The sequence below is a fragment of the Procambarus clarkii genome, chromosome 27 (genome assembly GCF_040958095.1).
Source record: "Procambarus clarkii isolate CNS0578487 chromosome 27, FALCON_Pclarkii_2.0, whole genome shotgun sequence".
In the NCBI taxonomy this organism is placed as follows: Eukaryota; Metazoa; Arthropoda; class Malacostraca; order Decapoda; family Cambaridae; genus Procambarus; species Procambarus clarkii.
In genome coordinates, this window is record NC_091176.1 from 12,040,874 (window position 1) to 12,112,962 (window position 72,089).

Below are 72,089 nucleotides of genomic sequence, written 5' to 3' on the forward strand. Positions count from 1 at the left end.
TTGGCTAGGAAATGATTGGGGTGGGGAGAAGAAAACGGGAATACATGGAGAAACGTGGGTAAAAAGGGAGAGAAAAAGGAGAGATGTGTGTAAAAGTTTGAGAAATAAACAAATTAAAAGGGAAAGATGAAAGTCCAAGTACCTACTGGAATTACTAACCAGTAATTCAGCAGTCTATGTGAATAGCCATTATAGGTGGAAGATTTGAATACATTTTATTAACCATGTACATATATTTTATTAGTACTGTACTGCATTGTAATTCTACTCATAGGTTACTTTCTAATAATTCACTAAGGAGTTTAAATTGTCAAAACTATCTCCTAGCTTGACATTATTTTTGACACTCCAAACATGCTCTGTGATTAAGTGTTGGGGCTGCATGTTCAATGTTTATTTTAGTACTATGATGTTCAAGGTCACAGGAGGGGGTTGGATGAAGTATCCCAAGGGCCGACGATGGATTGTTTTCCTTCAAGTTTGGTCTTGATGGTTGTTCCACGGGTTCTGTCACTTGCAAAGATTATACTACTGTACAGAGTATTTATATACTACATCCTTGAGGTCTAGAATGTGAGATCTACATATTGTATTACAATGAATGGGTTCTTTGGTAGCAGCATCTATCTCTTTATGGGCAGGGACCTAGCAGAAAAGTAAGTAAATAAGGCCTTGAATTTCATTGAAACAAGAAAGCCATTTCATTGCATTACCAGCTGATGGATAGGTTCGACAATATTGCTCAATGGTTGAAATAACACCATGGTACTGTAATTTATTTATGTAACAAATTATGTTGAATGGGAGCATCATTTATAATCCTGACCACCTTGTATGATTGCAGTGGATTCCGTTGTAAATATGGAAGTTAAATTCGAGAGTTTGGCACTAAGATTGTTCATTTCATGGTACACAATTATAAAAAAATGTTGTACTGTGATAGCACTATGCAAGTCACATTATTCAAAAAGAGTATAAATATTCAAAAGATCCTAGATATCACTCAGGATGCCTATACAGAACACAAAGACACAAGTGCATCCATGGTGAAAGACTCCAGAGTCACTGATAATATTTATAGATATTGAGTGAAAAGACAGTTGAGAAGCAAAGTTTCCATTCATGAAAATTTGGATTTTGGATTTAACTAGCAGTTATGACTAAACACTATGACTAAACAGAACAATGTAAGTTGACCAGACCACACACTAGAAATTGAAGGGACGACGACGTTTCGGTCCGTCCTGGACCATTCTCAAGTCGATTGTGACTTGAGAATGGTCCAGGACGGACCGAAACGTCGTCGTCCCTTCAATTTCTAGTGTGTGGTCTGGTCAACATACTTCAGCCACGTTATTGTGACTCATCGCCTGCAGAACAATGTAAATTGGACAGTATAGGGCAGGCTTTCATTTCCATTACAGCAACTAATAAAAAACTGGGCTAATATTTTCAATTTCCTACAGCAGTTAAATAGGAAAAGCAATGATCCAAAAAAATCAAAACAATCCAGAGGTAGTACCGTGGCCTTTCAGTGCCCAGCCGCTAAACTATATACAGTAATGTATCATCTCAGAAAGGGGTGGAAAATGGCAAGAAAGCGAGCGATGTGTTGGTCGGGAAAACAAATGCATTCTGAATAATCAGGCACTTGAAAGTCAAAATGGGGGTCAGTCAGTATTTTTTCTTTTGTTTGATATCTGGTTAGTAAAGTGTTAAATGCTTTCTAAAGGCTTATACAGTACCTCCAAAGAATCAAAATTGGTTATTAATTAATCTCAAACTGTTTTGACAGCTGTCTACTCCTTAACTTAATTTGTGACAATTTGTCACAATTCTAGATAAGGAGTCAGCAGTCTTCAAGTAACCTTCAAGACATCTTCCCTAAGCTGTCCAAGGCAAAGGTCAAAGCAAAGGAATGAGTTGCAACACAGATGTTCAGTTTCTAGTCCCCGAGCAACTGGGAAAAAGCATACAAAATTAAACCACCAATAAATAGTAGTATTAATACACCTTGCTACCATGTCTCATATTATCAGGGCTTATTATTTAGCAGTTCTCAAGAAATAAACAAACGAACATTAGGATACCTGGCACCTGTCTCTACACCACCAGATACTATCCTGTTACCAGATAGGTTATTCTAGAAGTACCGACTTAAAAAATGAAAGCAGAAATAATACATATTATAAACATCATTAACACTGTACTGGTAAAATACTCTTACAACATGGCAGCATGTCTCACTGCCTGGAGACAGGTGCCAGGGTATCCAAACACTTTCGGGGTGGTGGGTTGAGTAACGTGACAAAACTCTGGATGCCATTGTTATTGGTCAATATTTCCATGCGTACTTCTGTAACACTGTCCATTCTACCAGCAATCTATAAACCTGTACTTGGATGTACCTTCATGAGGCGCTGGGAGTTCTATTCCCCAAGCCCAGCCCGAGGCCAGGCTTGACTTGTGAGAGCTTGATCCAACAGGCTGCTTGGAGTGGCCCGCAGGCCCGCATATCCATCACAGTCCGGTCCGGTTCGATAGAAAGCAACATCATTTCTCTTGATTTGTAACACAAGTTTTGCAATAAACTAAACAATTTTTTAGTTCACCAAGAACAGTAAATGTTTGGAGAATGACATCGTTACCCTCTCTGTAATTTTGCCATTTCAAGTAGGCAGTTATAGGAGTCAAATCCCTATCAGCTCATTTAATGGAATCCCCCATTTATTCAAATGTTTTCTTATATTCTTATCAAATCAACATCACCTAACTGTGCAGTACTAGCTGAACCATACTCAGAATATCTAAAGTTCTAAATCAAATTAGACCATTAGGTCAAGAGTTAAATTTCTAAACCTGTATTAAATGACAATTATTTTGTGATATCGCAACAAATGCTGGATAAACCTTTGAATAGTTGTACTGTAGTCAAATGTGACCAGAGTAATGCTTATTTATGGCATTGAACTGCTAACGAGTCAAATTTGTTGGAGCACTTCAGTAGTCCACAGGCAAGCGTCTTGCACTAATGCACACATACCTGATTTTCCTGAGGGCCTCAATAAGGACAGGAAGCCGGCAGCAATTTGAAGGTTTCCCCATTTGCCTTGATTTTTTCCAGGTATATTTTAAAACAACACAATTTTGGCAGTTATGGCTTCGGCAGGTAGATGGTTCCGTGGGTTAATAACCCTGTGAGTGAAAAAGCATCTCCTGTTCTCAGTCTTACATTGTCTTGTTGGCTTGAAACCACTGCTCCTTGTTTGTGTTACATCTGACCTTCTGAAGAAAATATCCGGATCAACATCCTTTAACATTCAGTATGTTAAAAGTTTCAATGAGATCCACCCTGTCATGCCTGGTTTGCATTGTTAGCCCTGTGGCCTTCAACTGTTCCTGTTACAAGAGATAACTTAGCTCTGGAATGACCTTTGTTGCCAGGTGTTGCACCTTTTCCAGAGCAGCTATGTCATTCTGAAAATAAGGTCTCCATGCTTGGATACAGTAGTCCAAATAGGGGTGCACCAGAGATTTATACAGTTGAACCATTATCTTCTTTTCCTTATACTCAAAGGTACACTTGATTATCCCAAGAGTTTGGTTAGCTTTTCTGATTGCTGCACCCACCTGTTGTGTAACTTTTAACGAGTGGTGGATTTTGATACCAAGGTCCTTTTCTTCATCAATCTACTGTAATGTAATGCTATTAATTTGGTAGTCGTGGCGTGGGTTGCTATGCCCCACATGCACAATCTTGCATTTATCGATATTAATTTAAAAAGCATTGGCCAGTCTTCTGACCATTTGTAGTTTATGTAGATCTCTTTGTAGTGCTTCAATATCATTATCATTTCTCACTTTACCATAAATCTTTGTGTCATCTGCAAATTTGATGATGTGGTTACTATCTACACGAAAATAAAAATAACCAACCTTTACATAAAATGTATAAAAATACTACCAATATTGTGCTGTATATAATATCAAAGCTTTTTCAGATCTAATATCCAGAAAAAATAAAAGGACAGTTATATGTACCTTAGAATCCATACAAACTGCAATGTCATTAAATATGGATGACACTTGCAATTAGGGAGAGATGTCAGCCGATTGCTGATTGGTTGAGATGACATGAAGTCATCAATTCTGGTGATGCATAGGTCATTTCCTGCCTGGAAAAGATGCTTTACCAATCTAAAATAACTTACGCATCCCTTATCAAATCTAATTTGACCTACTCAAACCCACCCAGACTTAAATGTATCCAAATCTTATCACACAGAACCTAAAAGGCAGTGATCAGCAATACATGTCCAGCAGATACTAATGACCAGACTGTATCCAAAAACTATCACTCCAAAACTTTCAAGTTTAATCAGAACTAATATACTGTATAAGGAACAAGAGTGAAATTTAACTTGGAAACTCTAAAATTAATAGTGTAGAGGAATTACATGAAATACTTAACAATAGTACAAAGCCAGTCCCAGTATGGCAAATAGGGCAAAACTTAACCATCACTAGATTGTTGTAAATACTGTACTGCTATGGAAGTAAGTCCACTACGGGCTCACCATAGCCCGTGCTACTTGAAACTTTTGTTCCGAGTAGCACGGAATCAAAAACAACAAGTTTTGAAAGGCTTGAAGAAAGGGCCGGAATTCAGTCTTTTACAGAACCTAGACACCCATTATAGGCCCCAATGTAGTTCAATATATATTTGTATTACAGTATATACAATGTTTATATCCCATCATAGATCAATAAGTTCAATATAATTTGTTTAGGGGCATAAAACATTTTTTTACGATCCTGGGGCCTGTGGCACCACACAAGAAACATATCTATTTGATATTACAAGAGTACAACTTAACCAATCTAGAAATGGTCTGCAAATCAAAATACCCAAAGCCGGAGAGCCAGTCGGCCGAGCGGACAGCACGCTGGACTTGTGATCCTGTGGTCCTGGGTTCGATCCCAGGCGCCGGCGAGAAACAATGGGCAGAGTTTCTTTCACCCTATGCCCCTGTTACCTAGCAGTAAAATAGGTACCTGGGTGTTAGTCAGCTGTCACGGGCTGCTTCCTGGGGGTGGAGGCCTGGTCGAGGACCGGGCCGCGGGGACACTAAAAAGCCCCGAAATCATCTCAAGATAACCCAAAATGTGGAAGAGAAGTACATTTTAAGAGAAATACTAAGTACTACCTAATCAACTCCATGTAACCTTCCTTACCTCCTAAATGTCAACTTATGTCTTGCTATTTTCAAACACTCTTCTCTTCCACATTAGTAGATAATTAGTAGATTATCAACAAAATTGTATAACTGCTGACATCTTCCATGTATAAACTTGTGCAAAACCATGTACTGTCTTAAAAAGATATTTAGTCAGTTTATTTAGTTAAAATTATTTCTGCTCATCTGTTGCAATTTCTGCTGTTCCATCCAACATATAACTATTGTCATCCTTTTTTTTCCCTTTTTCAGTCCAATTCATTCTTTTGATCTCAATTAGTTTGTCTTATTTTTTAAGTGTTTTTCCACATCTCACCCAAAACACTGTGCCTATTAGTGGCTTTAGGCATAGTATATACTATCTCATAGTATATGCTATCTACAAATCGAATACTATGTAACTCATTTTCTTTGTACAGGTATGTACTTTTACTTGAATAAACATTATTATTATTATCGGTACTTTGGTTAGGCATGAATGCAAACCATTTTCTGTACCTAGCAACATGATGCAACAAATAAGAGGCATGTTCCTCCAGAGTAAGGCCTTCCCTGCCCATATGTCCTATATCAGGCAACATACATGAAGCCCTCGTCTACTGTATACACACTACAGGCATATTTAAGTGCATACTAAACGGGACACCATGAGCGTAGCTCTCATCCTGTAACTACTTAGGTAATTACTATTATCTGAATCTGAATCTATTATAAGAGATGGTCAATAGTGAAGAGTATTGAAGAACTAAATGAGTGCACAGCATATGAATGAGTAAAGCATGTGTGTTTTATTACGTGAGAGCTTGAATGAATGGAGGATACGGTCATGCCATACATACATATATATTTCACACATTCCAAAAATAATTTAAAAAGAGTATATCCATCATACATTATAACTAATGATATACCCCCACACTATACTATAAGCATCTCACACACATACACACACGCTAGGTTAGGTCAATATACGCAGTGTGCAGTCTCAAACACGAAGTGTTCTACACCCAGCTGAGTAAATGAGTGAGTATATGGGCAGGTGAGTGAGTAAATGAGCGGGTGAGTGAGTAAATGAGCGGGTGAGTGAGAGGGGGGAGTGGGAAGGGGTCCCGTGACTCGCAGCACGCCAACTCCACGCTGCTTCCAGTAGCGCCCACCACAATAAAACCTGTCACCGTGACCCCTAATGCATTATCTGGAGGCTGGGAAGCGGCCAAGGGGCGAGAGATAGAGCCCGTGGTCAGCTTGGGCCGCCTGACAGGTGTTCCAGAGCGGGAAACACGCACATGGCAGCGATTCAAGTTAACATGGCCGTCGCTTTGTTCCCCCCCTCCCCCAACACTCACTGAGTCCCACCGCCAGAAAACCTCCTTCCCTACCTAATCTGAACTCACCTTCCGCTTCTCTAAATTCCGAATTTTCTTCTCTACGAGGCTCATTACTTTCTGGAAGGGATCAAGGGTCTCTTGAGACCCTTGCTTTTCCAGTTTCACGGAGGCAGAAGGCATTCTTCACAGGGCAACTTTTCTGGTGTTCTTTCTCTTACGCACTGCACCCCTGTGGACTCCACCATTATTGGAACCGTGTTGCCATTCTGCTCTATTGCTCACTTTTCCTAGAATATCCAGTATTTTCCATGGCGTGTGCTTCTAAATAATTGCCAAGTACTTTCTTTCGTGTTGCTTTCGTTATATCTTTTGTTATCGTTCTGTTGGGAGATTTGGATTATTTTAAGAAAATGTTGCCATGCTAGATATGCATCAAGCAGAGCGGGTTATTCAAAACCCGGTGCGTGCTCAACTCTCGTACTAAAATTCCTGTCATGTCACACTGGTAATATTTAACTAGCATCACAAAAAAGTCTTGTTTATCTAATCATTAAATGGAAATAATTCTAAATAACATTATATTTGCTACCAAAATCTTTCGAACAATAACATTTAATTTAATGGTCTCCTGTTCGTTACGTGTAGAGAATGCAAAGCTGCGGTCGTCTCCCAACCCGTTCTGACGAGTTGCCACAGTTGGCACTCACTACAAAATACAACTCCTCAGAAACGTACGAATCCAAGCACCCACTTAGTCATTCCATAAAAATTGGAAGGAAAGAAACAGGGAAGACATGATCAACACATGCAAAATGCTCAGGGGAATAGATATGGCAGACCATATTTAGCACTGTGTGTAGTACACAAACGACGATCGCCACCTAAATTATATAACTACCTAAGCTCTTTCATGCATATATATATATATATATATATATATATATATATATATATATATATTTATATATATATATATATATATATATATATATATATATATATATATATATATATATATATATATATATATTTATATATATATATATATATATATATATATATATATATATATATATATGTCTAACCTTCGCAGGATTTAGAAACTGAACAAGTGGTCGATCTCGAGCCCATTGTTGAGATGACGATGTGCATTGAATTTTGTAACTAGCTCATCAAGATTGTAACTTCCTTAGATAAATTAATTGTGGGGTTCAGTCCCTGATCCCATTATGTGCCTCTGTAACCCTTTCCACTACCGCCCACAAAATGAGAATGGGGTGCATAATAAATGAACCTAATTAACCACATGCATGTAAAAGTACCAATCCTATGTAATCTCACCAACCCATTGTACTTTCTTGCAAATAAATTATTATTATTAGTATACACATCTATTGCGTTCCCCCTGTAATTTGGTCCATGAATCAACAACACTCTTCCCAAACTTATTTCACTTATGGTATCTGTACACGGTGCTAAATCACCATTATGGTTATTGAAGGAAAAAAGAACCAGATAAATCCTCATCTGCTACGTAACATTGCACAGATGCATATAGAAGCAAACATGGCATCCGACAGCTTCACATACTTCACAGATGGATCAGTAGACCAGCAGGGACAAGAAACCGGAGCTGCAGTTAAAGCAGGAAACTCTGTAAATAGTTGGAGGCTCTCAAATGGGTGTTCGACTTTACAAACAGAGATGCTAGCCATTCAAAAGGCTTTGGAACATGCTCTTGCTGAACACCGACAACATGTTATCATACATACAGATTCAAGAACCGCCATTGAAACCTTGCAACAAGAACACATATGTGATAACATACATCTGATCACAAATGTCATATCATTAATGCAAACACTCAAACGACAAGGCCGACGGGTACTTATCAACTGGGTGCCAAGTCATGTGGGAATAATAGGAAATGACATTGCAGACGAAGCTGCAAAACTTGCAACTAAGAGAAGAAATGTAGACATTTACATACCACAGAGTCTATCACAGATTAAGAAAGTAATTAGAAACAGAGCAATGCAAAAGATGTACAGTGACCACAACACAGGAGTTGCAACATCAGGATCTGCAGGTTGGTACAAGAATTCAACCAACTACGAACCACTTAGTTTGATGAAAGGGAGCAATAGAGCAACAGAAGTGCACTTACATCGCATCAGGCTTGGATACCCATGTGCATGGGAAATAGGCTTACACGTTCCGGAAGATGAGAGGAAATGTCAACACTGTGGAGAAATGCCCGACAGACCACTGGAACATTATCTAACACAGTGCACAGTTACAAACCCATTAAGATTTCAACTTAGATTCAACAGAGCAGAAGAAGTTGTTAAACACATATGGCAAAATCTTACTGAAGCGGCCATACGAGTAATAAATACTCATACTCCGCCCAAGTAAAACAGAAACAAGCAACACTTAGTGGGCCAGCCAGAGGCTTAGGGCCCGCGCAGGAATATCCCTGCAAAAAAAAATATATATATACTGAAACCCATCATCACCCAGCAATTATCAGCTATGACAACTATAACAAATTCTGTCTTCAGATAAATGCAGCTCTTTTTTGTTCGACTTCATAAACATGCTGAACAGGTGGGACGTGACCCCAGACCCACTGCAGACCATGAATTACAATAATGTGGCTGACGATATGACATGATCAAACCCTTTTCTGATGTGTGGTTTGGTCGTCGTGCTGAACATTCAATCTATACATTACCTTCCCCACACACACGAGGAAATCGACTGACTGATTGATAAAAATTAAGCCATCCAAGAGGTTGCACAGGCATGAATAGCCCGTAAACAAAGAAATCAACTGACTGATCGATGCAGATTAAGCCATTCAAGAGGTGGCAATTGCATAAATAACCCGTAAGGAAGGAATTCCACCACAATAACATGATATATAAAAACGGGATTGGAGAAAGAGAGATTCACGGCCTATTCATGCCCGTGCCACCTCTTGGGTGGCTCAATCTTCATCAATCAATCAAAGAGAGATGAAAGAATGGGGGGGAGGAGATCTTCCGCTTCTACCGTAAGGGATAGAGCAGGGAGGGTAGGGGAAGGAGTGACCGGGCACAGCTGGGTACACAATCTACTAAATTAATTATTATAAATAATTAAATCCTACATCAAACCAAACCAGAAACATTCCAAAACGGCCTAGGAACTAAATCTATAACGTCACACACCTGGCTCATATTACATATAAACATAATTATTAGTATTTATTTTATTTTCGTTACGATAAGTTAGGATAGCTTTTGATAAGTTAGATTAAACGATGGAGTATTGGGTTAGGTTAGAATAGGCGTGTTTATAGAGTAATAATGTAGATGGGAGATACTTTTGGTAGGTTTTAGACCTCGAAACGTCAGCATGTACCCCAGGTACCCGCATGTACCTTGTGCTATCCACTCCGTCAACTCAAACTTTGCTACGATGTACCTCTTAATATGTGTTACATACTCTCACAATCCAATGTACCTTTTTGTATATAAATAAATAGATTTCAATTGAAAGGGGTATGGTTTGCACCATGTTTTTCTAATAATAGAAACCTTTCCCCTTAACCTAACCCCTTCCACGTGCTATATAGTCTTAATTGCTTGGCGCTTTCCCCCCTGATAGTTCTCTTCCCTTCCCTTCTCTGATAAGAGTTCGATTTGTTAACAAACAAACAGTGCGCTAAGCACTGTTAATGGAAGCGCTAATTATACAAGAATACATATACATAGCATATTAGCAATCTTATAAAGCCGCTATCAAATTACAATTAAATTTAAAATTTAAAAAATAACAGGGTAAGATTATATTTATAAGTAAAATTTTACTATGACACTAAGGTAAATTCCTACATAAATACTAAATCTGCTGTAATTAGAGAATTATATGATCAAGTGCCATGTATTTATTCAGACGAGAACAGCAGCGAACACAAACCAGCACATGTACGAACGAAAGAGTATGAATGTATAAAATTCTCAGTGAACGAAGTTGTTATCCGAAACTGCAGTCGACGACGCCTTGACGAAGAGCCAGGAATACCCTGCGGGTGGCGGCCAAGATGCAGGACAGCTTCAGTGACGACTCCGACGACTACCTAGATGTGGTGAGCGGAGCTGATGAGTGCAGGAAGAAGCCCGGGAGACGTCCTCTGGAGGAGAGGATAGACATGACGCCCACGCTCTATAGGTCGGTTCCTGAAGCTGCTGCTGCTTTGACTTGGGTGTTGGGGGGGGGGAGGGAGGCTCTGCAGGCTCTGCAGGTCAGTCCACCCCGAGGCTGCTGAGGTGTCTAGAGGGGTTCTACTGGCTAATTCATCCCGAGGCTGCTGCTATCTTGGGAAGGTTCTACCTGTCAGTCCACCCAAGACTACTGCCATGCCTAGGGGTTCAAAAAGGGCTACAAGGGAAGCCTTTCTATGTCCTTGCTCTTCTTTAGGCAAACTTAATCTAGCCTGTGATAAAAATAAAAACTCCAGCTTGAATATTATTGTTTTGTTTGAGGGCAAATGGGGGGGGGGGACCTTTTGACAAGCCACCTGCTTCCTGTCCTTGTCGAGGTCACTGGAGTGTGGCCCTCAGGTAAATTCAGGTAAATTGATTTTAACTGCACTGCGAATTTAATGTGGGGCTATATTAATGCAAGGATCCTGTAGCATTGTATTCTATGTCCTTGGCTCACAACTGAGAACCCAGGTTCAATCACCAGGCACACTGACCAGTTGCATGTGCAAAACCTTTGAGAGAATGGTGCTTAATAGATTATTGTATAGAGTTAAAGAGCACATGTCACCTGATATCAATGGTTTCACACATGGTAAAGGTGTACACAACTGTATCACAACCTTTCTTACTGTTCATGGAGATAAGAGGCACAAATACACAACATTTCTTGATTTAAAAAATGCCTTTGATATTGCTAATAGGGAAGTGATTATGTATGAATTAGCGAGAATGGATATAGGGGACATTTATTACAATGGATACGAGGCTATCTTACCAACTGGAAGTCCTCTGCACTGTTCCAAGGCTACAAGAGTGAAACTAAAGTAATGCAACTAGGCACCCCACAAGGAGGAGTACTTAGTCCTACCTTGTTTAATGTTCTAATTAATGCTTTACTAAAATCAATCCCAACTAGTCCGGCAAACATCACTATCAGCTATGCAGCTGACATCCTTGTGCATATTAAAACCCACCGCAAAATGCAAACAGTCTTAAATTGTATACATACAGCTTGTGAGAGCCTTGGTCTTGTAATCAACGCTGCTAAAACTAAGGTATTTAACAGACAAATTGGCAACCGCAAAAGTGGACCACAAAAACTTTAGATAACATACCAATAGACTATGTCTCTTCTTTCAAATACCTTGGTGTCTCTGTCCCATGTACCTCAACTGCAGTCAATAAGTTACATCAACAATGTAGAGACAGACTCAAGACTCTCAGAACTGTAGTGGGGTACAGCCCAAAATATGGTGTTAATATTAGAATAGCAAGAATGATGTATTTAGTGTATATAAGGTCTCTGATAGACTATCATGCACCAGCTTTGGTCCTGCAAAATGGCAAAAGTATTGACAGACTGGAAAAAATGCAAAATGAAACACTCAGAATTATACTTGGCTGTCCTATAACTACCAAAGTTCTCAACATGCGGAAAGAATTAAATATACTTAGCATTAGAGATAGAATATTTGAAATTAATCTTATGATGGGACTAAAGCTTCTGCGTGATAACAAAAACAACATTGTGTCAGTTGCACTGTTAGAACACATACGAAATGGAACTAGCGAGTCTAAATGGATTCAAAGAATCCATTTGAAATGAAATGGATTAAAAAATGATTGGACTACACGATGTATATACAGATGAAAGAGTACAGCACTTCCTTCCACCCTGGCAGATAGTACCTTTTGACATCCTGACCCCTGCATACCCCACCAAGAAACTAATCACAAACAACCCTCATGCTCAGCTTGCTGCTAAATTAAGCACCATAGAACACATTCACAATATACAAGCTGAAAACAACATTGCACAGACCATATACACTTGACGGATCACTCAATACAGCTACAGGGAGGGCAGGAAGTGCTGTTATTGCTCATCAGCCCAATGGCAGCACAATTCAAAGAAATATCCGAATTAGTAACTGGGCGTTCACTATGCAAGCCGAGTTGGTAGCGATACTGGTAGCACTCGAAATTATTGACAACACTGAAGTAGACAGCTTAATTATTTCTGACTCCCTTTCCTCACTACGAGCAATAAACAGTTTGCAATAAAGTAATAACATGCTTGTCTTGGTAGCTAGACATAGATATATAAGAATACTGTACTTAGCAAGAGGGTAAATATAAAAATATTGTGGATTCCTTCTCATATTGGCATGCAGGAACATGACAAAGTTGATGCCCTTGCTAAGGCTGCAGTAAATAAAGACAGTATTGAACGGAATCTTGAGTTATCAAATAGGTCCCTTAAAAGTGTCATTAGACGAGAACTCCTGGATGAATTTGAAGAAAGTAGAACAGTGCAAACTGGAACTAGCAGGTCCATTGTTCATCACAATGAAATGTGTGAAGTAAAACATGTGTATGGGGCAAGTAACAAAGTCAGTAGACTAACAGATGTTGTCACAGCTCGTGACAAGCTACAAGTATCTCTGGCAGTTCGGCTTGTATAGGGATCTAGATGAAGTAAAGTGTAAAGTGTGTGGACAAAGACAGGGACACACACTCGAACACTATATCTTGGATTGTAGTAAAATTGAGCCTTTTAGAGATAAATCAAAGCTCACTCTGTATGATATGGCAACCTATCTTATTACCATGGATAAATTACCTGAAATCCTTGCACTGTACCCACATTTCGCTTCCAGTAGATGAATGACATATGAGATTCAGAAACAAGTATAGTAGTGTATTGTGAGGACTAATAATAAACAGAAGCTCCCCTATGACTCTGTAATATCCCCATTGGTCAAACTATTATGCATTAGCGATAAGACCTACCATTAATGTATGATTACTTGCTGTAAATATGTAGGTCTTGTAATAGCACTTACTCTGTAACTAGCTGACATTGTAACTATAAGGTGTGAAGGATAGATGAAATTGTTTATGTAATAATCTAAGATGAGGTCTGATAAAGACCTTTTGTGCTCTCTGTAATGCTTTTGCACTACCGCTCACAGGATGAGTATGGGGTGCACAATAAACTAGCCGCCTTCGGCGGCAACAATCAAATTGGTCAAAGCAAGGTACCTGATGCCATTGTTCACATACCAGTTAGACAATTGTGGGTTGGATAAGGTAGGCATCCTTGGGAGGATCAGTAATTGGCCTTACCGTGATGAACCTAACAACAGGTTATCTGTTTCTGACAATAGGAATTGTATGGCAAATTGTATGTTTCTGCCCAAAACGCTGTGCGTGTTAGTGGGTTTGCAAGAATTTAAAAACACCAATATTGTCTCTCTTACAATCCAATGTACCTTCTTGTAAATAAATACTGTAAATAAATATATAAAGAAATAAGTAAAAAATTGTATGGTAAAAATAAAATGGGAATTGTATCGTGAAATAGTTAGTATTTCACATTACTTATGCAGGTACAGGTACAGGGTATGTGTATTTGGAGTGGCATTATGACAAGTTCTTCCATATTTGACTTTCACCCATCTAACTACAATATATAGATATACTTTATGGATTTTAGCAACACGTTCTTGTTAGGTTGGATTAGTACATATAGGATAATACTGTTATTGTTAGGAACAAATTAATCGAAGAGGGATAATTTAAATAAAGCCTTGGAGATAGAACCATATCACAAAATTGCTACATTATCAGGTTTAGGGTCTAGAGAAAAAGGTATTGGTGAGCTGCTTATGTACATATGTCCAATGACATGGCATGTTGAATGATGTGGTGGTGATGTTGGTATGGAGGGCTGCAATGGGACTAAGCTGTATGTGTCCTGCCAGTCCAAATATGTTATGGCATGTTGGATGATGTGGTGGTGATGTTGGTATGGAGGGCTGCGATGGGACTAAGCTGTATGTGTCCTGCCAGTCCAAATATGTTAAGACTGTGAGAGTATATTCACCCTTAATGATGGAATATAGCAGTCACTGGAAGGACAAGTCACATCTCGTGAGCATCATTGGAGTCTGTAGATAAAGGTATATGCCAATTAATATAGTAATGTGACAGTCAGCAGGGGGGCCTAGGTACAACTCATATGGGTCAATGTAATCCTGTAGAGATTATAACATGATAATGTGCTGTGCTTTCTCTGATATGGGTTGCATTCCAGTTACTGTGCACGGACTGTTGGTATCATGACAATGATTTATTTAAATATGTACGTCTCGAGTTGTGTTAAGGCTGCTTAAAAAAATGTGGCGGTAAAATATTTAACGAGTTACAATATCAGTTTATTTTTTTTCTTAATTGGTGTGTTTATAACTTTATCAAGGTATAGCGATCATTCGTTACCTATACTTGTCAAAGCTTGCCTGATTACTTACAAGTGCAATCACAAACGTAATGGCAGACTTTCCTCTCCAGGTTGTTTGCTTCATAACTATTCGGCTCAAAATTTACATTTTACACACTTAATTCATTGTCATTACAATAAATGTTGTAATGAATAGACAGCCACTTATTGTACAGTACTGTATCTTGAAAGTTTCTGCGAGCAAAGGTGAGAACTGATTACAGTACTGTATTAATAAGAATCGATGTTCTTTCATTTATTTGCAGGCAACGGAGTTCACAGGAACCTCCAGATTCTGGGTATTTTAATGACACCTCTGCTCCACAGGTTTGTTCGTCAAGTTTATTCTATTAGTGCCATTGTGTGATTTAAAATTTATAAACAAAATTAATAGAATTCAAGAGTGAAATGTGAAATAACTCATAATTATTTGTGTTGGGGACAGGTAGCCTATGTGAATTATAAGTTAGGCTTATATTGATACTGTATCCTCCCAAGGTCAAACTACTGACCTTCCCCAATATGCAACATTACAACAAGTGACTAACTTCCAAGGGTATCTATTTACTGCTAGGTAAACAGAGGCATTAGGCAATAGGAAATGTGCCCAACCCAGTATTCAAATCCGGGATTCCTGATTGTGAGCTGAGAACAAACCCAAGCCGAATGGAAATAAAAGAAAGGAAATTGCAAAGGATGTCAAATGGCAACAATCCAAACTATGTACAGTACAGTACCAACCCGTCCTCTTAAAAATAACGTCGCTTTTTGCTCGTATGCGCACTATGGTCAGATTTGGATGTAATTTGAAATGAAATTGTCTCACAAAAGTGACATACTGTCCCGTTTTCTGTTTGAGTCGTCTGGCTTACCCAGTAAGGTTAGGAGCGGAAACATTCAATTAACGTTTTTCATAATGTTTTGAAACTTTATGAGAATTTCCTGCACACCTAACCTACCAGAGGACCCTTAATTTACTGTTGTTGAAAGAAATAATCCCAAATTTATTTTCATTTCAAATTACGCCCACTTTCGGACATACTGTACAGGCAAACGGCCAAAAGCAACGTTATTTTTAAGAGGACAGGTTGACAGTACAGTGTTAGTTTGGATTGTTTAGATTACAGTAGCAAGAGTTTTCAGAAAAGGTTGGGAATAACAAACTGACAGGGATACACATATGGTGTAAATAAAGTACTGTACAGTAAAGGAAAAGGATCAAGCATTTGTTATATATTCTGACCTACAAGGAATGGTTTAACAAAGGTGAAAATTATTAAGTAAAATGTGACAAGGTTTGGTGTTTGCCAAACTTGCTCTTAAATAACCCCTTCGCTCTGAGCTGTCATACTGGCATTCCTTGCACCCTCCCCCTTGATGCCACTCTCCCCATCATGTGCCAGAATTTGTCCTCTAAACCTGGCACCACTTATACCAGACAGCCAGTATGTTGCTGGTGGCTATGCTGATCAGCTTGTTACTAGTGTCTGACAATGAGTTTTCCAATTGAAATTTTTGTCTGGATGTGAAAAATGGATATGATTATGAATCCATTACAGATAAGAACCAAAAACATGATAGCTAAATCTTTTTAGGAATAGATTTTTATCTGTGAGATGTATCTTATGTAATATGTATCATTTGGAGACAGAAAGATCCATTTTGTGTGAAGGTCCACTGGTCAAGTGTGAGGCTGTTCATGTATTCACCCATCCAGTTACTGGCCAGTCCCAGCCCCAGCAGTGTTTAACTAGTTATCTAATGTGCACAACATCCCTAGAATTTGTATTGAAGTAAAACAGATATTGATCAGTGCACCATACTGTACCATGGATTTCAAAACTATTTATATGAACATGCATAGCCTTACTTCTGACTATGAATCTATGGATTCAGTAAGTATTGTTTTTTTATATCAATATTTGCTCATCCCAAGTATCACCAAAACCATTCACAATATGCAAGTGACAACTGCCCAGCTGATGTATCTTAACAGAGCATAAAGTTTGGCAGAATTTAAGGCAGATCAAAGTGCATTTGTCTAAAAAGAGTTGTCAAAAGTGTTTTTAATTAAGTAAACCTTCTCATTACAGTACAATACTACCCTATGTTGCATATTGCAGTACAGTACTGTACAAGTATTAGTGATTTCTGGGAGTTATAAATAATGTAGTGATTTACTTGACATTTATTAGTACAGCTTCTGTGAATGAGTAAGATGGCCAGTCTTCTTTATTTTCTAGTCTAAAATATTGAAATCTGATGCATTGTATAGCAAACAATGCATAGTTAAATATCATTGATCTATTTACATACACTATTTTTGAGTAAGGCCTTGAAACTAGATACATCCAGAACACTGATAGATTGCCAGGCCCTGAGGAACTTTGAACTCCAAAAGGACATACAGTATTAAAAATTTCCTTGTATACTCTTAAACAGGGTAGAAAGCTCGGTGGCGAGCATACAGTAGGGCATTTAAGGAGCCTCGCGGCTTAGTGGATTGCGCCTGCGGGTCGTAGTCCTAATGGCCCGGGTTCGATTCTCAGCGGAGGCAGAAACAAATGGGCAGAATTTTTTCATCCTGATGCCCCTGTTTGCCTAGAGGTAAATAGGTACCTGGGAGTTAGACAGCTGCTACAGGCTGCTTCCTGTGTAATTACCTAAGTGTAGTTACAGGATGAGAGATATGCTCATGGTGTCCCGTCTACCCAGCACTCTGTCATATAATGCTTTGAAACTACTAACGGTTTTGGCCTCCACCACCTTCTCGCTTACCTTGTTCCAACCATCTACCATTCTGTTTGCGAAAGTGAATTTTCTTACATTTCTTCAGCATCTTTGTTTAGTTAGTTTAAATCTATGACCTCTTGTTCTTGAAGTTCCAGGTTTTGGGAAATCTTCCTTATCAATTTTGTCATTTCCTGTTACTATTTTATACGTAGTGATCATATCACCTCTTTTTCTTCTGTCTTCTAGTTTTGGCATATTTAATGCCTCTAGCCTCTCCTCGTAGCTCTTGCCTTTCAATTCTGGGAGCCACTTGGTAGAATGTCATTGCACCTTTTCCAGTTTGTTGATGTACTTCTTAAGATATGGGCACCACACAACCACTGCATATTCTAGCTTTGGCCTAACAAAAGTCGTGTGTGTATGTGTGCATGTGTTAGATATATATGTAGTTGATATAATAGAGGAAAACTGACAGGTTAGAAAGGCAGGGGTTCAAGAACTAATAGCTCGATTCTGCAGATACAAATAGTAAATATAGTACCTCCCTCCATCCATTTAATGTGAATTGCTTGTTATGACAGGACCTTTTAAACCACATGATACCCCCTGCAAGTGATTCTTAGTACTGTAGCTTGAAAATAGCCAACAATTGCTGACCGAAATACCCAGCTACTAACTACACTAGCAACTACCAGGTGACAGTGCTACTGAATACCAGGACTAGGAAAGGTGGGGTATCTTCCTGTGAAGGTTGGTACTTACCTGGTTGGGATACTTGCTCTATAAGAAACCAATACAGTACTGTACTGTACTTTTAATGAAGGTCAAATTGGTTATTCTAGAGACAGAACACAAGGGATTTCATGCTTATGCTCTCTTCACAGCATGGTGCACAATCTGTTTGAATAAACAACTATGATTCTGTTTCAGTGGAACCTTTTTCTGGTACTGATTGCAAGTACCTCCAATGGCTCTAGTCTTTCAAGACAATGGGGCTCCTGAAGCTGGTCCGACTCTTCTTCAGTTGTCTGTTCATTGGCAGTGCTCTGAGGACTTGGTCTCCTAGCCAAGACCTTTGTATTAACATTATAAACATTGGTTAAAGTGAACAAATCCACAAGGGCCGTGATGAGGATTTGAACCTACGCCCGGGATGATCCCAGACCCCCTTACATGATCCTAGACGTGTATTGGTTAAGGTTTCCAAATGGCCTTGTCTTTTAGCAGTTTAACATCATTAGGATGATGACAGGCTTTGGAGGTATAAACTACCAATGACTGCGGCTACAAAAGGACTGCTACCAATGAGGCTTTGGAAATGCAGAAATCACGCTGGATTTCTCTTTTCCACTATTGTTTTTACTAGGGGTTTTGTGGAAGTCTTCTCTCTCTCAATATATTTAGCAAAGGTCTGAGTCATGATGAGGAAACAGGTGGACAGAGCCTGACATGTTTAGTGATCTCGCTGCTCACATTTATAAAAATGGTAGTCAACTACACAAAGTGCTTCCAGTAAACGTAGATTTTACATAGATATTTGTAAAGCACACAGAGCAAACGGAAGAAATACAGTAGTTAAAATTAAAAAAGGGGCCATCATTAAAGGAAGAGAATCTGACTAGAAAAATGTTACAAGGGTTACTGTGAGGTTCTATTTTAGGCCAGTCTCTTGTAACATATTGATGAGGTAAGTGTAGATGTGAAAAAAAACCCCTGAGGAATACAGTAATTGAATGAACATTTAACTTTAAGGAAAAGAAAGTGGTTATTATGTTGAACAAATTCTTGGTGCACAGCTATCATTACTAATGTACCGAAGAAGGAAGACCTTGCCTTCAAAATGACATAACTACTGTACTTTGGAAAAGTTGAAAGTCATCCTAGAATTAAGTCAGCTCTTATACCAGGATGGGTCGAGGACTTCAGAACTAACAATACAAACCAGACATGACAGGGCTGATCACATAAAGGCCTTTAATTAATATACTGTACTGAACAAATTGGAAGACAATAATTCAGACCACTGCTTTAAAAGGTCCAGTGTAACTTACACAAGGGAAAATAGCTTCAAGTTCAATAAGTCACTATAAAGGACAGACAGTACTGTATAAGTTTTTTTTTTATCCACAAGGTAATAAACTTGTGGAATTACTTATTTGCCAGAGTTATAAATATCCAAACAGTACTTCAGTTCAATATCCAACTGAAAAAATCATGTCTCCACTGAGGCCATTAGAGAGGATGGCTCTCAAATTCAGGTACAGTAAACATGGTTACATTGTTGCTCAGGAAGCATTCAAGGAACCACTCAGAATGCAGCATTTCAATCTTCTTAATGCTCTATTTTCTAGTACATTGGGTTTCATTATTTAATAGGTAATTAAAATTAAAATTGTCTGGATAATTAGGAGTCACTTGAGAATGATGAACATGACTGAACTTGCTAGTAACTTGTGGGTAATTTTGTTTTTCTTTTTAGAGTATTGGATCTCTTACGTTATCAAATGGATGTGATGAGAACGGCTCTGCTAATGACGAGTTAACAGAAAAATCTGGAAATATGATGAATGGGCAGACTACCAACTTCTCAAATAAATTCTACAGTGGATACAATAATAGTAGGTGTTTTCCACAATATACAGACATTGCTAGAATTTTTTTTATATCAGATGAACCATACCTTCATACTGATGTACAGTATTTAATATTACGAGGCTTGAAACACGATCCTTGATATATGTTTAATTCGTCTAATTTATGTTACAGTAACTGTAACCACCAAGTTGATGGCAGTGATAAATAAATCATCTAGCAAAATAGCTTTCAAGTTTCGTCTGTAATTAACCGGGTTAAAATTGGATTAAGTTTTTCTTGCACGGTAAATCAACTTTAATATTTAATAGGGGGGAGCTTCCATTGTATGTACAGTGCAGTACTCCTAAAATGCATTGTATAATATTCTTGTACTGACTTATGGTTTTTCTATGCTTTACAGGATTCTCTGGCCATCAAACCAATAATGTAGCATACCTTGAAAGTTTTAGATTTTTTTACTTAAAAAAAATTACTTTCACTTAACTAATTTGGCGGTTTAGCTTACACATAAGAATTTGTGGTGTTTTTTGTTAACCATTAATGAATTGGGTTCTGATTATCATTATTTCATAATATCTGTTGCAGATAGGAAAGTTCTGCTGCTGATCTCTTGTATATCACTTGTATATGGTCCATCTTGCTTCACGACTGCGGTAAATGTTTTGCCAATGCACTGGACCTTTCCAAAGTTTTTAACCAGAGTATTGCACAAATCTGTACCCTTCAAGTTTCCATCCTTAGACTGTTCACCCTCTCTCCCTGTGTACCAGTGTCTAGCTTGCTTTCTGATTAATCTATTGATGCTGTGATAGATGGTTCAACTTCTGCATCTTTCTCCATGGATTACGGTTTTTACAAGTCTCTATTCTGTTGTTTACCCATTTCACATTGCTCATCAATAATCTTTAGTACACATTTAATGTTAACTATTTGTATGCTGTTGATTCAATTGTGTATTTCTCCACGCATTTCAGTTATAGTCCTACAGTCATCAATGAATCTCGCTAGCTGGCTGAAGCTGACAGAAGGAATGGCTTAATGGGTGTCTAGCTTAATGACTAGTTAGCACAATGTTTGGACAATCATAAAGTTAGCCAGCTATTCAGTCATTTAGCCAGCCAGCTAGTTGGCCAGTAAGGCAGTCATTCAGTTGCCTGCCTGAATGGCAGATTTGCTGGGAGGCTAGCTGGCTGAATTTCTGACTAGTTTGATTCGCTGGCTTGATGATTGGCTGAATGAATGACTGAGTAGCTGACTGGGTGGTTGTATGGCTGGCTGAATGGCTAGGTGGCTGAATGATGGGGCTGGCTTGCTGAATGGCATGCTGATTGAATGAGTAACTGGCTCGATATCTGACTTAATGTGGCTGGCTGGCTCTGTTTTTTTACTTAATGATTGCATTGCTGGCTGGCAAATTGTCTAGTTGGCTGATTGACTGGCTTACTGTCTGAATGATTGTCTAGCCTACTAAATGGCTGGCTTACTGTCTAGCTGGCTGAATGATTAGCAGGCTAGCTGGCAGTCTGTAATATATTCTGTTTGTCTGTCTAGCTGTTTAACTTGGAGGATATATGGATATGACAAAAACGCTTGGTCACTTGGTCATTTAAGCTCATATGCTGTAGTTAAACACTGCTCCCCAAGGCAATTAATTTAACTGTGACAGCTGCTACATTAGTAAAAGGAGGCACAGATGAAATGCCTACCGATCAGTGTCTACAAGGAAATCTTGTGTTTTTGAGGTTCTGAATGAGCCTTTTTTTTTTTTTTTTTCTGGACTGAGTACATCCCACTGTCTCTCTAGCACCTGACTGACCTGGCAAACTGTCCCAAATTTGGAAAGATACCTGCTGCACCAGTTCAGTCTTGACTTGCCCTTATTATTTGAGTATTGCTGCCAACAGTGGCTAGTTTATTGTGCACCCAATATTCATCCTATGAATGGTGGTGCAAAAAGATTACATAGGGCGCAAAAGGTCTTGATTAGAATTCTGCAAATATTTTATATTAGCATTTTACAATTTATCTTCATGCCTTATAACCATCATAATACTGTAGTAACGAACTTCATGTACTGAAATTCTATGAATTATGACATACTGTATACAGTACCTGACTGAACATTGTCCAGTTAAAGGAAACATTAGTACCTATCCCAAGATAAAAAATAAAACTTATTATATCTTTGTTTTTGATATTGGTTTTAAACTTAACCTACTGGTACAGTATTTCCTTAAAGTTAGTTTAATTTTGTTCCTTTGTCCAAAAGCTAAATTTGTGTTCAGTCATGCTATAAAATGGAAGTATAGTGCTTAGCCTGTAGTTTTTGACTGAACCTTATTTTTATGGAATCAAATTTAATCACAGTACTGTTTGTCGGCTTATGTTTGGATAGTACAGTATACGTACTGCAAAACAATGACATTTTTTATTTAAATTTTTAGTAAAGGCAATCCAAAACATTTTTCATTTGCATGTTTAAGAAAAGGTTATTATTCACTTACAATTTATATTTTTCATCTTGTACAGCATCAAGCCCAACACTCTCACACAGATCCCGCACTAGTCAGAGTCCAGGTCCTCGTGGGAGAGGATCATCGAGGCAAATGAGAATGCACAAAGGTTACTCTGTCCCCTTTGATGAACTCCGTATGGCAGCAATGTATGGAAATTTACCTGTAGTCAGATCTTTAGTCAAGCAAGGTAATAAAAACATCTCGCACATTAAAAAGTCTGTATTAATGATTATACATTCGGATTCTAAAATATACATTAGTTTTTTTAGTTATATAATATTTACTATCAGCTCGAAATCTTGGATATCTAACTTTTATTAATTTTGTAATTTTGATTACCGGTACTTTCCTCAGGCATTGCTGTAGATCAGATTCTGAAGTCTGGATGGACATGCCTGATGTATGCTTGTTCTTGTGGGAAACCTCGAGTGGTCGAGTTCCTGCTGCAACAAAATGCTGACACTAATCTCCATAAAGGTACGTTTCCACCTTATTCCTGTATTAAACTACTCATTTATTGTGTTGTTACTAAATTGAGTGCAGAACACACTACATAATTAACATCTATTAGTTTTAGATTTATGCTTCATTGTGTATCCATGCACAGTACTGTACTGTTATTTTATGATGCTAGATAAAAAGTGAGCATCCGGCATGCATTACATATTTGGCAAGAGTTGACAGTAGCCTGTTGAGAAATTATTTATGAGAGCGACAGGTGCAGTTCTCTTTTGACGGTCGTGAACATGTATGATGCTGGCCTTCACATTTTACGGCATGGTAGATCTTCAACTGATCTCCTGATAATATAGTATTTAAAATAAAGTACAGTATTTAAAATAAAATAAATTATATGAAAACTTAATATACAGTATACGTACATACATACATACATGTACAGTACTGTATTCATTTATGAATTCCATGCTTTATATCACTCTTTAAAATGGCTATAAAGTATATGCCTATCAGTTCATACCTATTAGTGACTACTGTATAGTGTATCCTACTTCCCCGTAATCACTGATAGGTAATCACTATATATTTCTATAGTTGTGTATTATGCTTCAGTTTTGTGAGTGTAAATTTTTTTGATTGTGGTATCTTAAGACCTGACATGAGATGGCCCCATTAGCCTACAATAATCTAGTTATTTATCATGACTTCTGGCTTTGTAATGTTTTCAAGAAAATTGTGCTCCTTACACAACTTACTCAGGTGTTAAATAGCATGGGTTTTGTAATGCCAACTGTAAAACCAGAGGCAGAAATACAATTGGCCTCGCAAATTTATTTTATAATTATTTATTTACCTGAATTTACCTGAGGCCCACCAACACTAGTAGCCTTACACAGAGAGTAATCACACTAACATGAATGCATCAACGAGAAAATCCATGGAAGCAGTGATGAAGGTTCGAACCTATGCAACGAATATTTGCACGCTTCTAGCAACTAGACCATTACATGGTAAAAGGATGCAATTCTTTTACCATGTCGTGGTCTAGTGGTCTTGACGAGGACAGAAAGCCAGCAGCTTGTCAAAGGTCTTGTAAGACATTGATTGCTCCTTATTATTTTATAATGATAATAATAATAATATAATTTATTCATGCAGTACAGTATACAGAGGACATGGTATAGTGGTTACTTAGTAGGTAAAATAATTGTATATTGTATAATGCCATTAGTTACAGCATTCAGGCAGATAATATTCTGTAGCAACACTGTACTAGTTCTCTTCATCATGGTTAGACTCTTCCCTGAAACAATTATAAGCTATATACAGCTGGAAGTCTTGTATTACCAGAACAGTGGTGGCTTGATAAACCCAAGTGACAATTGTCATGTTATAAACAAAACATTGATTTTTTTTTTATAATGCTTTCCTTACTTTGCTTTTTAGATATTTTGCCCTACAGTACTAGGTCAATTACAGTACAGTACTAGGTCAATTTTTCATTGCATGTACTGGTAATAATGCTATACCTACAGTATAAACATAACCACATTCAATTTCATATATTTTATTTTAACTTCTGTTTGGAACATATCTGTTTATTTCTTAGAGTTGTTTACCGCTCTCATGGCTGCATGCGCTTCCAGCCGTGAATGTGAAGCAGACCTTTTGGAGTGTGTGGAATTGTTGCTCAGTTACGGTGCTAAAGTGGACGTTGCAGAGCGACATCGTATGACAGCCCTCATGTTTGCCAGTAAAGAAGGGCGAACCACAATTGTTCAGAGGCTTATTGATGCAAAAGCTGATCTCAACAAGCAGGACAATAAAGGGTATGCAAGTTACACCATTATGCATTTCAGATCATTTTATAATGCAACTTACTCTTCGTATGTGGTGAAATTTTTGTTTATATAATATTAAAATTGAAAAGGTCAAGAGATTGAACCCATAACCCAAGCATTGAACCCATAATATTTGTGAAGTTTTGGATTCTGTAAATTGCCGTATAATATACAGTAGTACAGTATTCAACACCTAATAGTTTTTTTTCAGGTTTTGGCCATAATAATAATAATAATAATAATATTAGTAATGGTAATGTCTTCTCACAGACATAATACCAGGATAAAACCCAACACTTGTGTATTTTTTAAATTTATGTAAGGAGTTTGCACCAAGGTCTGAGTATGTAAAGTGGGAGAGACATATAACTCAATGTCTAATGAGGCTGCTATCCTGAGTCCAGTCCTCTTATTCTTCTTGACCGCCTGACCAGGTCGCCTCTATTCCTGACTGCTGATGTACCTGTGGTAATGTCTTCTACAGACTTATGGTCATGTGTCCTATCTGTAATCCTGCTATTCAGAGAACTGGAATTGTTATTAATGGAGATGTTCATCTGAATGCTATCCCTCGTAACCCTTTCTCTACCCAAAGAAATGTGGCTAATGGAACTGGTTTAATTCATCCATTTATTGAGATCTAATTTTAATTCACTTTGAATCATTTTCCCAGTGCAGCTATCCTCCGAAGTCAAGCATTTGTTGCCGGTAAAAATATTTAGTGTATTTATTAGAGCCCCTTCTACTTCTAATATTATTACTTTTATAGGTTATTTCACATTTCTTAAAATGAACATTGTGATCCTTTACCCAACTATGGTTTGCTACAGCACTGTTACCAGCCATAATTCTACATGCTTTCTTATGTTCTTAAACTTGAGATGAGAATTGAAGAAAGAATGTAGAATTATGGCTGGTAACAGTGTTGTAGCAAACCATAAGTTGAAAAAAGGATCACAATGTTGATTTTAAGAAACGTGAAATAATCTTTAAAAGTAATAGTGTAATATAAAACAAGAAGGGTAGTGGAAGGGGTTCTAATATATACGCGAATACTTTTGCTGGCAACAAAAGCTTTACTTCAGAGAATAACTTTATTAGGAAAATGACTCTTGAGTGAATTAAAATTAGATCTCCATAAACGGATGAATGAAAGTACTCCCATTGCCGCATTTCTTCTGGTAGGGATAGGGTTACGAGGGATAGCATTCAGATGAACACCACTATTAATAACAACTCCAGTTCTCAGAATAGCAGTATTACAGAAAGGACACATGACCATAATTCCGTAGAAGGCATTACCGCAGGTATATCGCCATTCGGGAATAGAGGCGACATGGTCAGGCGGTCAAGAAGGATAAGAGGACTGGACCCTGGATAGGAGCCTCATTAGATGTTGAGATGTAAGTCGCGTCCTAATCACACACTCAGACTTTGATAAAGTACTCAGGAGAGTGTGAAAGACTTGGTGTTAATTCCTTACATAAATTTCACAAATGCACGAGTGTGGGTTTTTATCCTAAATAATAATAATAATAATAATAATATTATTATTTTATTATTATTATTATTATTATTATTATTATTATTATTATTATTATTATTATTATTATTATTTATTATTTATTATTTATTATTCATTATTTATTTAATAATTATTATTTATTATTATTTATTAATTATTATTTATTATTATGGTATAACACTAATAATTTGATTACAGGCCCATTTCTATGTGTGGTTTATACATAGTGTGATAATTACATTGACAATAATGAAATTGTATATGCTGTACAAGAGTTATATGTAGCAGTAATACTGAGAAAGAAGAAAGCAGGTTATGAATGTGTATCTGAACTATCACCTGTAACATCTACATTCCTATTGTTGTGTTGTACTCCAGAAAATCACACAGAACTACTCATTTACTTAGGGATTTGCCTTAATATATTAAAAGTTTCCAGATCCTGATATTGAAAACGGAAGTAATTGTATAACTCATCCCATCTCTCCTTTATATTTAAGTAGAATCTATACAAGTAGAGTATACATAAAGAATACATTTTTTTACTAATTCTGGATATAAATATTTAACCATTAAACTTAAACCTGGTTTTTTAAACTGGAATATTCATCTATAACAGGTGGACTGCTCTGTGCTGGGCAGCTACAAAGGGGCATGGTAAAGTGGTACGAATCCTGCTGCAGCACTTGGCGGATCCATTAAAAATGAACACCCATGGACAAAGGGCAGCAGACATTGCAGTTGCTGCAGGTTACCCTCAGGTGAGAATTTGTGTGAAGTAAATACATTTACTCATCTGTATATTCCATTGTTCATTAAATATGGATTTTTTCCTATAACTGCCAGCTATTGTATAATTGATGCTGTACCTTTATAATACTGTATTCTGATTTTTTCCATTTTTTGGCCCCAAACATGCTGTTACTTTATATTTCTTCTTATTGTTGGGTCTTTTTATCTCATTCCAATTTGCCATGCCACAGTTATAATTTTTCACTTTTTAGTTTTCAATTGATATTTTTATTTTTTCTGATGGCTTTCTAGATTGCCGACATTCTGGAGCGTGTGGCTGTTGGAGGTGCCAATCTATCATTTACGGAAAGCAGTGCTGAAAGTGTCATGATCAAGTACCCTGTAGAAAACAAAATGCCACAGTCTTATGGAGAACTTGAGATGGTGTTGACAGGACTGGATTTGTCATACATGATCACTTTGTTTCAGGAACACAAGGTGAGGCCAGGTTTAGCAATGTTTTTGCTAATGTTTTGCCTCTGATCATTATTGACTAATTTTGTTTGAATAAAAGCTGAATGTGTAATAGTGTTGTGGATAGTTAAAATCATTAATGTAAAAATAATTTTTTTACAAGAAAAAGTTTTGACGTGTAAATTTTAAAACGGTAGTGTGTGTATATGTGATCCTCGTCATTTTCTGTGGGAAGTAACATTTTGTATACTTTGCTTGCATTAATCTAGGAATTTGAAACTGAAATGGAAATAAGTTTGAAGTAAAATACACTCAAAGGGATGAGGTAGCTCAAGCTATTCTCACCCCGTTATCTAGGGATTATTTTGTTAATTTCAGTTACTCCTTTCACCTCCCTTTACTGTAGCTGAGAATACACTTGCTCTTGTTTCTACTATTGAATGGCTCATTTCCAAGTTGAGCATATTTTATCATTCATTGACTCATTATTGTTATCTAGTTTTCTACTTCTATGGGTGTAGGGAGACATCAACTTGGAGAAAAGTAGTTAAATAATAGCAAAAGGTTATAAATATTAAGAAACTAAATATTATGTCTATTTTGTTATACTGTACATTAATATACATAAATATTATTTTTCTGAGGGGAGCCCCCCCATCAGCTCCCTGAAGCTAACAGACTGATATTTGCTATTTTAGTCCATTAGCTTCAGGTAACCTCCGGGGCCCAACCCAGAAAAGTGGCGTTTCATTACATTAAACACTGGTTTTATTAGATACTGTATACAATAGTGCAGTGGTAGATTGCAGTGGTTACTTAGTAGGTATAGTATGTGTTTATTTTATAAAACCACGAATTACAGTACTCGCAACATTTTGGCCATAACTTAAAATAATGAGTGAATTTGGTCTACATTTTTAGGATAGCCTTGATATTCTTTATGCTTATGCAGTATGCCAGGTATCATCGTTCCCTTTCCTGTTGCCTTCTCTGGCAACCAGGTTTCACTTGTCGCATTCCATATTTTGTGTAATTGCCGTTATTTTTACACATCTTGCAAAGTAACACATAAAAACATCAGGAATATAAAAGAACATTGGCAGTTACACTGTTAGGATTGTATTCCAGTAACAGGTATCTAAACACTGAAAATGTTTAAGTCTGGGAATTGTATGAACTGCAGCCATTCAGATTTTCAGCATTTTACTGTATATATAAATGTAGGGTGTGCTAATACGGAAAATACTAATAAACACACATTGTATACGAACACGCATACATTGTCTAAAACTATATGTAAGGTTTATTGTATTGTCTCTAAACATGTACTGTCCTGTTTGAATAATTGAGATGCACGCTCAAGACACACCTTTGACCAGTTACCTTGGATAATCAAGCCTTGAATCTTACTTTTCTCTGTTCATAACTAACTTTATCCATTTATATCCTCTAGCTTTTCCTAAATAGCTAACAATTCCTCTGGTAATTACAGTATGTGCTTAATTCTGTACTAGCATTGTCATTGCATAATTATACTTATATTTAAAGGTGTCATTTGAGTCATTTCTGCGCCTATCGGAGAAAGACCTTGAAAATATGAATGTGACTGCCATAGGAGTAAGAAAGAAGATTTTGCATGCAATAAAAGAGATCAACAAAAAAGAGTGGCAAACCTCAAGTCTGCCAAATATGGCAATGGACTCAATGATTACGTAAGTTAAATAACTTTTACGTAGTATAGATTTGCATTGCCCTTGACAGTACAGGACAGTGTTATTCTTTCTAAATTGTATATTTCTCTTTTCACATTTAAGAATTGCTTATAATTTGCAGCTTCTTTAAATGACAGCACCTGATTTCCAGGACAGTACCTTCTTTCCAGGACAGTACCTTCTTTCCAGGACAGTACCTTCTTTCCAGGACAGTACCTCTTTCCAGGACAGTACCTTCTTTCCAGGACAGTACCCTCTTTCCAGGACAGTACCCTCTTTCCAGGACAGTACCCTCTTTCCAGGACAGTACCCTCTTTCCAGGACAGTACCCTCTTTCCAGGACAGTACCCTCTTTCCAGGACAGTACCCTCTTTCCAGGACAGTACTTTATTCTTTCTATCAGTACGATCTTTCCTAAGATCATTCTGGGTACACCAGGTTCCCATGACTATTTGCCTACCTACTACAGTAGAACCTCGAGTGACAAGCGGCTCCAGTTACGAGCATTTCGAAATATGTCTCGATTCACGAGCTTTCGCTCGATTAACGAGCGTTCCCGCTGGTTCTCGAACACCTCTGACGACAGTTTTGTTGTTGTTTCACAAGATGAGTTTTCCACATGACGAGCTCAGTGCCGGAACAGATTAAACTCGTTAATCGAGGCGCCACTGTACTGAGGTGAACTACCCATAAAAAAAAAAAGCACGGAACACTGATGCTCTTTCTAAGTAATGTTTGGCAACACTAATTATGAAACAAACTGCAAACTATCAAGATACTTGGCCACCACTTACCACTGCCACCAGATGGCAGCCCAATTAACAATAAGCCCCTCTTTGTACTCGAGTACAAGTGCAACCAATAGCATGAGAAAGAAGGAAGAGACGGCATGGTTTTGGGGAGCTACTGAAGGGCAACTGCATAAATAGATATTTCATTTCACTCGATAAGTACTGTACTTTGTTTCCTGTGGTGCCCATCTCGGAAGCTTCCCTGAGCTTCACTACAATGAGGCAAAAAAAGTATTTTTGAAAGCAATTATCTATCTTAGCTTACAGATAAAATGGAAGTACTGTAAAGGAAAATATGTACAAGGTGTGCTAGTACACAGGTACCTGTGCTAGCAGAGGCTGTGAAGGCATCTGGGCAAAGAGGCTTCGAACTTCAAACATAGATTAGGTTGCTGAGGGCAACGATGCACTGATAAAGTTGAGCAATGGCTGGAATCCAGCCAGCACCCCTATTCAACTTCAATTAGTGCTGGGCCTTGATAAAAGCTGCACAAATAATGAAGACTTCTGAAGCAGAATATTTATGGGCATCACGAGTCCTAAGAAGCACATGAGGATGATTACAAAGACTGATACGATGAACAACATACTGTACCACTAAACCTGTGAGCAAAGTCGCAAAATTGGGGAGAAAGAAAAGAAGAGCATCAACAGAAGAACCGAAAGAAGCTAGCCCACAAAAACATTGCAGCAGATAGTCCCAGGATAGAAAAAACCCTAGACTGGAACAAACGAGTCTACAAACGATACATATTTGGCCAAGAATAGACTCTAAAAGCTATAACTGAAGACCCATGAGCAGTAAACCTCTAGAGAAACATGAGCCAGTTGCAAAGACAAAACACTGAAGGCATCTTGAAGAGTCACCAAAGTAGTCTTGAAGAAGGGGCACTGTAGCAAGCTCAAGCCTGACATCTAACTAGAATCAAAGATACAAGAGAGTTTGACAAACACAGATCACCAAAAGGGATAAAACAGAAAGGAATACAGCACTGTCCCCGGGTAAAAAAACAACAAACCAGAGTCTAACCAGTCTCAAAAGTGAAAGCTTTGCTTCACTAGGGGCAGGTATTGGCACTGTGGGCTCATGTTTATACACAGTAACACTTAATGTGTGCATGCTCTGCAAGTCTTTGCAGATAAAATTTATTAAATTTAACCAGCTTGTTCTTTCAGTCCAGGGCTAGTTAAGCACAACAGATACTTTGCTCATTTAAATTTATGCCACTTCATTCACAGTCCTCTGAATTTTAATTGGTGTTTTTGAGCACAGGCTGCATTTGGCCACTGCTTCATCTTGTGCATTTGTATGGTTTATTCTGTTACCCGCGAGGTTAGGCCTTGCCACCGTTGTAGTGGATGTAACTTTTGTATTTAGTCACTGGTATGTCTTGCCCTGTGTTGGCCTTATTTTAAACAATAACAGTACTTTAATTTTTAGGGTTTGAGCTCCCTGCTAATTATGACTTGCTGATCTTTCCCACATTTATATTTGGCAATTTCAGTGTTGTTCAGCTGACATCTAGCATTTTTTATATAATTTCCTATGTTTGGAACCCTTCATCCATTTTAAAGCTTTCCAAGTCATGATTATATCTTGCAGACAGCAGATTTCACCTTACTGATACTAGTAACTAAGCGACCAGCTTAGAAAGAAGCATTCCTATTTATTCAAGAGCCTAATTTCTTATTTACTACAGGGTTCCAGAAGCGGTAGCCATGATAGCAAATATTAACAAGCATATTCGATACATGCATGCATCGGTGGGCTATCTGCGAGACCAATTGCAATGTAATCCCAAGCTGCTTCAGTTAGGCCAAGAAGTTCATTCTGTTTCCACTCTATCATCACAGTGTGGGGACTCGATAAAATTTATACAGTCTTTTCGCGAGGAACTAAGGTTCTTTAAAATTCATCTTGACAAGGTAAGTTCTTGGAGTGTTAGAACTTGTGCAATTAGAGTAAATTAACAACATGGTGAATAAATTCATGGCTTTTACATGTTATCATTTAATTCTATAATGTCAAAGCTGATTTTGAAGTAATGAAACAGCCAATAGCTATGCTATTTTTACTCTAAGCATGAATTTCATTGTTAACAACTTTAAACAGTAACACAGTCAAAATGTGGTGTGATTTTTTACAGCACAAACTATTTTTAGCTGTTCTTTGACATAGCTAATTGACTTTGTTTAACTTTGACTACTGTATAGCCATGGATGATAAATTATTTTAGGTCTTCCATACTTACATTCAGCAGTGTTGTACTGTTGAAACTTTTCATATAATGTAATATAAAAAATGAATGAATTAAGTTTTGTTTATTTTCCATTGTACACTCCATACTTCATATTTGTAGTGTACTACAGTATGTACAATAGAGTGTGAAGCTGTTGCATCTTGTGAGTTATATTGTACCTTTTAAAAAAAGTAGTTTGAATTAATAATTTCCAATTTGTTCAATATTTTAAAGCTTTCAGTGAGAACAGTCCTATTGTCCGGCTTGTAGTGGTGTTATTTCAAGGCCTTCATCCTTTCTGGTATGAGAGTTGACTTAATTCTGGAAGGTTATTTGTTGCTCTGCATTAAACTTTATTCAAATCAACATGTCCTTTTTGAAAGTGAGATCTCTGTACTTGGATACAGTAGTCTAAAGTTGTGCAGCAGATATTTGTATAGCTCAATAACCAGTTTGTTTTCTTTGAAATCAAAAGGTTTGTTTGATTTTCCAAGCTTTGGTCGATTTTTTTTATATTATTATTATTATTATTATTATTATTATTATTATTACTACTACTTCAGCTTCCACTTGCTGAGCAACTTTCAATAACTGGTGAATCATAACTCATAAGGTTATGTAATTATCAGGAGTAAGCACTGAAGCCAGTATAACTATATAGCGCTTGGAAGATACGAGGACAAGGGTCTGGGATAGACTGGAGGGAAGGAACCATGCCCAATCACTTGGACCGTTGTTTCAACAGAATGCTTACCTACCTACAAGAAGCAAGGCCTTCAATGTGTTAACCAGTTCAAGTGGTTGGGTCATAATTAATACATCCTTTTCTTTATCAATCTGCCGCACGGCTGTGTTGTTGATATGAAACTTATGTGTAATGTCATACCCAACATGTAAGGTTTTTGCATTTTTCAATACAGGATTTAAAAGCACGTGTTAGTCCTATGAATTGGTGTAAGAATAGTGTCTACTTGTAACAATCGACTTTTTATTTAATAGGTATGTGGTAATGCAGAGTACAGTCCAGCTGATCTCATCGTAGATTGCGTGGATAATGGAAGAGTGTGGCAGAGACGTCTTTTGGCCTCTTTAATTACTACCACAGCAGTGGCCACTATCCTTTGGTACTCAAGACCACAGACCTTTGCAAGAATTTTCAGCATCAAAATGCCACAGAATACTGTATTGCTCGATATATAACAATTTTGGTTTTTGAGCAATACAGTATTCTGTGACGTTTGGTGAAAATGGACTGCATGGCAGAAACTGGTGAGAACACTTGTCATTAAATAATTAATCACATATCATCTTGAGTTAACATGTACAGTAGATCACAAGTAACTCATTCACTCATTTCCAGTGCCTATACCCAAGAAATAAAATGGCTTTTACTTATCCAGGTGGAACTAACTTTGTGTAGTAATGTGAAGGCACAGAATTATAGATCAAATAATTTCATATGAACTATTAATAACACAAAGTTTCATTTCTTATAAGTGATGTTAGTAGCTTCTGGCACTGCTGAAGGTAAATATATCCAAAATATGAGTGCCTTTAACTATTAATGGTAAGATTTAAATCATTATTATGCTCTTAACTACGCTGATACTCTTGGCACTTCGATGGTTCTAAATTGTTGCATCATTTGTTGCCAAAATAGTCAAGCAGTATCCCTTTTTTTCCACATTCAAAAAAGGATGACACAAGGAGAATTGTGCCTGATAATTTGTAATTTAAGTATATATTGAATAGGAGCACAAACTCCTACCACATTATCTGAATTGTTTTCACTTGCACAGTTCTTTTTGGCCATACAACAGTGGCTTCTTGTTTTTTTGTTTTGCATTTAAAGAAATTACTCCCTGCCCATGTATTGAAATAAAAATTACATAAAATAAAACCAATAAAATATTTATCAAAGGGTAAACAAGAGCATGAAATTTAAATTTAAGTAGATGAGTAAATTTAAGCAAGTCATATATTATTTTATTTTGGATTTTTAAAATTTATTTTATAGCTACTGTATTTAGCCATCTTGATAGTACCTGTTAAGGAATATTTAATGCTGTAGGAGTTATACAGTGTGAGGAAAATAGGTTTATTTTTCTTAATTGCTATTAATTTTGTAGTAAGTGATTGTGGGATTAAAATGTATAGGAATATTATAATTATTTAAATTCGACCTATACAGTTGTGATGATAAATATAAGTTTTGTGAGTGCAATACTAGTATATTGATTAGGTAGGTTAGTATATACAGCGTGTGTGTGTGTGTGTGTGTGTGTGTGTGTGTATATATATATATATATATATATATATATATATATATATATATATATATATATATATATATATATATATATATATATATATATATATATATACACACACACACAAGTACTAGTCTCGAATGTTTATTGAGTAATCTAACCATAACTTTCGAAATGTGGTACAGATTATTCTGATATATAGTTTATCATAAGTGATGTTATAGTACAAATAAAGCCTTCCAATCAAATTTTGTTTTCTTGCCTATTTGTCTTATCCCCTAAGTATCTTAGCGATCTTTTTAGTTCAAAATAAACCAGGAAAATTTGCCAGGAAGAAAGAGGCACCCTTCTTCAGCCACAGACTTCCTGTTGTGGAAATTTGCCTAATTAGCACTACAAAAAACAGGCTGGTGTATCAGGAAAAGTACTAAAGTGGGTGAAGGAGTATATTTCATGAAGGCAGTCATAGTAACAGGATAGCTATTGGAAAGGAGAGGTAATGAGTGGAGTTTCTCAAGGGTCAACACTAAGGTCCATCCTGTTCCGAATGTACGTTAATGATATAACAGAAAGTAAGCTCATTCTTATCTATTTTGCTGATGATGTTCAACTATTGAGGGAAATCAGAACTGAGGAGGACTGACATACATTCAAGATGAACTAGACAATCTTCAGAGATAGTCTGAGAAATGACTACTAGATTAATCCTGATAAATGCAAGGCTATGGAGGATAGGAGATGCAGCAAGAAGACTTCATATACAGTACAGAATGAAGGAAAGGCAATCTCTCAACTTACGGGAAAAGAGAGAGAATTAAAAGTTGTACTGGCAAACGTCCAGTTATTCCTTAGGAACTTGGATAAAGTTCCCTTCTGAGCACTGTATACATCCTTTGAAACTTATTATTGAGCATGGAGCCCCAACCTAAAGAAGCATAAGACAAAACTTTGAAAGGTCCTAAAATATACAACAAAACTCTACCTGAGTTATGGAGAAAGACTGAGGAAACTGGATCTAACAACACTGGAGATCCAGTTGGGGGGGGATCTCCGGTGGAAGTACATAGGGGTCACATGGTAATGATGCAAAAGATGCTATTGGAGAATTGATATTTTCATTACCACCGACAGTGAAGAAAAACATAAGAAATATTGAGTAAATTCGTGTTGTTGTTGTTGATTTAGGGGCGACGACGATCGTGGGATCGGATGCGCCCCGGCGTACCCGTGATGGGTTAATCGCGAAGCCCGGTAAGGGGAAACGCCAAGCCAAATCGCGAAACGAGTGACGCCAATCACAAAAAACTAATATGCCTCGCGGCAAAGAAACGCACAGACGGGCAGATGATTGGGGAGCCCCAGGAGTCCCTCAGGGTGACAAGCACCGGCCCCGCCCCACACAGAGAACACCAGGTAGCAAAACCAAAACTCAGCCCCCAACTAAAACGCAAAAAGTCATCCAGTGTCCTCCGGCAGAGCAAACGCCGGCCGCCCACCACAACTGAGGACACCAGGAGCCCGCCAACCCCCGGCACCTCGGCCAAGCCGGGCCCCGAACACCGTCACCCCGCCAGGAGAACCAGCCAGAACACGCCAAAAAAAAATCTATCAACAATCCCGTGACGCAAGGCGATATGTGCGCCAGGCGTCGTACAACTGGACCGTTAAATAGGGATGCCAAACAGCAGTAGCAAAGCCAAAACGCGAAAACAGGACGTGATCAGGCGGCTCCCAGGCGGAGGAGGTGTCCAAACATCCGCTGGGCGTCGTCAAGGTTGAACCAGGAGTCCCAAAAAATTCGTGTTAGAATTATTAATCTTACCTTTTCGGTCATATTCAATAATATATGTTTACAAGAAAGACTGCTACCAAAATATACTAGTGTGTGTGTGTATATATATATGTCGTACCTAGTAGCCAGAACGCACTTCTCAGCCTACTATGCAAGGCCCGATTTGCCTAATAAGCCAAGTTTTCATGAATTAATTGTTTTTCGAATACCTAACCTACCTAACCTAACCTAACCTAACTTTTTCCGCTACCTAACGTAACCTAACCTATAAGGATAGGTTAGGTTAGGTTAGGTAGGGTTGGTTAGGTTCGGTCATATATCTACGTTAATTTTTAACTAATAAAAAAAAAATGACCTCATACATAATGAAATTGGTAGCTTTATCATTTAATAAGAAAAAAATTAGAGAAAATATATTAATTCAGGAAAACTTAGCTTATTAGGCAAATCGGGCCTTGCATAGTAGGCCGAGAAGTCCGTTCTGGCTATTAGGTACGACATATATATATATATGTCGTACCTAGTAGCCAGAACGCACTTCTCGGCCTACTATGCAAGGCCTGATTTGCCTAATAAGCCAAGTTTTCCTGAATTATTATATTTTCTCAATTTTTTTTCTTATGAGATGATAAAGCTATGCATTTCATTATGTATGAGGTCAATATTTTTTTATTGGAGTTAAAATTAACGTAGATATATGACCAAACCTAACCAACCCTACCTAACCTAACCTAACCTATCTTTTTAGGTTAGGTTAGGTTAGGTAGCCGAAAAAGTTAGGTTAGGTTTGGTTAGGTAGGTTAGGTAGTCGAAAAACAATTAATTCATGAAAACTTGGCTTATTAGGCAAATCGGGCCTTGCATAGTAGGCAGAGAAGTGCGTTCTGGCTATTAGGTACGACATATATATATATATATATATATATATATATATATATATATATATATATATATATATATATATGTCGTACCTAGTAGCCAGAACGCACTTGTCAGCCTACTATGCAAGGCCCGATTTGCCTAATAAGCCAAGTTTTCCTGAATTAATATATTTTCTCTAATTTTTTTCTTATGAAATGATAAAGCTACCCATTTCATTAGGTATGAGGTCAATTTTTTTTTATTGTCGTTAAAATTAACGTAGATATATGACCAAACCTAACCAACCCTACCTAACCTAACCTAACCTATCTTTATAGGTTAGGTTAGGTTAGGTAGCCGAAAAAGGTAGGTTAGGTTAGGTTAGGTAGGTTAGGTAGTCGAAAAACAATTAATTCATGAAAACTTGGCTTATTAGGCAAATCGGGCCTTGCATAGTAGGCTGAAAAGTGAGTTCTGGCTACTAGGTACGACATATATATATATATATATATATATATATATATATGTCGTACCTAATAGCCAGAACGCACTTCTCAGCCTACTATTCAAGGCCCGATTTGCCTAATAAGCCAAGTTTTCATGAATTAATGTTTTTTCGTCTACCTAACCTACCTAACCTAACCTAACCTAGCTTTTTTTGGCTACCTAACCTAACGTTACCTATAAATATAGGTTAGGTTAGGTTAGGTAGGGTTGGTTAGGTTCGGTCATATATCTACGTTAATTTTAACTCCAATAAAAAAAAATTGACCTCATACATAGAGAAAAGGGTTGCTTTATCATTTCATAATACAAAAATTATAGTAAATATATTAACTCAGGAAAACTTGGCTTATTAGGCAAATCGGGCCATGAATAGTAGGCTGAGAAGTGAGTTCTGGCTACTAGGTACGACATATATATATATATATATATATATATGTCGTACCTAGTAGCCAGAACTCACTTCTCAGCCTACTATTCAAGGCCCGATTTGCCTAATAAGCCAAGTTTTCCTGAATTAATATATTTACTATAATTTTTTTCTTATGAAATGATAAAGCAACCCTTTTCTCTATGTATGAGGTCAATTTTTTGTTATTGGAGTTAAAATTAACGTAGATATATGACCGAACCTAACCAACCCTACCTAACCTAACCTAACCTATATGTATAGGTAAGGTTAGGTTAGGTAGCCAAAAAAGCTAGGTTAGGTTAGGTTAGGTAGGTTAGGTAGACGAAAAAACATTAATTCATGAAAACTTGGCTTATTAGGCAAATCGGGCCTTGAATAGTAGGCTGAGAAGTGCGTTCTGGCTATTAGGTACGACATATATATATATATATATATATATATATATATATATATATATATATATATATATATATATATATATATATATACGGGAAAGAGGTGAAATAAGGTGAGGTACAATATCTTTAATGATATAATGGATATTAATAAGGTATTAGTGAGATAAATGTGTATCAATGATCCTACTCAAAACGCCCTTTAACTGATCAATCAAAAATGGATCTAAATTCTATAAACCACTGATAATGTTCAATTTACATGATTTTGTAATCTGTATTAAAGCAGAATCAATTGTGTTCATATTAAAAATGCTGTTACAATTCGTTTTTGAAGAAGCCATCTCCCAATCAATTTGGTGAGAACTTTCTGACAAATGAACAAACAAGGCATTAGACAATTGGTCATGTCTTATAGAATATTTATGTTGCGAAATTCTAAATTTCAAATCTTTAGATGTTTGTCCTACATAGAAGAACAGTCTTTACAAGGTATTTTGTAAATGACACAATTATCACCACGAGGACTATTTCTAGCTAATAGTTTTCCAACAGTATTTTCGTAATTTAACATTTTGTTTAATTACGAAAATCTTCCATCACTTATACAACTATTTACACAACATATTCCTTTGTATATGCTGTATCGTGGGTGACCAGTGTTCGGCAGACATTAGGTTTACTGATTCTGTCTATCTGTATTTCCTTTACGTAACAAACACACACACACAGGAATAGGCTCAGGAATCTGTACATCAGTTGATTGACGGTTGAGAGGCGGGACAAAAGAGCCGAAGCTCAACCCCCGCAAGCACAATTAGGTGAGTAGACACACGCAAAAGGGCGCTGGTGGCTGAGTGGACAGCACGCTGGATACGTAGTCCTGTGGTTCGGCGTTCGATTCTCGGCGCTGGCGGAAACAAAAATGAGCAGTTTCTTTCACCTTGGTGCCCCTGTTACCTAGTAGTAAATAGGTACCTAGGAGTTAGACAGCTGTTACGGGCTTCATGTGTGTCACACACACACACACACTTCCTGCGTGTGTGTGTGTTTACTAGTTGTGTTTACTAGTTGTGTTTTGCGGGGGTTGAGCTTTGCTCTTTCGGCCCGCCTCTCAACTGTCAATCAACTGTTTACTAACTACTTTTTTTTTTTTTTTTTTTTTTTCCCACACCACACACACACACACCCCCCAGGAAGCAGCCCGTTACAGCTGACTAACTCCCAGGTACCTATTTACTGCTAGGTAACAGGGGCACTTAGGGTGAAAGAAACTTTGCCCATTCGTTTCTGCCTCGTGCGGGAATCGAACCCGCGCCACAGAATTACGAGTCCTGCGCGCTATCCTGCGCGCGCGCGCGCGCGCGCGTGTGTGTGTGTGTGTGTGTGTGTGTGTGTGTGTGTGTGTGTGTGTGTGTGTGTGTGTGTGTGTGTGTGTGTGTGTGTGTGTGTGTGTGTGTATTCACCTAGTTGTGCTTGCGGGGGTTGAGCTCAGCTCTTTCGGCCCGCCTCTCAACTGTCAATCAACTGTTTCTGCTACTACATTTTTTCACACCACACACACACACACCCCAGGAAGCAGCCCGTGACACCTGACTAACTCCCAGGTACCTATTTACTACTAGGTAACAGGGGCATAGGGCGAAAGAAATTCTGCCCATCGTTTCTCGCCAGCGACCGGTATAAGAACCCGAGATCACAGGATCACGTGTCCAGCGTGCTGTCCGCTCGGCCACCGGCTCCCGAGCTGTGGCCGTGTGTGTGTGTGTGTGTGTGTGTGTGTGTGTGTGTGTGTGTGTGTGTGTGTGTGTGTGTGTGTGTGTGTGAAAATAGTTAGTAGTTAGTAACAGTTGATTGATTGACAGTTGAAAGGCGGGGTGAAAGAGCAGAGCGCAACCTCCGCAAGCACAACTAGAAGAATGCACACTCTCTCTCTCTCTCTCTCTCACACACACACACACACACACACAAGAGCAGCATATAAAAAATGAGTATTTTAGTTACACAACTAAACAGCATGTTGCTGTAGAGTATCGGTATGGGGTGTATGGGGCCATTTTATCGTAGATCCATGTCCATTTGGTTATTACGTAACTACTTTGGCAAGCAAACCAGTTATACCAAGATGAAGTGTTTGTGCCTGATACAGTCGGGCGTGGTAGTTGACCAATAGACACCACTTGACAAGTGGGAGTGACGTTATGTGGACTTACAACATCCGCACAATACATCCTCTGGTCACTCTTGTCATAGTCGGTAGTACCCAAGTCGCCCAGCCCTACCATGACTTGATTAGCCCCACATTCCTCACTATTACTCAACGCAGTGCTCTTCGTGGTTGATGGCGGATTGGAGACAGGGTTGTCAAATACGGCAAAGGACAGGAAGCCGATAAAGGAATCATTGGTATAGGTAAATCCTATAACTTTTACTCCACTCACGCCCAGCCATGATGTCACCATAATGGGTCCCTCTGTGGTGGTGGGTGGTTCTGTGGTTGAAGTTGTAGTCATATTGGTTGAAGTTGTAGTCGCATTGGTTGAAGTTGTAGTCGCATTGGTTGAAGTTGTAGTCGCATTGGTTGAAGTTGTAGTCGCATTGGTTGAAGTTGTAGTCGCATTGGTTGAAGTTGTAGTCGCATTGGTTGAAGTTGTAGTCATATTGGTGGGTGCTGCAGTGCTTGTGGTGGCGAGTTTGTTGTAAACTGACGCTGGAGAAGAAAATAAACTAATGTAAAAAAGGTGTGTAAGGTGTCAACGTTTACTTGCAACATCCGCATCAGCCTACCGTTACCTCCAGACTGGAAGGGATATCTCTCAAGCACATACATATATCAAAGAACAAATCCGCAGGAGCCTTAATAAGGGTTCGAACCTATATGTTGGGTGTTCCCAGACGCGCTCTAGTCAACTGAACCACGAACACCCAGCGTGTAGGTTCGAACGTCATCAAGGGTCCTGTGGATTTGTTCTTTGATATTTATTTATTTATATATATACAAGAAGGTACAATGGGTTTATGAGAGTACATAGCATTGATGTTTTTACATTCATGTAAAGCCACTAACACGCATAGCGTTTTGGGAAGGTCCTTAATCTAACAGATAATATTAAGTAGGTAATTTGTAGCAAAATTGAAACAAGTTTACAGGTACATTGTAAGAAAATTAGTAGGTATATTTTAGTAAAATTTGAATAGTATTTCTAGGTACATTGTAGCATAATTTGAGGATCATTTCTAGATACATTGTAGTACCTTGAATACATTGTAGTACATATATCACGTTAGTGTGATTTATCTGAGTACATACAAATATGTTATTTAAAAGGCCTCACATGACGTTTTCATTTATTATCATATACAGTATACACATATTGTCAGGAATATTTCTATAGAATAGTGAATATTACATATTAATGTGTAACAATGTTTGTAAAATGGACAGTTTCATTAGGTTGTTATTAATCCTGTCACGTTGTAAAGTGTAAATAAGAGTGGTTAAACTTTAGAGAAGAGTGGTTAAACTGTAGAGAAGAGTGAACATAAGAACAGTGAAAACCACAGGAGACAAACTCGTCGGTGTGTGTCAGCTATGCTTGATTCCGTCCAATGCAGCTACATCTTTTTTTTTTTTTTTTTTTTTTTTTTTTTTGAGATATATACAAGAGTTGTTACATTCTTGTACAGCCACTAGTACGCGTAGCGTTTCGGGCAAGTCCTTAATCCTACGGTCCCTGGAATACGATCCCCTGCCGCGAAGAATCGTTTTTTCATCCAAGTACACATTTTACTGTTGCGTTAAACAGAGGCTACAGTTAAGGAATTGCGCCCATTAAATCCTCCCCGGCCAGGATACGAACCCATGACATAGCGCTCGCGGAACGCCAGGCGAGTGTCTTACCACTACACCACGGAGACTGCTAAATCTATATTTTTACCTGACAATGTGTTCACTATATAAATTAATAAAAATCGAACCATTTGTGAATGATATCAACACTTTTGTGTCGATATAATTAGGATCCTCTTAATATTTATATCCTTTCATCCATTTGTATACTGCAGTCATTTGCCTCCTCCCTCTGACGCTTCACATTTCTAGAGAATATAAATGAAACTTTGTAGTCTCTTCATATGCTATGTTCTGTAATGCCTCATTAGAACTGTTATTAGCCAAGGTTAATAATGACTGCTATTAATGAGGATGTAATACAGTATCGAGTCTACATAGTGATAAATTTGTCACCTAAGCCTAGTGCAACACTAGGCATGGCAAAATCATAGCTTAGATTTTCAACTCTTGGTAGAATACTTGATATCACAGTTACTGAAAAGTAGCAAACTGAGGCGAACAGATTCCCCTGTTCAATCCCAGAAATTTGTCAATCTTGTCGATTTGTTTATCAAACCTTGTATATGCTTGAAATCAAACAGCAGTAAACAGCCGTACGTCCCTACATGTTAACGATAATATTTCCCCTCGTTTTAAATACTTTTCTGCTCTCGTATTGGCACCCTTAGTAATATTTTGGAACTTTTCAACATTCTGTAAAATAGACGGTACTAGCTCTTCGGTATGTCACCTAAACTTTTATATTTCGTTTACTAATTGCTTACCTTTAAGTACTTTAAGACTGACTATACATGTGTTAACTTCTAAATCCCTGTAAATTCTTATAACAGAATATACCTCAGTCATTATGTTAGCTTTAAGACTCGTCTGTCATGCTACGTCAGATGGCTTTTGTGAGAACGATTGGATACCTACTTTATTCATATTAATTATTGTGTAGCTCTCCACCACAATTATAAATATTGTTTTACAAACCAAAACTTATATAAATAAAATTAATAAATGGAGGAGTTTTAATTAATACATTGGAGTAGATAAAAACCTTCGATTATGATGACAGAAAACCTATAGTGAAGAGGACATGACGAATGTACGAAGGAAGGATTGTCACAAGAGAAATATAAGTAAGGTTTACAAATTTTAATCCAAGTATGAGCACAAAACAATGGATTCATGTATGATAAATTTAGATTTAGACAGGTAAACATTGCAGGCGATGAGTCATAATAACGTGGCTGAAGTAGTTTGACCAGACCACACACTAGAAGGTGAAGGGACAACGACGTTTCGATCCGTCCTGTACCATTCTCACAATCGACTTGAGAATGGTCCAGGACGGACCGAAACGTCGTCGTCCCTTCACCTTCTAGTGTGTGGTCTGGTCAAACAGGTAAACATTGATTTAGAAATATGGTTGCAGATCTGTGAAATGTTACCAAGTATATTAAAGAAGCAAACTCGATCTGTAAATGCTAACTCATATTTTGGATCACACAGCTGTGGACAGGAACTATCAGCAACAAACAGCAGCGGTTGTATTAGTGACAAATCTAAGGGGCACTGAAGGCTGTTCAGACGAATGACTTACCCGTGACGAAGCAAGTGTAGACTGGATTTAGGTCGGGCATGGAAACATTCCGTACTTTCTCACAGCTGCTGCTGGAGGAGGAGAACCCTTCACATAATGGGTCTGTTGGAGACACAGGGTTGGATTAACCATTAAGTAAAATAACCAAGAGATTAGGGCACCAAGGAAAGGGGATCACCATAGACAATTTTCATTGCCGGATTTACCATGGACCATATGGTGCAAAAACTGCAAATGCTGAACCAATTTCCACAAAAACGGGTGGCAGCCTTCGAACCTTGTCAAAGGTTCCTCGATTTGTCCTGGTGATTTTATCGAGCTGGATTTTGAAATTCAGCAGTGTTTTGGCATTTGATTTACGGATTCGGCGGATAGGCCCTCAACTGTGAGAGTCAACTTAATTCTGGAATGATTTTTGTAGTCTGGTGTTGTATAATAATATTTATATATGAGAACAAATCTAATTTTATTAAAGAGTAATTTAAAATTTACGGATGCGTCTCGGGGTACGGTCACTCCTCTAACAAGCCTAGTCTGAGGACGGGTTGCATAAACGGGGGTTTGATGGATGGATTAACAATCATTCGGCATTGTTTATGAGGGCGGGGCCAAAATGCTTCACCCACGAACTGGACACCTAACCTAACCTATACCGAATTCGAATATATAATAATAATAATATTAATTATTTATATATGAGAAATTCCGAATCCTAAAATTTAGGAATGCGTCTTTTGGGTCTGCTGTGGCATGGACGAGCATGCCCGTGGACGGGTCGGTCAGCGGGTTCATCTGAAATTTGAGTAGAAGAGCTCTCAGCCCTCTGCTGCCCGTCCTCGTCAGCTAAGGCCAAATGCTGGTTAATCCAGCCGTCAAAGACCCTGTGTATGAATGAAAAACTGTTTACACACGACTTACAACTGATGAGGCTTGAACATTTCTCCTCTCGACCAGACCTCCACCCCCAGGGAGCAGCCCGTGACAGCTGACTAACTCCCAGGTACCTATTTACTGCTAGGTAACAGGAGCATTCAGGGTGAAAGAAACTTTGCCCATTTGTTTCTGCCTCGTGCGGGAATCGAACCCGGGCCACAGAATTACGAGTCCTGCGCGCTATCCACCAGGCTACGAGGCCCCGATAAAGTCTGCATGTATTTCATCGACGCCCCTCTCAGTGATTGTGTTTGTTATATCGAATGTATTGATGGTGTTTATCGCACAATGGGTCCACCTGTTGCTATTGGAGGTTTTTCTGTCTAGAGTTAGTGCTCCAGTGATTATATCTTTAAGTGAACTGATTCAAGGTCTAGTCAACATCTTGGTCAGCATGCACGCAGCAAATCCCTTTTACCCTTATTTCAATCGAGTCATTTATTTATTGAACAATCAACCACAGAAGGTGATGTACATAAATAATGTGTACGAATTCACCTCGCTTAATAAGTTAAAATTCCCTTCTTCCCCCTCTCTAAGCACGCGCATAAGACAAATTAACTACCTTTGTTACATTGTTCATTACAGTACTACTACAAATTTCTTAATAACGCCAGCTGTTGCACACACAGCCTTCTCAGTGGGTGTGCAAGGTATACTGCAGACATTTCTTAACATGTAAGCTACATGTAATGAATCCTATAACATTGTTAGTATTTGGTTTCCTATTATCTGGGCCACGAAGCGTATGCAGGCTTACCACAAGAGTTGCCTAACTCCAGGGAACCTGTTTGCTACTGGGTAAACAAAAGCATGGGGTGACATAAAGGCGTCCAGCAACGTTTCTGCGGCGAGACTCTAACCCGGAACCTTTCGGACGTGAACCAACTATACTGGCCACTGCGCAACATTTTTGCAAATACACAAATACGCAACGTTCAAATGCCGCTAGGCCTAGGGAGGTCTTACCTTGGGCACAGACGGCAGCGCACACGAGACGGGAGGAGATAGGCTTTGTCAAGACTGAGGATCCGCAGCGCCCAACGTCAGGTAGACGTTGGAACTTCTCTGCAAATCCTTCCACTCCTCCCCACGCCAGGACCGCCCACACCACGCCCACAGAGGCCACGGCCGCCCACACCATGACCGCCCACGCCGAGCCCGCAGACGCCACGGCCCCCCACGTCATGGACACCCTTCCTAGACTTTTGGGTGATGTCATGTTCTAATTCTGTAGAGTAACGTGATGTTCCATGCTTTTGAGTTTAATGAACAAAAGGTTCAGAAAATTTATTCTCAACAAATTAATACAACTCTTAACGAGATTAAATCAGGTGTACAGTCGTAAACACCGAAAAATTGATTAACGATCAGTTTTCATTTTGATGGTGACATTGACAATAAATAATCTCTAAAAAATCTTGAAAAAATATCTTTATTAATAAAGTTTGGCAAAAAAATAATTAATAGTTCGGTAATTAATATTTGGAATATAATTTATTTGTTTCGAAAATATTTAAAATAGGTCACCATTGTAATTTTGAAATAGACAACTACATTTTTAAATCATTCTCAGTTATAATCATAAAGACCTTATTAGTATACAAAATTTATATTAGTTTTTAAAGAACTCAATGGGGGGTGGGGGGGAGATAAACATTTTATGAAAGGACTTATCGCGAAGTACTTGGCATGGCTGTGGATGAAGACAACTTGGGATAATTAACGAAGCTATCCGTAGCATCGCAGGGCCCAGAGAAGACCTTGAAAAGTGCAGGCGATGAGTCACAATAACGTGGCTTAAGTATGTTGAGCAGACCACACACTTGAAGGTGAAGGGACGACGACGTTTCGGTCTGTCCTGGACCATTCTCAAAGCGATCGACTTGAGAATGGTCCAGGACGGACCGAAACGTGGTAGTCCCTTCACCTTCTAGTGTGTGGTCTGGTCAACACCTTGAAAAGTTTTGGGGGGTATGGTTAGCATAGGCGAAATGCTTGCTTACCTATCAGTGACTTCGGGGGAGGTAGTGAGTTCTTAACTCCTTGCGCTCCGCCTCTTACCCTCGCTGTGGCTATTGTGTTATACTTTTTTTCTGGTGTTCGAATTCTTTGTCGACTCTGGCCTTAAAGTTGTGAAAGGGAGTGCTTGCGTAGAGCTTAGCGTAGACCAGGTCCGACGACGGCTGGGACACCGTGCACACAGAACCCCTATCAGAATGTCTAGAAAAGGAGCTTCCGGCGAGGAAGGCAGCGAAGTTTGAGTGAGAGTCGCCTTCCGCCTTGCCCAAGCATATATATACGGGGGGGGGGGGCAATCACGTGACTCGTGTTGGTGAAGAGCTCGCGATCGAAAGAGAAAAGATGGCTCGTCACCTTCCCTTAAAAGCTGCTTTGTTGGTCCGGTCGGCTGCGGCTGTCGATCGATTGGACCAAAATTCGATTCCTGGGCAAGGCAAGACACGTTTCGTCTCCTTAACGACACGTTTCCTTAAAGCTATTTACGTAGCCGTAAATAACTACTGTACTTGGAAGTTTGGTAGCTGTCATGGCTACCAAACGCCACCCTCAACAGGGTTGAGGGTTGCGTTCCTGTTCTTCCAACAGGAACGCCGATGTTCCTGTTGGGGGTTGGAATTGATTGATAAAGATTAAGCCACCCTAGAGGTGGCACGGACATGAATAGCCCGTAAGGTGGTTGGGGGTTGGAATAATAGGGGGACCACGATTATCCATTCTTCCTGTTCCCAACAATGGGTGAACCACATCTTAGATTTCCCCGTAAGTAACGTTCTGATACTTAAAAATATTATTAATCATTATTAGTACTGTAATTTGAAAGGTAAGTAAGGCAAGATTTGGGATCATGAAAAAACTTTAAGCCATTGCTACCATATAGCACTTAGAAGGGATAAAAAGATAAGGATTTGGGATGGGACGGGGGAAAAGGAATGGTGCCTAACCACTTGGACGGTCGATGATTGAACCCCGACCTGAAAGAAGGGAGACCATTGCTCTACCGTCCAGCCCAAGTACTTGGGGAGTAAATTGGAAGTATAGATGACAAATGCTACAATGACTACTTTTCTGTAGTTAGTGTGGAGGATTATGTCCTATACCTGTTTTCGATAGAAACAGTTACGAAATCCTCATGTCAAAAATTGCTGGGATTCTCCCCTTACTGACGAGTTGCGACGCCCTGCAACTCATCAGTGCTTGAAGAGTGAGGACAGGTTGCATCCATTGCTCATTTGACGTATTAGTGAGTTCTGATGTTGCAGCAATGTTACATAACGATGTTACGGATGTCACAGGTGTCGAGGATAGATGTGTATTGTGCGCTCCATACTTATCCTGTGAGCGCTATAGTATACACATTACCCAGCTTGACAATGGCCCGGGAGGGACCGAAACGTCATCGTTCCTTCCTTTTCTGATGTGCGGTTTGATCATCACAGTAGTGCATAGTGTAAACGGTTACAGTGAGAAGATAGTGAATGTGTGGCCTCCGCCACAAGAGCAATGCTGGCTATCCACGCTATAGTATATGATATATAGTTTGTCCGGTTGCTCCACTCTCGCGTGCATCAGGCGAAAAATAACAGCAAGAGAACACGAAGAAACATATAGAGGCTAAACAAGAGCTCTAGTGCCATTGTGTCTCTTCCCCGCCACCGCAGACGCTTAACGAGAACCACACGTCCAAAAGCCTATCATCAGACGTCGTAAGGAATGACAAAGATGCCGATTTAAACTGTGTGAAGCCAGCGAGGGTCATACCAGAGCAATAACCAGATATGTTCTGACACACTGGACACTGACGGCCGCTGTGATCAATTGTTGCAGCTCCCGTGCAAAGGAAAGTGCACAACAAAAATTGTTACTTTTTTTTAAACAAGTAGATACAAGCCTATTGTGTTTGATGATCAATCTTTGTGACGATTTCAGTAATTCCTGGCTCCTGTACCATCACACTACGGGTGTAACTCATCATGGCTCGTGTACCATCACGCTACGGGTGTAACTCATCATAGCTCGTGTACCATCATCACACTACGGGTGTAACTCATCATAGCTCGTGTACCATCATCACACTACGGGTGTAACTCATCATAGCTCGTGTACCATCACGCTACGGGTGTAACTCATCATAGCTCGTGTACCATCATCACACTACGGGTGTAACTCATCATAGCTCGTGTACCATCATCACACTACGGGTGTAACTCGTCATGGCTCGTGTACCATCATCACACTACGGGTGTAACTCATCATGGCTCGTGTACCATCATCACACTACGGGTGTAACTCATCATAGCTCGTGTACCATCACGCTACGGGTGTAACTCATCATGGCTCGTGTACCATCATCACACTACGGGTGTAACTCATCATAGCTCGTGTACCATCATCACACTACGGGTGTAACTCGTCATGGCTCGTGTACCATCATCACACTACGGGTGTAACTCATCATGGCTCGTGTACCATCATCACACTACGGGTGTAACTCATCATAGCTCGTGTACCATCACGCTACGGGTGTAACTCATCATGGCTCGTGTACCATCATCACACTACGGGTGTAACTCATCATAGCTCGTGTACCATCATCACACTACGGGTGTAACTCGTCATGGCTCGTGTACCATCATCACACTACGGGTGTAACTCATCATGGCTCGTGTACCATCACGCTACGGGTGTAACTCATCATGGCTCGTGTACCATCATCACACTACGGGTGTAACTCATCATGGCTCGTGTACCATCACGCTACGGGTGTAACTCATCATGGCTCGTGTACCATCACGGTACAGGCGTAACTCATTTTCACGAAGTAATAAATTATAATAACATTTTATATATATATATATATATATATATATATATATATATATATATATATATATATATATATATATATATATATATATATATATATTAGTATATTTTGGTAGCAGTCTTTCTTGTAAACATATATTGTTGAATATGACCGAAAAGGTAAGATTAATAATTCTAACACGAATCTTCTCAATATTTCTTATGTTTTTCTTCACTGTCGGTGGTAATAACAATTCTCCGAAATTCATTTTTTATTTGTCTGACGCCTGAACGTGTTTCGTAATTCGTATTACATTTTCAAAAACTTAATTTACACACAAATTCTTCGTACTTATACTCTATTGGATGAGGTGATATGGTACAAAAGTTTTGGGTGAGGTGACAAACACAAGACAGAACACGAAACAATGGGTATAAATTGGATAAGTGAACATATAAATGGAAGTAACTGCAGAAGGTCTATTGGCCCATACTTCCTCTTGCTGCTTCCATATTGGTTCGGGGTCTTGAAGTAGGTAGAATATAGTTGTGCATTAATTGTTGATTGCTAGTGTTGATTTTTTGATGTGTAGTGCCTCGCTGATGTCAAGCCGCCTGCTATCGCCATACCTATCGATGATTTCTGTGTTGTTTGTTAAGATTTCTCTGGTGATGGTCTGGTTGTGAGAAGAGATTATGTGTTCCTTGATGGCTCCCTGTTGCTTATGCATTGTTAGTCACCTAGAAAGAGACGTTGTTGTCTTGCCTATATACTGAGTTCTATGGGGCTTACAGTCCCCAAGTGGGCATTTAAAGGCATAGACGACGTTGGTCTCCTTCAAAGCGTTCTGCTTGGTGTTTGGGGAGTTTTTCATGAGTAGATTGGCCGTTTTTTTTGGTTTTATAATAAATTATCAATTGTATTTTCTGATTTTTGTCTGTAGGGATAACGTTCCTATCAACAATATTTTTCAGGGCGCTTTCCTCCGTTTTATGAGCTGTCGAAAAGAAGTTCCTGTAAAATAGTCTAATTGGGGGGTACAAGTGTTGTGTTGGTTGACTCTTCAGAAGTTGCATGGCGTTTTACCTTTCTTTTTATGATGTCTTCAACGAGACCGTTAGAGAAGCCGTTGTTGACTAGAACTTGCCTTACCCTACAGAATTCTTCATCGACTTCTTTCCATCCTGAGCTGTGGCTTAGAGCACGGTCGACGTAAGTGTTGACAACACTCCTCTTGTACCTGTCTGGGCAGTCATTACTGGCATTGAGGAACATTTCTATGTTTGTTTCTTTGGTGTAGACTGCAGTATGGAAGCCTCCGCTCTTTTCCTTAACTGTTACATCCAGAAAGGGCAGCTTCCCATTGTTCTCAATTTCGTATGTGAAACTCAACACAGAATTCTGCTCAAATGCCTCCTTCAGCTGCTGCAGACATCTGGCATCAGGTACCTGTGTAAAAATGTCATCAACATATCTGCAGTATATGGTGGGTTTCAAGTCCATGTCAACTAAGACCCTCTGCTCGATGGTGCCCATGTAGAAGTTCGCAAATAGGACACCTAGGGGAGAACCCATGGCGACCCCATCTACTTGCTTATACATGTGCCCATCTGGGCTCACGAAGGGTGCCTCTTTAGTGCAGGCTTGGAGTAGTTTCCTCAGTATGCTTTCTGGCATGTCAAGAGGAGTGCAAGCCGGGTCACGATACTCTCTGTCTGCTATCATCCCGATTGTCTCGTCCACAGGTACGTTGGTAAATAGTGACTCCACATCCAACGAGGCTCTTATCCCCGTGGCCCGTGCTCCGCGCAGTAAGTCGACAAATTCTTTGGGAGACTTCAAGCTGAAAGCACAGGGTACATAAGGAGTCAGCAACCCGTTGAGTCGCTTAGCCAGTCTGTATGTAGGTGTGGGTATCTGGCTGATGATTGGCCGAAGTGAGTTTCCAGGCTTGTGGGTCTTGACATGTGGCATTGTTGGGGAATACAAACTTCAATACTCCGTACCAATATAGAAACATCAAGAGGAAGTATGGGCCAATAGGCCCTTTGCAGTTACTTCCATTCTTATGCTCTCATATATCCAATTAATACCCATTGTTCCGTGTTCTGTCTTGTGTTTGTCAAATTTTGTTTACCTCATCCAAAATTGTTGCAACATATCACCTCACCCAAGTGCGAGTATATAAAACGAATAAGCTGTTTAGTGTTAGCATAAGTAAAACTCTGTTTAGTGTTTTCAGGTTACAGTTGTCTGTGTAAACTAAAGTCTTTGAAAATGTAATAAGTTATTATGAAACGCGTTCAAGCATCTCGTCAGACTTGAAATAAAAATTAATTTTGGAGAATTGATTTTTCAATTACCATCGACAGTAAAAAGAAACATAAGAAATATTGAAAAAATTCGTGTTAGAATTATTAATTTTACTTTTTCTGTCATATTTAACAACATATATAATGTATGTATATATATGTATATATATATATATATATATATATATATATATATATATATATATATATATATATATATATATATATATATATATATATATATATATATATATATATATATATATATATATATATATATATATATATATACAGTGTGTGTGTGTAAATTGAGGCAAAAATGTGTCCGTATTTCTCTCAACTTAAAATATCATGTATTTTGATTCAAATATAAAATGGAAAGTGTACGAATGGCTAGACACACGGTCTATTATTGTCAGCAATCAATCACAGCAGAAAGAAACACAAATTCACAACCTCTCAATTTAAAGACTTTTGCAGTAAAGCCAGGCTTGGACGCTGAAGCCAGGCTTGGACGCTGCAGCCAGGCTTGGATGCTGAAGCCAGGTTTGGGCACTGCCGCCAGGCTTGGGCACTGAAGCCAGGCTTGGGCACTGCAGCTAGGCTTGGGCACTGCAGCCAGGCTTGGGCACTGCAGCCAGGCTTGGGCACCGCAGCCAGGCTTGGGCACTGCAGCCAGGCTTGGGCACTGCAGCCAGGCTCGGATTCGGCACGCGGTTTTCCGCAAACGTTGGCACTACAGTTTCAGAACAAGGCACTCTTGCCTATCACAACTGCTGGACCACCAATATATGGCATTAAATGCCATGGAAGACAAACACAACGCTGACGCAATATACACAGATTTCGCAAAACCGTCGACAAATGTGACCATGGTGTTTTTGCACAGAAACTGCGTTCAAAAGGATTTAAAGAAAAAATAGGAAGATGTAGCTACAATTTCCTAAGTAATAGAACCCAATGTGCAATAGTCAACAGTAAAATCCGGACCATCAACCGTGAAGAGCTCAGTCCCCCAGGGTACTGTGCTTGCTCCAATACTTTCTCATTCTCATATTGAACATAAACTATAGTACCGTATCATCTTTGCAGATGACACTAGGATTTTTATGAGAGTAGACAACATGAGGACACAGCAAACCTTCAAACTGCTGTAAATCAGGTCTTTTAATGAGCCACGGAAAATAATATGGTATTTAATGAAGATAATTAAGTTCCAGGTCCTGCGCTACGGAACAATTGAAAATATAAAACCGTAAACCACGTACAAACTTAGTGAAATCATACCATGGAACGTAAAAGCAATGTATTTGGGTGAAATCATGTCAGAAGACCTTACCTTTAAAGAACAAAATCAAGTATAGTCGTCACAACTGCAAGAAAAATGACAAGTTGGATAACAAGAATCTTTCAAACAAAAGATGCAGTACCAATTATGATACTTTTTGAGACGCTAGTGCTCTCTAAAGTGGAATGTTTTTGCACAATAACAGCCCCTTTCAAAGATGGATGAATTGCTGACCTAGGGAGCATGCAGAGATCTTTTACTGCTAGAATCTGCTAAACCATCTAAAATATTTGGGCCTACTAAAATGCTTAAATCTGTATTTTCTAGAGCGCAGCCGGGAGAGATGCATAATAATTTACATATGGAAAATATTAGAGGGGATGGTTCCAAATCTGCACACACAAATAACATCACACGAGACCAGAAGGCATGACAGGATGTGCAGGATACCCCCACTGAAGAGCAAAGGTGCAATAGGTACTCTGACAGAACTCTATCAACATCAGAGGCCCGAGACTGTTCAACACGCTTCCACTGCACATAAAGGCATATCTGGCCGACCCCTCGCAGTGTTCAAGAGAGAAGATAAACATATCCAAAGGATACCGGATCAACCAAACTGTGATTAAATCCCATCCTCCTGTTTTCGTAGCACTTATAGTAGCGATGAGGACCATAGTACATCGTCCTATAGTCCTTTTGCTGTTCTGTTGCCTTTTCTGTTGTTCTGTCCGTCATGTAACTATTATCATTCTCTTTATTTGTTTTCTTTTTTTTTAAATTCAATTTGTGCTTTTGATCTCAATTAGTATTAAGTTTTAGTCTGAGTGTTTTTCCCCACACCTTGCTAGAAACGCTGTGCGCTGTCTGCAGTGCGTATATTAGTGGCTTCAGGCATTGTATGTACTAGCATTATCTATTAATCCGACATTGTATTTGTAACTCATTTTCAATGTATATACCTGAATAAATATCTTATCATAAATATACCAACGTACAACGCAGTCAGAACTCACTGCCGGCGCCATTGCTAGCTGGCCGCACACGGTTTTGTTCTCTGGAAAACTTAAGATTCTAAGCACCCATCAGCTCAAATCATCGCAGTGTTGTGATGATGAGCCCATCAATACTCCAAGACCCAGAGAATATCTTGTTTGCAAGGCAACAATACCGATTTCGTCTACAATTGATGGACAAACAACGTTATTGATAAACTGTTGTCCAGTTGACTGGTATTCTGCCCAACACAGAACGCAGGCGACCCAAACTGTCGTACCACATTCGTCGCCCATGACCGATTTTTTTTTTGTGAGGACCATATCACTGACCAGGTCACTTAGAATCCTACTCCGTAGGGCGAGGCGATACCCTACAGCCATCGCCACAGGGTATCCCGAAGACTGCTTGAGGTTTCAAGAAGACCTAGACAAACTAAAGGAATGGTCGAACAAATGGTTGTTAGATTTTAACCCAAGCAAATGTAATGTAATGAAGATAGGTGTAGGGGGCAGGAGGCCAGATACAAGGTATCATTTGGGAGATGAAATTCTTCAAGAGTCAGAGAGAGAGAAAGACTTAGGGTAGATATCACGCCAGACCTGTCCCCTGAAGCCCATATCAAGAGGACAACATCAGCGGCATATGCCAGGTTGGCCAACATAAGAACGGCCTTTAGAAATTTGTGTAAGGAATCATTCAGAACTTTGTATACCACATATGTCAGACCAATCCTGGAGTATGCAGCTCCAGCATGGAGTCCATATTTAGTCAAGGATAAGACTAAACTGGAAAAGATTCAAAGGTTTGCCACCAGACTAGTACCCGAATTTAGGGGTATGAGCTACAAGGAGAAACTATGGGAATTAAACCTCACGTCATTGGAAGACAGTGAGAGTTAGGGGGATATGATCACCACATACAAGATTCTCAGGGGAATTAATAGGGTAGATAAAGACAGGCTATTTAACACAAGGGGACACGGGGGAAACTGAGTGCCCAAATGAGCCACAGGGATATTAGAAAGAACTTTTTTAGTGTCAGAGTGGTAGACAAATGGAATGCATTAGGAAGTGAGGTGGTGGAGGCTGACTCCATACACAGTTTCAAGTGTAGATATGATAGAGCCCAATAGTCTCTGGAACCTATACATCAGTTGACTGATTGTTGAGAGGCGAGACGAAAGAGTTAGAGCTCAACCCACCCCCCAAGCACAACTAGGTGAGTACAACTAGGTGAGTACCAATCTGTTCTCTTACAAATTACGTCTGAATTTGGCCGTTTTTGCGTATGACCGAAAATGAACGTAATTTGAAAATTAAAAATATATGAAAATAAATTTTTGTAATTTTTTTCCAAAATAGCAAGTTAAGTGTCCTCTGGTAGGTTAGGAGGGCAGGAAGTTCTAAAGTTTCAAAACGTCATGTAAACCGTTAATTGAAAGTTTCCTCTCCTAACCTAACTGAGTAAGCCGGAGGACTCAAAACAGAAAACGGGACAGTACATTAAATTAAATTAAATTTTTTATTCAGGTAAGGTACATACATACAAGGTAAGATACAAAGTTGTATCACTCTCATGAGCCGATTTCATTTAAAATTACGTCCATTTTTGCCATAGCGCATACGAGCGAAAAGCGATGTGATTTTAAAAGGACGGGTTGTACTCGGTTAGGTTAGGAGAGGAAACTTTCAATTAACGATTTACACGACGTTTTGAAACCTTAGAACTTCCTGCCCTCCTAACCTACCAGAGGACACTTAACTTGCTGTTTTGGAAAAACAAAATCTCAAAATTTATTTTCATATATTTTTTATTTTCAAATTATGTCTATTTTCGGTCATACGCACAAACGGCCAAATTCAGACGTAATTTGTAAGAGGACAGATTGAGTCTCGAGCCCATCGTTAATGTGACTATATGCATTGAATTTTATAACTAGCTCATCAAGACTGTAACTTGTTTAGCTAAATGAATTGTGGGGTTCAGTCCCTGAGCCCATTATTTGCATCTGTAACCCTTTCCACTACCGCCCACAAGATGGGTATGGGGTGCATAATAAATTAACTAAACTAAACTTATCGACATCATAGATATACAAAGATATTTAAAACCTGTGCCATCTGCAATTATATGGCGCTACCGTGCTGGTGGTGGAAAAAAAATGCTTTGAACTTTTATTATTATTAACACGTGTTAAATAATGTTTCTAACCGCCCGGTTGCTGTATAATCAACTTTATAATACCAAATTATAAAATGTATTTCAATATAAATGCAAATTTATATAATCGCAATATTTTCCAATAAGAGAGCAAGAGAAAAGAGGTAACTTCCAATATTGTGATTGATGTAGATAGGATACGCTAACAACAACGTTTGTCAACACAAACATGGCGGACCAGACCGCCCGGCAGCTGCAGTATGAGTATAAAGCGGTAGGTATTTCATGTTACACTCCTTTTTTTATGGCATATGTCGTGAATTTTTGTTATTTTACGCTATACAGAACTATTTCCCAAATATATATATGGAAGAGTTACGTTATACAGCTGAGCATTGATAAAGGCTTCAGCATGGGCTTTCGTGTTGTGTGGGTCTTATCAAATCGTACACAGACGTTTCGCTGAAAAGCTCGTGTTCTGATACATATTATATATATCTATCTATCTATATATATCTATATATACAGTAGATCGTATATTTGGTTAGCTTGGTTTGAGTTAGGGTAAGTTAGGTAGAATTTGAAATCCGTTCTCTAAATTGTCTTGTACAATGTGACATCCATTTTACTTAGTTTTGTTATCTACTCTTTATATAACGGCGTTATACAAAAGTATGATATTCAACCTTTTAAGTACAAATTTACTTGCATAATATTGCATGCTGCATATGTTGATCGAGGACTGTTCTGCCTTTCTTTCTTGGGGGGGGGGGGGGGTTGATGTGTTATACAGTATTCATATAATTATTATGCACAGATACAAGGTAAAGCCAAAATAAACACCAAATATGTATTTGTTGATTAAAGGTGTAAAGCTGTTCAAAAAGCTTGGTTGGGGACTGGGTCATGGGGCCGCTGATCCCCGGAAACTACACAAGGTAAACACAAGATAAAAGCCCTGTACAACCCTGTACAAGATAAAAGCTACAGTAACGTAGTACTGTAGTTTGCACAGTCATCTTGTGACAGATCGTCCCAGGTTCAAGTCTCAGGCAGGACAAAATGTTTGGGTATACATCCTTAAACCTGATGCCCTGTGCACCTAGCAGTAAATAGATTTCTGGGAATTGGGAAACTGCAGTGCACTGCATGGTCAGTCAGTGGCTTACAAGGATCGTGATACGTCTACACTGTATCAGGTTAATTTAAATAAGTTGTGGGTAGGTCATGAATGGTATATAAAAATATTTTTTCACAGCATATATGAAAAATTACTTATCCGAGATAGTTGTGGTTCTGTATTTAGGAAGTTCTGTAGATAGGTGACAGTAGGTACAGTATATCAAACTTATTTTCATGCAAGAACAACTAAATGATAATGCATAAACGACATGAAATAAATACATGAAGATTACCTTTTATTCATGTATCTTAGTTTTCAAAATAATAGATAACCTACCAGCACTTGTCATGTGGATATGGTGGCATTACACCAGCTGACTGAAAATTAAGGAATTTTGAGGCATAGTTAATATGCATAACTAATATATAAATAAATTTAACTGTAAATAATGAAAATAACATATGATGCTGCAAGGGCAATGAGAACATTAGGGAACTACAAAACTCATTGGAAAATCTACAGTATCAAAACCTAGTTAAGCTTGGTGTAAGGTTAAGAAAATCACTTTCCAAGAGGTTGTAGAATAAAATAATGCAGCCTGTACCTGTAGATGATTATAATAGTTAAGGAATAACTTTTGAAGAGTTTCACAATGAAACCTACAGAATATTTAATTATTCTAAAGGTAATGTGACTGGTTAACATGGAGTTGTTATAAGAGGACAGTGAGGATACAGATTTGCTAACAGAGGCTGAAATTGCATGTTGTAGTGGCCAGGATGTAGAGAAGAATGATGGTGATGAAACAACTGAGCAAGGTAGACTAATGATTTCTTGTTGGGGGATAGAAAGCCTGATGAGTTTATGAAGGGCTCTCTAGGCCAAATACTGACCTTTCCCAGGATGTAACACACAACATTTGCCTAACTTCCAGGTATGTTTACTGCTAGGTGAACAGAGGCATCAGGTTAAAAGAAATGTGTCCAAATGTTTCTGCTCTGCTGCAGAAATCAAACCAGGATGTTTTGTTGTGAACTAACCTTGTTGACCCAATGCAAGGTACCCACATGGTGTACCTTGCGGGTACAACATCTAACTATATTCCTTAACTATTATAATCATCTTGTATTGTCTAAAAAGATTCTCTCCTCAATGTTTCCTGTAAAACAGACATTTAGGAAGTTGCAGTTCATTATCCACAAGTGATTGTTGGCCAAAGAATATTATGCGAGGGAAGTGAGGAAGAGTAAATGGCAGGTGAAAATAGCTATAATGTTATGGAAATATAAATTTCAAAGTCATGAAATACAGGCTCGGAGGCAGGATCCTCAACTTATGCAGATTTATCAGTTGAAAGCATCCTCAACTTATGCAGATTTATCAGTTGAAAGTATCGTAAACTGTGCTATCTTGAGGTTATCTTGAGATGATTTTGGGGCTTTTTAGTGTCCCCGCGGCCCGGTATTCGACCAGGCCTCCGCCCCCAGGAAGCAGCCCGTGACAGCTGACTAACACCCAGGTACCTATTTTACTGCTAGGTAACAGGGGCATAGGGTGAAAGAAACTCTGCCCATTGTTTCTCGCCGGCACCTGGGATCGAACCCAGGACCACAGGATCACAAGTCCAGCTTGCTGTCCGCTCGGCCGACCGGCTCCGGATCGTGCTGGTGGAAGTTTTGAACCCTCTGGTAGTCTAAACTAAGATAAAGCACTTTCCTGATAATTACTTAGTCAATGTGACTTTCTAGTGCTTAGAGCAATGTGTCGATGTAAAGCACTTGGAGGGGATATGAAGATTGGATATGAGGACTGGGGATGGAATAGCACCCAAGTACTTTGACCTCCAAGGATCGAACTGACCTTGCAGAATTTAGGGTCATCCTTTCAGAATAATCTTTTAAGCGTACAGTATATTATTTCATGCAGTTTGTTTTAATTTAAAACAGTACACTGCACTGAATACAGTACATGTACAAATTGCACTTGAGCTGTAAATGATGTGTTCTTGGAAAACCCTGTGCAAGGTAACTTTACAAAGTGATCAAATCTAATGTTAATTATACAGTACTGTACTGTATATGAAAAGCACTATTCTGTGGGGAGCCCCTTTGGCTCCCTGGAGCTATTGGGCTAATGTGTGATATATTAGACCGGGGCATTAGTCTATAGAGTTCGACCTACCGGGGACCACGAGCCAGAACCTGGCCCCCCTTCTAGAGGTTTCAGGAAGCAATGGCTCTAGAAAACCACCCCTGTGGTTGGGGGTTTTCGGTATCTGCCATCGACCAGGGTTAGGCATCCAGAAAGGCATCCAGAAAGGTAGGCATAACAAAACAAACCCCATATGGTAAGAAAATACAACTAAATACTGAAAAGAGAGGCAGAACTCCGTCCATTTCCAAAGAAACTAGTAAACCAAACGTCACGCTCCACTGCCACGCCGCCCTCCCCGCACCGGCTATCCAGCACTTGTGGTTCGGGGAGGACGTCTTCTCTGGCCTCGATTTCCAAGGTGGTATTTTGCCTTCATGGCAACCTCTGCAGTGGTGTGTGTGGTGGCCAGGTGTCCTCATCATTGCCGGGGCTACATGTGCCTAGGGGCCTCCTTCCCTAAGCACCCGGTGATGCTACCCGTGCTTGCTGGTTAAGGTTCTCGTCCCTAGTACGAACCAATTCCATAGAGGTTTTTGCTGCTCGGCACTTACCCGCGTCCTAGGGGCCAGCTGGGGTTTTGTGGCCCCTGTTTGATCTTTGGTAGGGATTGGTATCGTGCTGGTTGGGGCATCAAGATGTTTTGCAGCTTGCCTACCTACACGGCGACCAGTTCCCATTTCTTCTGGGGACGTTATACTTTTGCAGGGTTTTTCCTTTGTTTTTGTTTTCCTTGCCTAGTGGTATGGCTCTTGCTGTGTACCTCCTGCGAGACCCGAATTCTGCCTCCGTCATGGATCCGTCCTTATATGAGTTCGGTTTTTCTTTCCCGTATTGGGTGCATTTGGAAGTTCCTGTCTGGCAGACTGTTCATTCTTTTCGTTGGGAGCGTGGCATGAGTTCTGTCGAACCCGCACGCTTGAATGGCGAGAAACTTCTACCGTTCTGCAGGTTTGCCTGGGGGACGAGTTTGAGCACCTTAATGCATGCCTGTTCGCTCCTGTGCTTTCTTGGAATGTTGGCCTTGTACAGCTGCATGTGCAGGTTCCTACCCTTTTGGCGTCCCTGGTCGCTGAGGATTTCCGCACCCGTGGGCATTTGTCTTCGGTCTTGTGCTTCATTTCCCTTCTCAAGCTATCTTCGACCTGGCTTGAGGAGGAAGTGGAGGCGTTGAGTGCCGAGCCTTCGTCGGGTGTGCTGGCATTGGCGACTCGGGTGTCGGCCTCACTGATTTAGCTGTTTGCGCCTATCCTGAAGGAGGCAGTGTCTCTGTTCTTTGTTTCTTGTCTCGTGTACCGTCAGGCTGTGCTCACTCTCTTTAGAATCTGCTTGGGCCCTGGCTCTTCAGTTTTTGTTACTGTTTTGCTCGTTGCTGTTTGTGGAGGCTGCTGTCACGCAGTTTCTGCAGGCGGCTTCATCTAGTTGTCGTCCTATGTCGGACTTGTTGGTTCTCCTGGGTGGCTTTTCTCGACCTTCTCAGAAGGGTTGTGCCAGGGAAAGGGGAAAGAAGAACTGAACTCATATAAGGACGGATCCATGACGGAGGCGGAATCCGGGTTCTGCTGGTCGGGGTGGGTCATTGGTGCCAGCTTCGGAGCCGACATCGTCTGGTTGGCACGATGATCGCCCTGTTCGTCAGTTGGTTTCTCATAAGGGGCATCAGCCCTTTCGCAGTTCGCCCCATTCACGGGGCGATTGGGGGGGGGGGCTTGCTTTGTTTGCTCACACTTGGTCCCACGATTTGTAGGCGTTTCAAGTCGTTTCATTCAGCCTCTGGTGGCGTTGGGCGGCTCCTCCTCCTTCGAGAGGTTCAGGGCTAGCAGGACAGCCTTCTCCTGCGCTTCTTCTCCAGCCTTTTTATCAGATCATTTTCGAGTGGGTGCACTTGGGTGTGATCAAAATGACTCTGTCCTTCAGGTGGGTTTCCTGCCTGCTTCTAGTGCTGATATGGGACTGCGGATCTGAGGTTCATTCTGGACTTGTCCCATCTCTACCCCTGGATTTCTTGCCCCTCCTTTTGGATGACCACTCTTGTCTCAGGTCCGGCTTTTTTTGGAGCTGGGTGCCTGGATAGTGTCCCTGGACCTCAAGGACGCATATTGGCACATTACTATTCATCCAGGGTTTAGGGACTGGTTAAATTTTGTGGTGGGGTGTCTGGCTTACCGCTTTTGTTGCCTTTTGACTTGAATCTGAAACCTCGCGTTTTCACGCATCTTGCCAGGGTTGTGGTGACCCGTTTGATCTGCTAGGGGGTTCGGGTTCTGACCTACCTCGACAACTGGTTGGTGTGGACTCCCAGTTGGTCTGCTTGTCTGCTCGCCAGGAATGTGGTTCTTTCCCAGCTCGCCAGGTTCGGGTTCCTGGTCAACTGGTGGAAGCCCCATCTGGTTCCATCCCAGGTTCGGACCTGGCTGGTCTTGTGTGGAACTCTCGGACCTCTTCGATGTCTCTTCCTCCAGAGGTGTTGCTGCAGCTGTGGTCCCGCCTTTGCCTGTTTCTGGGGGAGGGAGCGAGTCCTTGGGTTATTGATGCTTCATTGATCAGGCCGGGGGTGCATCATGTGTTGTGTCCGGTTGCAGCTCTTCGCCGTTACCTGTGCGCTTCGGCTTCTGTGGCTGGAGATGTGCTTTGGGTTGATCCAGTTTTCCCTCATTCCCTGTTCCAGGGCTCGGGTCTCCCAAGTTGTCCTCGGGGTTATTAAGTCTAGCCAGCCTATGGTCTATCCTAGTGCCCATGACGTTAGGAAGTTTGCTGCATTGGCTGCCATGTTTGGCAACATTTCTTGGGCTGATATTCAGGTACTGGGATTTTGGAGGTCAAACAGGGTCCAGACTGCCCGATATTTGGTTAACGTCCTGGGCCTGGGCATTCTTGTGTTACCTTGGGTCGCACGTTGCAGCCCATTGTCTCGACTAGTAGTCTGTGGTGGCCGCCTCCATGGTAAGTTACTCTTTTCCTTGTCTTTGGTTATGTAGCTCCAGTGAGCCGAAGGATCTCCCCACAGAAAACCAGTGTTGAATGTAATGACACGCCATTTTCTGGATGAGCCCCAGAGGCTCCCTGGCAACTTTCCCTCCCTCCCTCCCTCTTGTTGTCTCCGAATTTGTCTCCAAACTGAAGTGGGTGGATCGCTGGTGCGGAGGGTCCGGGGCATTTCATTGTTTATGTGCTTTTTTTTGTTTTTTGAACATAAAAGTAATTATTATACTGTATATCATGCCATGGGTCCCAAGAAAGTCAGTGGTAAGGTTCAACTTAAGAAAATAGTTGTGAGTAAAGGTAGTAGAGGATGTCCCTTCCTCATTAAGAAATTGTGTGAAGTATAGAAAGAACTGCAAAATTTTGCTGAAAAGACTTGCCCAGATAAAGCTGTAGCAGGCCATTGCATTGGCCTTATTAATGACAATTTGATGTCTCACTACAGACAAATGTTAATAAAATGCAGGGAAAAACAAGTCTTTATGGAAAGGTTCTTAGTGAGACAAACAAGCAGTGTAGTGAGACAAACAAGCAGTGAGCCACAACCAGGTCCTAGTGGTATGCCTTCAAAACGTAGGAAAGAGAGAGTACCCCTGAGAAGTTATCACTGCCTGATGTTATAATGGAAGGAGACTCCCCTTCCAAACAGTAACACCTCTCTTGGCCCCCCCCCCTCCTCACCATCTTCAATATGCCAACAAGTCATCAATAAAGGTAAGCTATAACTTGTACATACTGTAGTACAAAATGTGTGTGTGTATTATGTATGCAATGAATTTTGAAGTTAATATTCTTAGGAGTGTGGAATGGATTAATTCAATTTACATTATTTCTTGTGGGAAAATTTGTTTCGACTTATGAATTTTCGAATTACGACCCGTCTCTGGGAACGGATTAAATTCGTAAATGGAGGTACCTGTACCACTATACTAGCTTCTGGAGTTCCAGTACAGTACTACCAAAAGCTTTTGAATGGAGGAAAGGTTATAAATCTATTCCCACTGACTCCATTCAAGAGACAGCTGCAAAAGTGCTGTGATCAGGTAGTGGTGGGATTCAGCCAGTTTCTCGACACGTCCATCCCTTTCTCTGCTGTACAGCCAGGTTTTCCAACTGAACCTTGCTTCTCCCTCCTTTAAAGGAAAGGGAGCTTTCAGAGTGCTTTCTCAGCTTTCACTGTGGAATAGAGACTATACACCTTTTCCCAGAGTAAGAGTAACTGCTGCTCATGCTGCTTTCGGTTTGGGTGGGCAGGCCCTGTCTATTTCTGGGAGGTAACAATGTTCAGGGATTGGCTGCTGAGATTTTGGGTTGGTCTTGCCTTCAACTTTTGAATGCTATTTTTTGGATTTAATTTGGTATCCACGGCGTTCACCAAACTCTGCAGAATGGTTGTTGGGAGAAATAAATTGGAATCTGAATCTTTATTTGTAATGACTAATACAAAAAATTAACATTACCACTGTACTATAGGGTGATGTTAGTAGTGGCAATAATACAAATTATAAACTGCATTATAAAGACTTGGCCATTTTTTTACTCAGTGTATTGATATGCTAAGTGAATGATGGATAAAGTGCACTAGAAACAGAATAAGGAGACTAACCTAAGCGCGAGAATAGGGAGGTTTTATGTGAGGTGGTTTTACGTTCAGGCTCAGATTCCTGAGCCTATTGGGCTCTATCATGTTGATACTGTAGTGTATTATCTCATCCAGGAGGGGAGGGGGGTTTCCAATAATTATTTTTATTGCCGTATTAGACACTGGTTGCAACTTCTCTTCTGGCTTCTTGTTGCTTAGGCCTCAGGTGGAACCTGGAAAGGATAATTTAGTTGTTTCCTCCTGTGTAGAGGCTTCTGCCATTTATTGCCAATTGTGGAAATTTTTCTGACAGTCTTGTTACCAATGCAGCCCTTGTTCTCGGTCCTTCTATCCTGTTAACCCAACTTGTGCCTCATTTAACCCTTGGACAGTACAGTAGATTGGCATTTGTTGTTACATGATTATTTTTTGTGTGGAGTTTCTTGGGTGGATGTTTTACCATTTCCGGGAGGAACTTTTGATTTTTATTTGGAGCAGGTGGCGACAGTCTTCATCCAACAGCTTAGGGTCTCTTCGGCAGCGGTATGAGCTGGCTTGGTAGGCCCTCAAACATTATCTTGCATTGCACCAATCTTCTATTATTGTTCCTTTGTTATTTCTCATTTTATGTTTTACAGAAAACAGCTTTTGCTTAAAAACCTGGAGTTTTACAGGCCTGCACTGGTGCAGCCTCTTCATCTTGGCTTCTATCTAAATCTTTGTAGGTTTCTCTTCATAAACCTAGGTAATACATTTTTTCCACATTCATCCATCTCTTGCACCTTTAGAGCCTGGTACAGTATTCTGATAGTAATTTTTTTTTTTTATAAGTTTTGGATCTCTGACTTCATCTTAGACTTTATCTCTTCTTGCTTGGGTTTCTGTAAGTACAACCAAATGTGCATTACAGGATTTGACTATCCTTCAGATAACTAGCTCCTGCTGGTCGGTTCTGGATGACCTGCTGTGGAGCTTCCTAGACCATTGGATGCTACCTGGCCATGTAGCTTCTTCAGATACCACTCTGCAGCACAGGAATATTATACCCAGTTTGTTTTTTGTTTTAGTACCTCACTTTTAATCATGCTATAGTGAGCAACTGAATGGATTGCTCAGAAATAAGGCATTGAGTAAATATGAAAAATACCTTTCTGGTTTGCTCCCATTTCCTCCCCTGTGTTCTTCATTCCCATGTACAGAGGAACCTCGATTAACAAATTTAATCCGTTTCTGCACCGAGCTCGTCATGTGAAACGCTCGTCTTGCGAAACGAATTTCCCCATTTAAAATAATAGAAATAAAATTAATCCGTTCCACCCCCGAAAAACATCAATATGAAATTTTATAATGCATGTAATTATTATTATTATTTTTTTATATATGTTTTGTTTTACTGTTTTCAATTGTATTTTACTTTATGAAGCGTCGTTGCTGGCTTGAGGGAGACGATGGGAAGAGAGGAGGAGGAGAGGGGTTACAGTGTGGAAGGAGAATCCACCTCTGAGTCAGGCGATTTTCTTTTTCAAATCTACAGTAATTGTGTCTTTCTTCCTCTTGACAACACTGTCTTTAGCAAGCAGCTTCTTTGGCGACATTGTGGGTTACAAATTGTTGTCACACAACCACAAAAAACAAAGAAAAGCACAAATAAATGCAGAGGGCTGCTTGTCCTGCGCGATAAAAGAACACTCGTCAGAGGCGTCTGAGAATTTGCAAGAACCAGCGGGAACGCTAGGCAGCACCACATGGTTATCTCTTCAATCGAGACAAATTTTCTGCGAGTGGCTCACTCGTTAGCTGAAATGTTCGTAGATGGGGCTGGTTGTCACTCATGGTTCCTCTGTACTGTATTCAGATACTGTTTGCTTTAGAAAGAAATCTGTTTGAATAGGCTGTGCCACCTGGCAATCTGGGATAATGGCCTGGCAGGTCAACTAACATCAAACGAGAGTACTACGTGGTGATCCATGTGATGTCAAGTAGAGTTTAGAAGGAATTTAAGTGAATACTAAAAAACTATACAGGGCATTCTGGGCTGGATTTAGTATTCTCTAGCATCTTCCAAGCACTAGTAGGACTTGCTATGGGCATTCAAAAAGTTTTGTTGTACCCGTGCAGAATTTTGGTCTATCCTGTCTATGATCCTTTCCATTGGGACTAGGAAAAAACCTGGCCTTGGTTAGTAACTGAGTGTACTAATAAAAAATGTACTTTTCATTAACATTTTTGTTCAGGCTGAGAGGGTTGGGAGTCATCATGTAGTTGGTGTCTGTTCATCATACAAAGTTATTTTACTTAAATGTTTATTAATTTTGTCTAGATATCTAAATGTTGAGGATTTATTTAGACTGCTTGCAGCTCTGCTCAGATAAATGATTTGAGCAGACAGTGATATAACTGGGCCTGTGGCTAGCCATTCTGGGCATAACTGGAATCTTGTTGCCACGGGAAATTTCCACTCTTGTTGGGACATTACATTGTATCCGGATGAGGGTCTGAGAGTTCTTCTACCTAAGCCTGGCATCAGGCTTGACTTGGGAGAGCTTAGTCCAACAGGCTTTTGCTTGGAGCAGCCTGCTGGGCCACATATCCACCACAGCCTGGTTAGTCTGGCACTTGCAGAAAACTGTCCCGTTTTTTCTTGAAGGCTTCCACTTTTGTTCCTGCAGTATTTCTTATACTTGCTGGGAGGATATTGGACAACAGTGTTATTGATTTAATAAATTGATAATAGTTATGTAATACTGTACATTAATTATTTTATGACATAAGCATTATGTATATTGTATATGATTTTATTATAAAGTATTTTATATTAAATAGTGAAGGCTTGGTGAAATCACAGTTTAGGCAAACTTGCATGTCCTTATTATTGGCACCTGCCCCCTTCCACAGCGTGCACCCGCCCCCTTCCATAGCGTGCACCTGTGTCTGCTAGTTTTCGTTTTCTTTCTGCAGAAAAAATCCTGTACTTTCAAAAATGGCCACATACTCTTATCATTATCCCTGTACTGTACTCTGAATCCTTTTGGGGAATGCTTCTTGTGACATCTATCATGCTCACATCTTTTCTCTGCTTAATCATTGCTTCCCTCATGTATTGCTCTCTTCTTCATATGATTTATGCACTTAAAGTTTAAATTACTTTTAGGTTAGGAGACCAATATTTGACTCTTATGCTAACAATTTAAATTACAGTACAGTATGTACATCACAAATCAAGATATCGGTAGCCTTTGCTAGAAATTACATTATAAATAAGATATAAATTTGGTTGATTTTAATGGACATAGATGAAGATCTTTACTATTAATTTAAAAAAATTCCAACAGAACTCCAACCTTGTCTTGCAAGCAGATGTCCGGCTCATTGAGCGTCGCAGCAAAGATGAGGCAACAGGTGAAGTCATGTCCCTCTCGGGAAAGCTTGAGGGAACACGAATGGGGGATCGATATCAGCGCACTAAGCCACAACAACCCAAGGAGGAACAACGCAAATCAAAGAAGCAGAAGCGTGAAGATACCCCATCCATTGCAGTAAAGAGTATGAGCATTTTGGAGCTTGATGACATGGCAGACATATTTTATCGTCCTAAGAGCACAGACACAAAACAGACATATGAGGTTATTTTATCATTCATCCAAGAGGCCCTAGGAGATCAGCCTCGTGATGTACTTTGTGGTGCTGCTGATGAAGTTCTTGCAGTTTTGAAAAATGACAAACTTAAAGATCGTGAGCGCAAGAAAGAAACTGAAGAATTGTTAGGTGGTCTTGCTGAAGAAAGGTTTGCTGTGCTGGTGAATTTGGGGAAAAAAATTACAGATTTTGGTCATGAAACAAAGGCAGTTGCAAGTGAAGCAGTCTTAGATGAGACTCATGGTGTCAATGTACAGTTTGAAGATTCTGAAGAGGAGGAAGAAGATGAAGTAGCTGGTGAGGTTGGCGATGAGGAAGAAGATGAAGGGGAAACCGAAGAAGCTGTAGTTGGGTCACATGCCATTCATGCTGAGAATCTTACAGGTGGTGAACAGGTTGGAACAAAGAAAGAGAGGGTCCTTAGTCCACATGACATTGGTGCCCATTGGCTCCAAAGAGAACTCAACAGATTTTATAATGATCCTATACAGGCTCAGACTAAATCAAGTGATGTGCTTGAAATCCTAAAATCAGCCAAAGATGATAGAGAATGTGAAAATAAACTTGTTCTGAATCTTGGTTATGACAAGTTTGAATTCATTAAAATTCTTAACAAAAACCGCCAAATGGTTCTTTATTGTACACTTTTGGCATCAGCACAATCAGAGTCTGAAAAGGAAGACATTCGCCGAGTTATGTTAGCCGAGCCAAACCTGAAGCGAATACTAGCCCTTCTAGAAAATGAGGAAGAAGCTATGGATGTAACTAAAGATGGAGAAGAAATAGGAGGAACACGGCCAAGGAGAATAAACACAGAAGCCATGGAGGTAGATGATAAATCCGGTCAGGTCCCAGGACATAGAGAATTTATAGACTTGGAGAGCCTTGTGTTTACTACTGGATCACACTACAATTCTAACAAGAAGTGCCACCTTCCTGAAGGCTCAACTAGACAGATGAAGAAAGGGTATGATGAAATTCATGTACCTGCCCTAAAGCCAAAACCATTTGCTCCAGATGAAACATTGGTTCCAATTGCTAACTTACCTGCTTATACTCAGCCTGCATTTGACGGCTTCAAGAATCTTAATCGCATCCAGAGTAAATTGAATAAAGCAGCCATGGACAGCGATGAAAATTTACTCCTATGTGCCCCTACTGGTGCAGGTAAAACAAATGTGGCACTGCTAACCATTCTTAGGGAAGTTGGTAAAAATACTAACCCAGATGGCACCATTAATTCTGAGGCTTTCAAAATTATCTATGTAGCCCCTATGCGTTCTCTTGTTACAGAAATGACACAAAACTTTGCAAAAAGATTGGAGCCTTATGGGCTTAAGGTTAATGAACTGACTGGAGACCATCAGTTAACACGGGAGCAGATTATGGAGACTCAAGTTATTGTGTGTACTCCTGAAAAATGGGATGTCATTACTAGACGTGGTGGGGAGAGGTCATACACTCAGCTTGTTCGGCTCATCATCTTTGATGAAATTCACCTTCTCCACGATGAGCGTGGGCCAGTTTTGGAAGCATTAGTAGCCCGAACTCTGCGCAATGCGGAGACCACTGGGGATGCTGTCAGGTTAGTAGGATTGTCTGCTACTCTGCCTAACTATGAAGATGTTGCAGCATTTTTGAGAGTCAACCTTAAAACAGGACTCTTCTTCTTTGATAACAGTTTCAGACCAGTACCTCTTGCTCAGCAATACATTGGCATCACAGAAAAGAAAGCAATTAAGCGTTATCAAGTTATGAATGATATTTTATATGAAAAAGTGATGGAGCATGCAGGTAAAAATCAGATACTGATATTTGTTCATTCACGGAAAGAAACTGCCAAGTCAGCTAAAGCCATCCTTGATATGTGCTTAGAAAAGGATACTCTTGGAAACTTTTTACGAGAGGGCTCTGCTTCAACAGAAGTGCTACGGACTGAGGCTGATCAAGTGAAGAACAATGATCTAAAAGGGCTGCTTCCATATGGTTTTGCTGTCCATCATGCTGGAATGAATCGAGTTGACCGAAATTTAGTTGAAGATTTGTTTGCTGATCGTCATATTCAAGTTTTAGTGTCAACCGCTACATTAGCCTGGGGTGTTAACCTTCCAGCCCATACTGTTGTGATTAAAGGGACTCAAGTATATGATGCAAGCAAAGGCCGTTGGGTGGAACTTGGAGCTCTGGATGTTCTTCAGATGTTGGGTCGTGCAGGCAGACCACAGTATGATACTAAGGGTGAGGGCATTCTTATTACAAACCATTCTGAGCTTCAGTATTATCTCTCCCTTATGAACCAGCAGTTGCCTATTGAGTCTCAACTCATTAACAAGCTGCCTGACCTTCTTAATGCTGAAATTGTACTTGGTTCTGTCCAGAGTGTACGGGAAGCTGTCAACTGGTTGGGCTATACATACCTGTATGTACGCATGATTAGAGCTGGTAATTTGTATGCTGTTCAGGCTGATAATTCAGATAAGTATCTTCAGCAGCACCGAGCAAATCTCATACATTCTGCAGCACTGAAACTAGAAAAAAGCAATTTGATAAAATACGATAAGAAGTCTGGAAATTTCCAGGTCACAGAATTGGGTCGCATTGCCAGTTATTTCTATGTTACTTGTGAGACAATGAATGTTTACAATCAACAGCTGAAACCAACTCTCAGTGAAATTGAACTTTTCCGTGTGTTTTCTCAGAGCTCTGAATTTAAAAATATCATGGTGAGAGAAGAGGAGAAATTAGAATTAAAGAAGCTTATGGAACGTGTACCCATTCCGATCAAAGAGAGCGTAGAAGAACCTAGTGCCAAGGTTAACATTCTTTTGCAGGCTTACATTTCACAGCTTAAGTTAGATGGATTTGCTCTCATGTCTGACATGGTGTACGTAACACAGAGTGCAGGCCGACTGATGAGAGCCATGTTTGAGATCGTCCTTCATCGTGGGTGGGCACAGCTAGCTGACAAAACTCTCAACTTGTGTAAAATGGTTGATAAAAGGATGTGGCAGTCAATGTCTCCTCTGAGACAATTTAGAAAAATTCCTGAAGAAGCCATTCGCAAACTTGAAAAGAAAAGTGTTCCTTGGGAGCGTCTTTATGATCTGGGTCCTAATGAGATTGGGGAGCTGATCCGTATGCCCAAAGGTGGAAAGATGATTCATAAATACATCCACCAATTGCCCAAACTTGACTTGGAAACACACATTCAGCCCATTACACGCCAAATGCTTAAAGTAGAGCTCACCATCACACCAGATTTTAAGTGGGATGAAAAAATTCATGGTCGGTCTGAGGCTTTTTGGATTATGGTTGAAGATGTTGATGCAGAAAATATTCTTCATCATGAATACTTTTTGTTGAAGCAAAAGTTTGCAGAGGATGAACATGTAGTTAAATTCTTTGTTCCGGTATTTGAGCCTCTACATCCACATTACTTCATCCGTATCACATCAGACAAGTGGCTCTCGGCAGAAACTCAGTTACCTGTGTCATTCCGTCATCTCATACTCCCAGAAAAATATCCTCCTCCCACTGAACTTCTTGACTTGCAACCATTGCCCATCACTGCTTTAAGAAACCCACAGTATGAAGCACTCTACAAAACTCTAAACAAATTTCAGCAGTTCAATCCTATTCAGACTCAAGTATTCAATGCAACATATAATTCTGATGACAGTGTGTTCATTGCAGCACCAACTGGTT

The 72,089-nt window shown here is 39.5% G+C and overlaps 4 protein-coding genes across 8 annotated transcripts in view; 2 read left to right on the forward strand and 2 right to left on the reverse strand.

Moving 5' to 3' along the window:
- Positions 1–6,947, reverse strand: part of LOC123762669 (caprin-1) — a 13,674-nt gene extending 6,727 nt beyond the window's left edge. The window contains exons 1-2 of one of the 3 annotated variants that reach the window (XM_069332360.1): positions 5,236–5,373; positions 4,042–4,175 (exon numbers count right to left, since the gene is read on the reverse strand). In XM_069332360.1, the coding sequence (XP_069188461.1) occupies positions 4,042–4,053 (12 nt within the window). In that variant the 5' untranslated portion in view covers positions 4,054–4,175; positions 5,236–5,373. Of the gene's footprint in view, positions 1–4,041; positions 4,176–5,235; positions 5,374–6,631 lie in introns of those variants that run through there. The other 2 variants (XM_045749327.2, XM_045749328.2) reach the window with 2 other exon arrangements.
- A 3,608-nt stretch (positions 6,948–10,555) lies between these two features.
- LOC123762671 (ankyrin repeat, SAM and basic leucine zipper domain-containing protein 1) lies at positions 10,556–35,236 on the forward strand. 3 transcript variants are annotated; one of them, XM_045749329.2, is made up of 11 exons: positions 10,556–10,783; positions 15,367–15,427; positions 20,313–20,451; positions 22,958–23,131; positions 23,299–23,421; positions 25,013–25,232; positions 27,389–27,530; positions 27,814–27,999; positions 29,524–29,687; positions 32,179–32,404; positions 33,718–35,236. In XM_045749329.2, the coding sequence occupies exons 1-11, from the start codon at positions 10,656–10,658 to the stop codon at positions 33,916–33,918; spliced, it is 1,764 nt and encodes a 587-aa protein (XP_045605285.2). In that variant the 5' UTR covers positions 10,556–10,655; the 3' UTR covers positions 33,919–35,236. The 3 variants fall into 3 exon arrangements, with proteins under 3 accessions (XP_045605285.2, XP_045605286.2, XP_069188462.1); XM_045749330.2 differs by lacking the exon at positions 15,367–15,427 and having other exon boundaries at positions 10,644–10,783; XM_069332361.1 differs by lacking the exons at positions 10,556–10,783; positions 15,367–15,427 and adding an exon at positions 16,575–16,995.
- Positions 35,237–40,837: 5,601 nt separating this feature from the next.
- On the reverse strand, positions 40,838–46,548 carry LOC123762765 (uncharacterized). The gene is made up of 3 exons (XM_045749525.2): positions 46,296–46,548; positions 44,394–44,495; positions 40,838–41,662 (listed from the first exon to the last, which is right to left on the reverse strand). Exons 1-3 carry the CDS (start codon positions 46,546–46,548, stop codon positions 40,953–40,955), a joined length of 1,065 nt encoding a protein of 354 aa, XP_045605481.2. The 3' UTR covers positions 40,838–40,952.
- Positions 46,549–57,108: 10,560 nt separating this feature from the next.
- The window catches only part of Brr2 (U5 small nuclear ribonucleoprotein l(3)72Ab), a 17,949-nt gene continuing 2,968 nt past the window's right edge, over positions 57,109–72,089 (forward strand). Inside the window, exons 1-2 of the mRNA XM_045749331.2 lie at positions 57,109–57,184; positions 68,081–72,089. The exon at positions 68,081–72,089 is cut by the window's right edge and continues 2,968 nt beyond it. Coding sequence (XP_045605287.1) covers positions 57,140–57,184; positions 68,081–72,089 — 4,054 coding nt within the window. The 5' untranslated portion in view covers positions 57,109–57,139. The remainder of the gene's footprint in view (positions 57,185–68,080) is intronic.

Coding starts and splice junctions, on each gene's coding strand:
- LOC123762671 (XM_045749329.2), top strand. CDS start 10,656: ATGCAGGACAGCTTCAGTGACGACTCCGACGACTACCTAGATGTGGTG. Junction 20,452..22,957: donor CTACAGTGGATACAATAATA/GTAGGTGTTTTC, acceptor CATCTTGTACAG/CATCAAGCCCAACACTCTCA. Junction 29,688..32,178: donor GCAATGGACTCAATGATTAC/GTAAGTTAAATA, acceptor TATTTACTACAG/GGTTCCAGAAGCGGTAGCCA.
- LOC123762765 (XM_045749525.2), bottom strand. CDS start 46,548: ATGACATCACCCAAAAGTCTAGGAAGGGTGTCCATGACGTGGGGGGCC. Junction 44,496..46,295: donor CGCTGCCGTCTGTGCCCAAG/GTAAGACCTCCC, acceptor TGTCTCCAACAG/ACCCATTATGTGAAGGGTTC. Junction 41,663..44,393: donor CTACACTTGCTTCGTCACGG/GTAAGTCATTCG, acceptor TTTCTTCTCCAG/CGTCAGTTTACAACAAACTC.